Raw genomic sequence first — 66,299 nt, forward strand, 5'->3', positions numbered from 1 at the left:
TGATCAATCAAAAACAAATGAATACACATAAAATATACATAAGCGGTCTATATGGGGGAACTGTAGAATAAGAAACAGAGAAAGATAGGATCTAACATTCGCCTTATAAAGTATTAAACATATGAGAATCAGTGAAGGCCTCCATACCCAGGTAGCAAAGAATTCTGGCCCAGATTTGGCATAAAGCTGGCACAGCAGGCATTCGTCTGGCACTGGCATATGGGCCAAACATGGCCCAGGTTTGGCTGAGGTGGCACAGTCTTACAGGCGGCCCTCAAGACTTGGGCCAGATCTCAAATGTAGTATTTGGCCCAGATGTTTAAATGTTTAAATGTTTAAATGTACATGTGGGCCACATAAGTTAGCTAGCTTGACCCACTTTTAAAATACATTTATATTATTTTTGAGCAAAGAAAAAACTCTATCAATCAGGTCGCTTCAAGAAAAAGCACAGCCATAAAGCGAAATGCTTCATGGGTTTATAAAAAACATTGCAATCGTAACACACCAACATATCGGGCCCAGTTCAGGCCCAGTTATGGGTTATTAATTTGGCTGAGACTTGGCCCACATATGGTCCATGTTTGCCACTTGTATGGAAGCCAGAATTGGTCCATTCATGTACCGTAATTCACTGCGGCATGTGGGCCAAGCAAATGCTGATGGTGTGGGCCAGATCTGGGCCAGAGAATGTTTGCTATGGGGGTATACTTTAAAGGAAATTGAAAAGCAAACTGGTGTCATCATTTCGAGTCATGCCAAAAGTTTGTTTGGTGTTCCAAATTGCTAAAAAAGTTAACTTTTCTGAACTCCCATTGGTCCATAGTGATTGTGTAATATGTGGGTGTGGCTCTGAGGCTCCACCTTCTTTGAACTGAAAATGTTCTCTTCTAATAATATTTGTAATTATTAAATATTTCCTCAGTTGAGGTCAGACATTCATGAAAAAGAAACATAAACACTGAAAAGCATGCTTATAATAGATATTGGAGTGCAACGGCATTAATTTTTCATGTGTAAAGCAGCACTTTGTATGTTTTTTTACCTTAAAATTGTGTGTAATTGTAATTTTAATTAAATTCAAGCATTTTATAAATTTTTTTTGACAACTTCAACTGCAGCTAATTTATCATAAGTGCAAACAGATGATGTCGGATATAATTTCTCCAGCAATGTTATGCACGGGCCCATGAAAAACTCTGACCATCAGTTAATAATATCTAAACCAGGGATGGACAAACTTGATCCTTGAGGGTTGGTGTCCCTGCAGAGTTTTGTTCCAACACTAGTCAAACACACCTGCACATGCTAATCAGTGTCTTTAAGATCACAAGAAATCTATAAGCAGGTGTGTTTGATTAGGGTTGGAGCTAAACTGTGCAGGACACCGGCCCTCCAGGGCCGAGTTTGCCCACCCCTGATCTAAACCCTAAACCCAACCATCATTGTAGATAACGTCTACACCTACCACAACTCTAAACTCAACCATCGCAGTTACTAGTCTGCACTTTCCCCAACCATCATAATCCTTTCATTTGTGCATTTCAGACAAAAGGCAATGGTTTATGCCGTTATGGTTTACAATATATTATAATATCACATAACCCTGCTGAAAAATCCAGCTTAAACCAGCCTAGGCTGGTTTGCTGGTTTTAGATGGTCGACCAGCCTGGTTTTAGAGGGGTTTTGGCCATTTCTAGGCTGGTTTCCAGTCATTTCCAGCCTGGTCTTAGCTGGTCAGGCTGGAAAATGACCAGCCAAATCCAGCTAAAACCAGCATGACCAGCCTGGTTTAAGCTGGATATAGCTGGTTTTGGCTGGACTCCCATCTTGGCTAGGCTGGTCAAGCTGGTTTTAGCTGGTCATCTCCCAGCCTGACCAGCTAAGACCAGGCTGGAAATGGCTGGAAACCAGCCTTGAAGTGGATAAAACTCCTCTAAAACCAGCCTGGTCGACCAGCTAAAACCAGCCAACCAGCCTAGGCTGGTTTAAGCTGGATTTTTCAGCAGGGAAAATATACTTTATATGCTATACTTTTGCAGATATTTCACTCATTTTGATTCATGTTGTGTACAATCATTTAATGTAGAACCTACTCATGCAACTGATAACCAATAGCGTCCAGTCATAAAGTAATGGGTTCTATTGTTTAAGTTAAGACTAAGCACAGCTGCACAGAATGGGACAATAAAAAAAGAAAAGAAAACATCTTCCATACAGAAATAACAGTAATCTGAAGCCCTCCAAAAAATAAAACCAATAAAAGGAAAGAGTACATCCTCTATAAGTCTCAAGAAAACTTATGCTATGAGTCAATTTATGTTAATCTTTACAAAGCAAACAGTGTGGGAAACAAAGACATTTAACTGAAGCGCACGTTGACGTCTCCACGCTGCGTGGTAGATCATTTCACCCCTTTCAAAACATAATAGCCTTCTATTTAGCCATATTCAGGCTCAATTTTCAACAATTAATTACACTGGATTGGCAGCGCAAAAAATGTCAGTAGCCATGAAAAGAATTTGATTTCAATTATCTCGACTCAAAGGGGGTATGATTTCCGAATACACTTAAGCAAAATTATAACAGGACTTTGCTCCCCAGAAAATTGGGTGTGTTTAAAGAGTGATTATGTGGTGAATGGACGGGTGTTGAATGGGAGTGAATGCTCCAGGCTCCCTCTGAAAGGCACTCAATTATCCCTGATTGCTCCCCTTCACGGTGTAACCAGTGGAGATACCTGCTATTGCTGTGATTGGGAGGAAATTTACATGCAGCACTTTCTGCTGAGGGAAACAGAAAGGGCTGCGGGGTTAAAGATTTTCAAAAGACAGCCGAGGGGTCAGTTCAGCAGATGTGGTAAAGCGGTAATCGAGGAGAGCTAGGCATAACGGGTCATTAGGAGGTGGTGGCGGATGAGAAGACTGGAAAATCAAAGGAGAAAATAACCATAAAACTTGGTTAAGGTTGTATAATAAAGATACCATACATCTACACGCTCCATGTTTTTCTTAAGGGAAATATCAAAACATACAGTCAGGTGCTGTCAGAAACCTTCAAAACTATCTTTTAATGGACATATTTTTACTTAACTCCGTGTAAACATGCATTCACTGGCCCCTTTATTAGGTACATCTTACTAGTATTGGGTTTTAACTGCCTTAATCCTTCGTGGTATAGATTCAACAAGCTACTGGAACTATTCCTCAGAGATTTTGGTCAATATTGACAGGATGGCATCACGCAGTTGCTGCAGATTTGTCGGCTGCACATCCATGATGTGAATCTGCCCTTCCACCACATCCCAAAGGTGCTCGATTGGATTGTGATCTTGTGACTGTGGAGGCCATTTGAATACAGTGGACTCCATGTCATGTTCAAGAAACCAGTCTGAGATGATTCACGCTTTATGACATGGTGTGTTATCCTGCTGGAAGCAGCCATCAGAAGATGGGTACAGTGTGGTCATAAAGGGATAGACATGGTCAGAAACATTACTCATGTTGGCTGTGGCATTGACACAATGCTCGGTTAGTACTAATGAGCCCAAAGTTCATTTCTTGTCGGCATAGTCCCTTTATTAATTCGGGGTTTCCACAGCGGAATGAACCGCCAACTTATCCAGCAAGTTTTTTTTACGCAGCGGATGCCCTTCCAGCCACAACCCATCTCTGGGAAACATCCACACACACACACATTCATACACTATGGACAATTTAGCCTACCTAATTCACCTGTACCGCATGTCTTTGGACTGTGGGGGAAAACAGAACACCCGGAGGAAACCCACATGAAGGCAGGGAGAACATGCAAACTCCACACAGAAACACCAACTGAGCCGAGGTTCGAACCAGCGACCTTCTTGCTGTGAGGCGACAGCACTACCTACTGCGCCACTGCCTCGCCTGAGCCCAAAGTGGACCAAACAAATATCCTACATACCAATACACCACCACCAGCCTCACCCTCTAACACAAGGCAAGATGGATCCATGCTTTCATGTTGTTGAGGGAGGCCAAATTCTTACCCTACCATCAGAATGTTACAGCAGAAATCAAAACTTGTCCAATTTTGGTTAGCCTGTGCTTATTGTAGCCTCGGTTTCCTGTTTTTAGCTGACAGGAGTGGCACCCAGTGTGGTCTTCTGCTGTTGTAGCCCATCTGCCTCAAGGTTTGATGTGTTGTGCATTCAGAGATACACTTCTGCATACCTCGGTTGTAACGAGTGCTTATTTGAGTTACTGTTGCCTTTCTTTTTTCTTTTTTGATTTCTTTTTGGGATTCTTTAAGTGGATAGGACAGTATTTCAGACAGGAAATGTCCTCGAGCCAGGATTCGAACTCAGTACACCCTGAATTGCTACTGCACCACATGTCAGCCACTAGGCTATTGCGCTGACTTCTGTTACCTTTCTATTAGCTCAAGCCAGTCCATTCTCCTCTGGCCTCTGGCATCAACAAGGCATTTACGCCCACAGAACTGCCGCTCACTGGATATTTTCTCTTTTACAGTCCGTTCTCTGTAAACCCTAGAGATGGTTGTGCATGAAAATCCCAGCAGATCAGCAGTTTCTGAAATACTCAGAGCAGCTTGTCTGGCACCAACAACCATGCCACGTTCAAAGTCACTTAAATCAAGCTTCCTCCCCATTCTGATGCTCGGTTTGAACTGCAGCAGATCGTCTTGACCATGTCTACATGCCTTAATGCATTGAACTGCTGCCATGTGATTGGCTGATTAAAAATTTGCGTTAATGAGCAGTTGGACAGGTGTAACTCGTAAAGTGGCCACTGAGTGTATGGCTATTTCTCAATATGCGCTCTTCAGCGGTCTTGCGTCCTCGTGTTCTCGTGCAACGTCATCATCAGCTGCCTTAGTTCAGTTCCAATACTCAAGACCGCAAGAACGGAGGACGCGTGAAACTTCCCGGATGTGATCTTGATATCGAGAACGCACTAAAGCAGACTTGAGTACCGAACTCGCTCTGGAAGTCCCAGAAGTCATTGCGACTGGAGGTGGGAAGCGCAGCATTTTATTTAGATTTCTTATTAAAGTTCAAAGATATCACTTACATACCTCAGGAGTTTCCCTAAATGAAACGGTGAAAGTAAACATTACCATGGACATCTTAATAAAGGATTAAACACATTAAGGGTGTTTGTTTGCTGAAATTCGTGTAAAAGTTTGTTTTATTTATAATGTGCGGAGTATATTTATAATAATTTTATGCAAAGTATATATTTTGAAGAGGGGGAAAACAATAAATTGTTGTATGAGTGATGTAATGTTTAAATTATTTCCATTTAAAACGCGTGAAGGTCACATGACCATCAGGAAGAATGCAGCATCTCAATTCTCAAAGGACGCGTTCTCTGCCCTTGCGGTCTCCTGAGTTCGTTCTTCCGAGGACACCTGGCAAGACCGATCTCCACAAGAGCGCAAGTCTATTCTCTGCGTTCTTGGAATTGAGAAACAGCCTATGTCTTTGCCCAGATATTTACATTTACATTTACATTTAGTCCTTTAGCAGACGCTTTTATCCAAAGCGACTTACAAATGAGGACAAGGAAGCAATTTACACAACTAAGAGCAACAATGAATAAGTGCTGTAGGCAAGTTTCAGGTCTGTAAAGTCTAAGAAGGGAAGTATTAGTAGTATATATGTATATGTGCTCTTGCTTTTTTGACATCTTTATGGAGCTGACTGGGCTAATTTCTTGTTGTATGACTGATGAACAATAAGCGTTATTTATTGACATGGATTTTCTGTGAAGAACCTGCAACATCCATGGATACTTCCTATTCCTCAAAGATTTCTTTAAAGTGAAAAGGGTTATTTATGTCATTATAATGTCCTTCACATTAAGAAATTAATAAACTGTTGACTGAAGGGTTCTTTAGGGAAGCAAAAATGGTGAACTCTCAATCAGTGATTCGGCTTGAGAATATAAAAAGAGGGCTTATAAAGACACCTGCACTTGCTATAATCCTCAACAAGTCACCATGTAACCACAGGTCTAACAATAGTAAGTCCTGAAATTGTTCAGTTCCTTTCTGTATAGAAAGTCTTTTAAGTCGTGGTTGGTAATCAGCGGTTTAAATTGACCATTCAAACATTTTAACATGTTAAGCCCTACATCATTACTGGCAGACCTCTGAATGGTGCTTTCTGAATAGAGCTTCAGATCTTAAGTAGGACATTATATTCTACATTATTCATTGCTTTAGGTTTGGTCAAAGATGCTACACATAGCTCGTCCCACACTACTCCAACGACATGCTGTTTTCTCACTGATCAGATGACAAATCGCCATATAGGCCAAACTAATTGGATGAGGCTTAGTTCGAAGGGGTTCGTTTAAAAAGTGATCTGATTTAACAAGTACCTTTGGGAAAGCAGGAAGCTGAGGTAAGTAAGCCTCTTAATTTGCGTGAATAGTGAAAACAAGTATTGAGCATTAATGCCCAGATTACAAGGACACCTGTGGAGGTGTTAAAGCTGCAAATTTCACTATTCTTTACTGAATTTTCTATTGCTGGAGAAATGCTAATAATGCTAATAAAAATAAAGGTTCTTCATTCCACGAAGTGAAGTTTATTCATAAACTAATTTCGAGAGGATCACGTGCTTATGATTTATCACGGCCGGTCTCGCATTTGCTAATCACTAATCTTCCAATCATATGAGCCCTAAGCCACTATAAATAGCCTCAGTTTTCAGTTCACTTTATCTTCGTTTGGAAGAAACCCCCCTCCTCCCCTATTCTCCTCCTTTACCTGTGATTGGGCGGCACGGCGGTCCAGTGGTTAGCACTGCGAGCCACACAGCAAGAATACTGCCGGCCCTAGTTCCATAGGACCGGTGGGTGTTTCTGTGGAGAGTTTGTATGTCCTCCCCGTGTCCGCGTGGGTTTTCCCCGGGTTCTCCGGTTTCCTCCCACCATCCAAAGACATTCAACATACATAACAATCAAGCTTGTCTAATCCCTTACATTCCCTTAGCTACAGCAGCAGGGGAGTTCTGAGATCCACCGAGCTCGGGCTCCCTTCTTGCTCTGCCAACGGGAGGAAGCCCCGGGCTCGAGGAGCCCTTGAGCTCGGGGCTCTCTCCCGGGACAGCATGCCAAATAAGCTTTGTAAATCATCAGCTAAGTGTGAACTCTTGAAAGGTTCTTTAAAGTGTACACAAGTTATTTTGGATTATCAAAATGGTTACTCTAAGAAATAAATGGTTCTTTTATAAACTTGAAATTTCTATTTGAGGAACCATAATTGTTCTCGCTGAAAAACCTTCTTTGGAACTTTTTGTTGTTTATGTGATTCAGAGAGGTCGATCGACTGGAAATAGAAGTCCTTATAAAATAAAAGTGTAACGTTTCCCACTTTTCAACATACAAAATATAGGCTGATCTAACAATTGAAATAAACAAAGCCTTCTTTGTTTACCCTAGTCAAAATTCTATTACTGAATGAATCTTGTTCTCGCTCATCTGAATGCTGCGACAAAGGGTTACATGCACAGTCTTTTTCTGCCAATGACGAACTTCCGGTGAAAGCTTTATGTGACAATTTTCAATTTCATAAGTTGCTTTTACAGCATTGATGTCGTTATGTAATTTAAATATAATCAGTTACAGTTTTTCTCGATTGCTTGGATGCAGTTGTCAACTGAAACTCCACATTTTCAAAACAGTTAACACATAGGCCTAAACTGCGGCACTCATGGTCAAAATGACACATTTTGCTTGCAAAAGGCACATACCGTGTCAAAACATTTAACATATGCAACAAAAGCTAGTTTTACCTTCAAACAACACAACTTGCAAACAAGTATATGAGCTCTTTCAATTAATCATTACACAATGCACAACAAAATACAAAATACAGAACTCAAAATGCACCACCATTGCTTGCCATTGTAGCTTATAGCCAATGGCATTTGTTGTCTCTATTTGGGCTGTCAAATTCGCCTTTTTGCAAAGAATTGGATCAAGAATAAGATGTGCTTTGATTGAATATATATATTGAATTCATGACATTTTTCAAACTGTGGCTGAAAACCGAAATACTGTATATAAAAAAACAGACAAAAGTAAAAAAAATACTGTAAATATTAGAGAAAACACATGTAAACCATATACAGTCAAAACTATTGGGAGTATAGGACATAGCCATACTGACCTCCTCCATCAATGCTGGCACAGAACAACACAGACCTTCCATCGTTTATATAAGGTTTGCAGAATGATGGCTAATTGAAGGTTTGTGTGAAGGAGTGTCAAACCGGTGCTTCAGTGATTTCATACTGATGTTGATAGTTTTTAATAGTTAGGAATAGATGGATTCTGTTTGGTTACCAAAACTAAAACAATGGAGTTTGGACTGCTTGAATGATATCTGTGTTAACTGTTTGGAAAAATGGTGGGGAAAATGTGTCAACCCAATGAGAAAGGGTTTACACATTTGCAAGACCGGTCCTCTGCTCTGCTGGGATAGTGATGAGGAAAATGAAGAGGAACCTAGTTTCTTTAACAAGGTCAAAGCAAACTTGAAAAACTGTAAATAGACTTCAGCATTCGTTTGGTTGTTAAAGTGTAAAAAGAGAGGAAAGACTGTTTAAACGCAGGTGCCATCATTAGCAGCAGGCCAGCACAGAAACTCAATAGAAAATACTGGGGTAAAATTAATTTCCCTATTTTATAGACATGGCGCAGAATAATATAATTTAATGCAGTGCTTTTTGTTTGGTCTGATAATCACTATATATCGTATCTTAGCCAGACAGGGAAGATCGCTGTTTTTTTAAGGATTCAGATTTTACAGTTTTTCTCAGTGGCTTTGGTGCATTTCTCACAACACTATTTACTTTTGCACAACAGGTCATGCATTTCTCAAAACAATTAGTCATTTGTGCACATCCTAGTAGCAGTTTCTCATTCCTTCCAACAAATTGCAAATGCTTTCAGACATGCATCAGTTGCTTTCATTCAACTCTTTGCTATTTATAATATTATCATTTGCTTCTGTCATGTCAGTCAAATTCAACTAAACCTGTAAATGCTGAATAGTCATTCTACATAAAACTAATAGTCCTCATTTCATTACTTGAGTCATTACATGCAAAAATGATGAACGATTTCAAAATCGGTCAACCATATTTTATAAAAAAAATTATCTTTATTTTCCTAAAAATGTCTTTAAAATTGAACAATTTGATGAATGATTTACAGACCTGTGTATGTTTCAGGTTCAGGTCCAATATGTACTGCACTATTGTTTACAGTTGTGCACAGTTCAACCCAAAGGGAGTTTATGTTTGTTGTAAATAAGGGTGTGTTTATTCTTTTGCACAATGCTGGGAATAAATTAGGATTGTAAAGAGCAAATGCAGTAAAAATGTGAAACATACATATTCAGTGTCTTGTACTCAGATAACTCATTAAATTACTGTAAGTGATGTCCAACTTTACTGTAGTTTTCAAACGGCTGTGCAAATAGTATACAGTGCTGTCTTGAGCATTTTCATGAAGAGTCACCAAAATCTGACTTTTTTGCATTGAAAAAATGTCCAGATTAAACTGTCATAATGAAAACACGACAAAGCCTTTTTACTATCTTGTTCATAAACAATGGTGTCAGGACTTTTCATCTTGATGATACTGACACTTTGATTGACATGAATATTTGCTTTTGAGGAATAAACTATCCATTTTGAGCATGTGACGCGGTTTAGCAGGTTATCAGCTAGGTTTCGCAGTTTGTACTAATTGTTTTGAGAAATGCATTAACTGTTGTGCAGAAATGCACTGGTGCTGTGAGAAACGCACCAAAGCGACTGAGAATAACTGTAAATGCAGCGATTTTGTATGGGATAACTATTAACTGGAAGCCCTGGGCCTGGCATATACCCCATTAACTGCAGCTAAAGACATTTTAAATGGTCTGTATATAAAGTGATAAAGGCTTGTCAGGATAACAACTGTTTAAGCAGATCTAAATGAACGCTGTTTTAACCATAAAGCTCATGTTTAACGCACACTCATACAGTATATGGAAAAGCTCAATTTTACTTTTGTAGGTGCTTGGAAACTGTTTTGTGTGGATCAATGTTGATGATTCCAATTGTATGACTTTAATATCTGTTGTATGCTCATGTAAAATATAAATAAAAATAAATGCACATTGGGTATTAACAGTCCTTATTAGACATTAAACAATATATATATATATATATATATATATATATATATATATATATATATATATATATATATATATATATATATATATATATATATATATATATATATATATATAAATATAAATGCTGAAACCATCCACTGTCCATTTATTGAAAGCAATAAAAGCAAGAAATGTTAAGACAACATAAAGCATTTGCAATTCATTTTATTTTACTTTCACAATATCTTCATATTTCCCCTGGCTAATTCCTGATGAGCATATGGTTATTTTATTTCCTTCCCTGAATGGTGGCTCCTATATAGGTGCAAAAAAATATAAATACAACTCATGGTGATGCATGGCAACCATTACCACACCAATACTGTTCTCGATACTGTTAGTGTGATGTGAAAAAATACATGTAGAATAAAACACCCATTTACTGCTACAAAACATCTCTTTGAATGTATATGTGATGGATTAAAAGCAGCTTGCCCAAATATGGCTGTTGTGTGTTAGTGGTGTACATTTACAATAATGAAAATATCATTCAAAAATGACTGAAAACACTCAGCAATCAGAAACAACCAATAAACAAACAAACAAACAAACAAACAAACAAACAAACAAACAAAAGAATGCTACAGTTCAACTTCCAGAGACTGAAGACTACTTCTGTCTATTTATCGATAACAACTCTCCTGAAATCAGTGCTTCTGCTTGACTTTGGTCTTTTGCCATCTCTTGAGTGAGAGTGAGTCTTTAGCACTCCTCTTTTCCAGCCGTCCCAGCAGCTGTGATGTGGGTCAGCTGAGCCGAATGCTCCTTCGCTTTGAGACGCAGTGCTGCTATGCTGGAAGCTCGGAGGTCCACCGTCGGAGAGGAAGGTAAAGGTGGTGAAGAGGAGAGAAGGCTGGTGGTGAGGTGAGAGCGTTGAATTGGACCCTCAATGGCAGGTAGAGGTATCCTTTGAAGAGCCATTGGGCCTAGGCTTGTAAACAGTCTGAGGGGAAAAACAGAAACAGAATATTATTAATGATTGGTGTAAATTACACAGTATTTAACTGTAATATTAACAGTGTTTTACTGTAGGGCAGTTATGCAGTATGTTACTGTCAATTCAAGCTCGTTCTGAAAACGTAGTCCCGATGACTTTTCTGGAGACCGCGAAATACGTCATGGGAGGTTCGTATGGCTGCATTTAATTTTTTTAAGCGAACGCTAGGGGGCGGTGTGACGCCGTTCCTTTTCGCGCTTGCCGGCTGACCGCTTACCTCCGTATGGAGGGCTTTCCTGCCACAATCAGTTTGTTCGGTCAGCTCATAGTGTGCATCACCGTCCGGGTTCGAGTCCGGGGAAGATCGGTTCCAGAAATCAGGTAAGACAAAAACAGAATCCAAAAAATAAAGCGAACGAGTTCATAACAGGGTGAGAATGGGGTAAAGTCCGAAATAGTGGTAAAAAAAAAAAAAACAGACGAGGGCTTTTCTTTTTCTAGACGGCTTTTCTAAATTGTTGCTCGGTTTAGCGAAGTGAGCGGGTCAATCGGTAAAAGTAGTTGGGTTCAGGGAAGGAGGAGGGTGGGTCAGCCGATTGGTCGGTCGCGCAGTCAATCATTCGGTCAGTCAGACAGCAGCCTCTGGTGGGTTGACGCGAGAACAGTGCGGGCGCGAACAGCACTCGCGAGAGACATTCGAGAGACGGAAAAGCGCGCACAGCGACCTCTCGCGGATTCGCGAAAACAAAAACTGCACAAATACGTACCTCCCGGGACATATTTTGTGGTCTCCAGAAACGTCCGCTGGACTACGTTTTCAGAATGAGCCTGGGTTGGTTACTGTATTTTAAAGTTACATTGTAAAAATTACTGTACATTTTACAATAAAGGTATACCTATCATTTTGTAAATACATATACAGCAAGGTTCATACAGTAAATACAGTATTTTTGCTGTAATTAATTTACAGAAAGTTACTGTAGATTCTATGCTGGCTTACGTTTTTAGCTGAATCACATGAACTTTTTTAGTTATCTCAACTAACAGACTGACTACGAATATTAAGTTAACCTTAGTATAACCTTAAAAATTAGTTGAAACCTGATTGACTCATTTAAATAAGTTAAATCAACGTAAATGTATTTGTTGTCTTGACTTTTTGTCATTATTTTTTTTTTACAGCGTACAGGAAATTGTTAACAGTGTAACAAAACCTATATCTTTATATCTGTGTATGTTTCTCATGCATGACAGCGAGTCTCACCTTCCGAAAGTAGGGTTGAAGAAAGCGGGATGTCTAAACATGGCTGCCCCTAAGAGTGCGCTGAAGCCAGGAGGGGAGACAGAGTTTTGGGCCGGCTGAGCTAGTCTTTGGAAGGGGGCAGGCCAGGCTGAATCAATAGCTGGATGTGGGTTTGGGACAAAAGGATTCCCGCTCAGGTAATGACACAAGGACTGTGCAGCAGGAGGGGCTCCTGAATAGTGTAAGCTCAGGGTGTGTGGCTGGACCCCCACTTTCTCTCTTTTCCTCCATTTCGCACGCCGGTTCTGGAACCAGACCTTGAGAGGAAGATAGTGTGTTTAATCAGTGCATTTAATCAAATAAGTAGTTAAATAAATAATTAAATAAAGGCTAATTTTGGTATATCTAAAAGCACATCAAGCTATCAAGTTAAAGAAAAATGAATGCCTTAAAATAAAATGATATCAGATATAATAAAAATAATATCAGATAAAAAATAATATCAGATGCTTGATCTAGATAATTGCGTAGTACTTGTTTTGCTTCACATTTATCTGTGAAAATGCATTACTGAAATAGCTCAATTTAAAACTATATATATGTCCAAGACTCCAAGTTACACGTTCCTTCTGTAATAAAATATTCATAGCCTACATGTAAACCTAATGCTAAGCCATAGAGTATACATTAGGTTAATTATAATTACTCAGTAGTTGAATGTACAGCTGTAACAAGGACAGGAAAACTCAATTGTAATCTAAATTCCTGTGTGAAATGAAATAAAAAGTGAGTGTGAGTGTTTAAATAAAAAGACTGTGTTTTTTTCTCTCCAAACAATGAAAGTTAACGTGGCCCAGTGTTGTTTTACTCTTTTGTTTTAATGGTAGTAGCTCAAACATTACAAAAGCTTTTGTTTTCCGAAGAAAGCAATATGATGGTGGGTAAATGATAACAGAACATTTGGGTTAAATATTACTTTAAAAACCATGAGAATATACAACACATATAGGCCTAGTATATGTTTGTTTATGTTAGTGCAACTATTACGACACGTTGGCATTAAAACGTGTTTGCCATATTTTAACTATCCAAACAGACGATAAAATATCTGAATGAAAGAAAATCAAATGCATTAATTTAAACGCGCATTTGATTTAAGATCTGACGTCTTACTATTTTTACGGCGCTTTATAAGCACAAATCCGCTAATCGGTAACGATCAGTTGCAAGAGTTATGTGATCAGCTGAATATAGCCTAACAAAACTGCTGAATGAGGTTAGATGAATAAGAAAGTGACTTACTTGCACTCGTGCTTCTGTAAGATCAAGTCTCATTGCCAATTCCTCCCTTAAATTATAGAGAAAAACAAGTTGAATGCTGAGCCTGAGTCTATATGCTGTTCAGTCAAAAATATTTTTTATTAACATAATATTCTTTCCATCACACATAATGATTATTAAATCTGTTTAATCAGATAAAGTGGCTTTTGAAATTAATGCAAAATAAAGATAAATAAAATAGCCCAAATGCGTAATTAAAATAATAACACCAATAATAATAAAATCGAAAAACTTGCAGGGCTTAATATATAATAATTATTAGCCTACAAATAAAATACAAGGTAATAAGATCATTTATCATATAGATATTATTATTTCATATTTCATATTTATTGTATTTTATTTTTAAATCTAATTCAGTTCGTTTTAATTTCTAATAAAGATTATTAATTATTTTTTTAATTAAATGAAGATTTCACGGATTGCACCGTACACTGTTTGACTCCACAATTTTGAAATTCTTTTGGTTCGTTTACCTTGTGAACACATCTGGGTAGTGAGTCTTTTGAAAGGCTCGTTCCAGCTCCTCAAGCTGATAGCTGGTAAATGTTGTCCGGTATCTCCTCTGTTTTCGTTTCAACATCCCATCTTCAGTGTCACTTCCCGCGGACAAGGAAGTTTCCTCGCTGTTCTTTAAAAAAGCCTCTCGTTCTTGCTTTAGAGTCACATTTGTCTCTCCGCAAATATCAGCTCCTTCTTCCTCGTTTATTGGCGTGTTTTTGCAGGACGCGTGTTCTTGGTACGATCCAGCACGACTAATGTTGACAATCGATGCTTCTGTAATTTTTAATTTTTCACAGGCTGTTTGGAGCAGTCTCGGGCCCGCTGTTTCGTCTGTGGAGGAGTCTGTCAGCGGGGCGAAGGGGCGGCGGAGCTTCGGCGGCAGGTGCATGTGTGGATGAAGGGGCCACAAACTGTGTGGTGTTTCTGTAAGAAAAAAATATATAAATCTGAATGATTATTGAAAAAACAAACTAAGATATATAAAACTAATTTTATTTAATAGAATATTATTCAAAAGACCAAACTGAATCTAGACATTTACCTGTTGAGTTTTTGAGCATTAATTTACTTTTTAGAAATTAATAGGGCTTCAGTAATATTATATAGGCTAAGCACCATTTGGGGTTCCTCAAAGAATCTTTTTAAATGGGGTTTAAAGGAACAATTTCATTTACTGTAGAGCATTTTAATTAGGATTGTTGTTTGGGTTAAAAGGGATTGATTACCCCAAAAATAAAAATGTACACACTATTTACCCACCCTTAAGTAGTTTCAAGAGTGTTTTATATCGGACATATTATAGCCATCGTGTTCCAAGGGGAAATTTTTATGTGTTTAACAAACAAACAAAATATAAAAATAAAAACTGAAAGAAAGAAAGAAAGAAAGAAAGAAAGAAAGAAAGAAAGAAAGAAAGAAAGAAAATAAACTCAAACAGGTTTGTGACAAGTGAAGGTTGAGTAAATGATGGTTTATTATTTACTTATTATAGTTGATTTAATTAAATAAGTAAATGGCAATGCTGGTTATATGGACACTATATATATATATATATATATATATATATATATATATATATATATATATATATATATATATATATATATATATATATATATATAAACATCTGTTAAATTTAAAGCATGCATGGATTTAGTTTTTGAACATCATTGCAGAGTTTAAAAATAATAACAGATACAATTCCGTGAACAATATACTGTAAAAACAACAGATTAAAGAACGAGCGACTTACCTTGAACTTTTAAGGGACTTTTCCTTCCTAGAATGCTGTCGATGCAGTACGAGGACAATAGAGTGGGTGTTTTACATCTGCAGTTGGTTTGTTCTGGATTATCCTCTTCTACTTCGCTGCTCATATCTCTGGCTTTATGAAGGCTTCAGAAAGCAGTGATCCATCCGGCGCGCGTCCTCGAGCTCTCGCTGACTGATCGCTGCACAAGAACGCGCGCGTCTACCTTTGTACAGATGCTTCGGCTTCCAAAACTCAGCTAACAGCTTCTGATTGGTTCTCCAGGGAAAGGCTCTACCTCAGTCTGAGTGCTTTAAAGAGACTGTCGCTTAAATTGGCAGTGCTAACTTTATTTATTCACAGTTCAGCTTAAACTTCTTCTTAAACTACTTCAGAATTTTAATATTGATAATTTTATAATATTAATATCCTAATAGTATAAGGAAATACAAGGCTTAAATCTAAATATTATAACAATAATAATAGTAATTGCATAAAAATAGTAATAATAATAACTCTCATTAGTAGTATAACTTTTATAATAATAAGTATTGTTTATATTATATATAAATTAATATTATATACGAATTATTGATATTATTGCTATTATTGTTATTATTATTATTATTATTATTATTATTATTATTAGACTATTGATCATTAATATGATATATAATAAAAATTTATAGGGTTAAATATTTCCTAAAATGCCATTTTCAATATAATTTTCATTATAAAAACTAATAATTAGTTTTAATAATCATTGCAGCAAATCTTTGACTATAGGCTATTTGTGACTCCTTTTTAAGAACATGTTTAATGGGAATTTTAATAAACTGCACCTTGAGCGCCATCTACTGGACTTGAACATTATAGGATGGCAGACATGCACAGACATAAAACTGAGAAATCTATGAATTACATATGGGGAGAAAAGAGACATCTTGACCATTCAGTTTCGTAATTGTAAGAAAATTTGTTTGCTAACATTTCTTTTTTTTTTGCATTCTATAAAAGCATTTTTTATTCTAAATGTCAAATAAAAACAGACTGATAACACTTCTTTTTTCTCTCTCCAGAAAATGACAGTCAGCATAATAAAGGGTTTTGCTTGTTGTGACCTAAAATAAAACAGGGTTTTTCCACTAAATATGATTAGACTCTTCTGTACAGTTAATTTTTTGGCATTGGCATTTGGCATATTGTTGTATAAAATGTGTAAAATCAAGGCATAGAATTAAAATATTTATGTAAATGAGTAGCTAGTTTAATATAGATGTCCATTGTAGATTTTATTTGAATTTCCACGAAGACATACTGTGGTTCGTTGATCTTGTTGAGTGCAAATTTTGTACAAATTAATGTAAAGAAAGTCCCCATGTCACGCTTTCTTGGTCACCATGGAGACAATACACAACTTAGCAAGCGCAACAAACCGGCTGAAGTAAAAATGGCAGCAAGACACGAAGCAGCAGAAGAGGCCGTTGACGGTCCTTATTACCTCGAGAAGGTTTTCATCCCAGAGGACTCTGAGGATGATTATCAATACGACGAAGTGACCGTCGACGAGTTCAGCGTAACTGAGGGCGAAGAGGACCTGGAGACTGCCGTAAAAGCAGCGCTGGATCAAACCGACGGCTCTCCACAGAGAGTCAGCTCAGCCAGACACCCCGTTCCTAAAATACCCGAGGTGGTGGACGACTTTCTCCGCAACTATCTGGTAAATATGGGCATGAAAAAAACATTGAACTGTTTCCAAACCGAGTGGTTTGAAATGAAACACAAGGGTTTAATTAACACAGACAAAACTGAACTCATCCCTGACGTCTATACACACAACCAGCTCCTGGACAACGAGCTAAAAATCGTACAAAAAGAGCGGGATAACTATAAACAAGCTGCATTCGAAGCTGGGGAAACCATAATAAAACTACAAAGAGAAAGGGACTTCCATAGGATGCAGCACAAACGTGTTGTTCAGGAGAAGAACAGACTTACAGAGGATGTAAAAAAGCTGAAGAAACACTATGCATCATATGAACCTGCTCTTAGACAGCTGAACGACAAATATCAGACAGCTGTGAGGCAGAAGATGCTGGTCAGTCTGGAAAGAGATAGAGCTTTCAGCCAGGTCCAGAACCTAGATGGCTCTCTACGTTCCTCACGAACCCAAACAGCCTCAAAGCCTACAAACTCTCCACAGGAACGAGAAAAAATGCAGCGGAGTCCTGAAAAGGAAGCACACCTGCCATGTGACGATGCCCGAAAACATCCTAAAGACTCTGAATTCCCATCCAGCACTCGCCTCAATCCCTACTTGCCACAAATCAAGGCTCTTACCTCCCCCAACACCAAATCAGCCAACCTCTCGCTCTCCAAGTCTTTCAAAGCGCACACAATGGCAGTGAGCTTCCTCGCTCTGCATCCCCGTAAAATGATAGTAGCCTCCTCAAGTGATGACCAGCTTTGGAAATTATGGGCAATCCCCAAGGGAGAGATGATCATGACTGGCGAGGGTCACACTGATTGGCTGTCGTCTTGTAGTTTCCATCCCAGTGGTGATTTCTTGGGGACCACAAGTGGAGACACCACAGTTAAAATCTGGGACTTCGCCCAAAGTCGATGTGTGCTCAGTTTGGAGGGGCACCTTCACGCCACTTGGGCCTGTTCTTTTCACTCCTGTGGTGATTTTGTGGCATCTTGCTCCATGGATAACACGGTTAAAGTGTGGGATTTGAATAGCGAGCGCTGCCGCTGCACTCTGCGTGGACATGTGGACTCTGTGAACAGTGTTTCTTTCCTGCCCTTCTCGAATATTCTACTGACCTGCTCGGCAGACAAGACGCTCTCTCTTTGGGATGCCCGTGCCGGATTGTGTGCCCAGACTTTCTACGGGCATAAGCATTCATGCAACCATGCAGCTTTCAATATCACTGGCGACACGATTGCTTCGTGCGACTCTTTTGGGGTGGTTAAATTATGGGATGTGAGGAACGTGTCTGCAATGGTGAGCATGGACACCGGGCCGCATCCCAGCAATCAAGTGGCCTTCAGTCCAAACGGAAGAGTACTGGCGGTGGCGAGTAACGATGGCTCGGTCAAGACAGTTGAAGTGGCTTCTTTACATGTGTCGAGTTTAACAGCTCATGAGGACGCAGTACAGAGTGTCACTTTTGACCATAAAGGCGAACACCTGCTATCTGCAGGCTCAGATGGTGCAATTCACATTTGGTCATAACTAAACAGATTTACAGTTATTGAAAATTACATAAATTCCTTCAGATAACGTATATATATATATATATATATATATATATATATATATATATATATATATATATATATATATATATATATATATATATATATACGTTATATATATATATATATATATATATATATATATATATATATATATATATATATATATATATATATAAACACATTATATATATGTAACATGTATATATATATAGATATATAGATATATATACATATATATATATATATATATATATATATATATATATATATATATATATGTATATATGTATATATATATATATATATATATATATATATATACACGTTATATATATAATGTGTTTATATATATATATATATATATATATATATATATATATATACATATATATATAAACACATTATATATATAACGTGTATATATATATATACATATATATAACATATAACATATATACATATATATATATAATTTGTTTATATATATATATATATATATATATATATATATATATATACATACACACATATATATATATATATATATATATATATATATATATATATATATATATATATATATATATATATATATATATATATATATATATATATATATATATATAGTTTTAAAAAAAGATGTTTCCTGCACACAAGCTTCTCAGGTTTTAATGAACTAAACAATCAATCACAAACAGGTTATTTGCTCATATCATTATCAGAATGACAGACATTCTTAATTTTAAAGCAGTCTCTTCGTCTATACCGTTTAGGAATACTTGCACATATTCACACAATTCTTGTTAGTGTCTGAATCTATTGTTAAATATATATAAAACATATTTTAGAAAATAAAATCAAACAAAATGTTATTTCTTGTTATGTGTGTCTACATTATTAAACTAGATAGTAAAGTTTGAGGACAAACTTTATGGTGGCTTGAAAAGCCGAATCTGAAAGTTTGAAGTGGTTTTAAAGTGTAAATAGCATGTTAGTATGATTTTAGCTTGAGGTAACATATTACTAGCATGAATTAGCATGTTAGTAGCATGATTCTTACATGAATTAGCATGTTGTTAGCATGATTCTAGCATGAATTAGCAAGTTACTAGCATGTTTCTAACATGAATTAGCATGTTGTTAGCGTGATTCTAGCATGAATTAGCATGTTACTAGCATGATTCTAGCATGAATTAGCATGCTACTTGGATAATTCTAGCATGAATTAGCATGTTAGTAGCATGATTCTTACATGAATTAGCATGTTAGCATGATTCTAGCATGAATTAGCATGTTACTAGCATGATTCTAGCATGAATTAGCATGTTGTTAGCATAAATCTAGCATAAATTAGCATGTTACTAGTATGATTCTAGCATGAATTAGCATGTTGTTAGCATAATTCTAGCATGAATTAGCATTTTACTAGGCGGTTGCTAGGGTGTTTTAAGTGGTTGCTAAGGTGGTGCCAGGCAGTTGCTAAGGTGGTCTGACTAGTTGCTAGGTGGTTGCTAAGGTGTTGCTAGACGGTTGCTAGGGTGTTTTGAGTGGTTGCTAGGTGGTTGCTAAGGTGGTGCTAGGCAGTTGCTAAGGTGTTCTGACTAGTTGCTTAGTGGTTACTAAGGTGTTGCAAGGTGGTCGCTAGGGTATTCTGAGTGGTTGCTAGGTTGTTGCTAAGGTGTTGCTAGGCGGTTGCTAGGGTGTTCTGAGTGGTTGCTAAGGTGTTGCTAGGTGGTTGTTAAGGTATCCTAAGTGGTTGCTTGGTGGTTGCTAAGGTGTTGCTAGGTGGTTGCTAAGGTGTTGCTAGGCGGTTGCTAGGGTGTCCTAAGTGGTTGCTAGATGGTTGCTAAGGTCTTGCTAGGCGGTTGCTAGGGTGTTCTGAGTGGTTGCTAGGTGGTTGCTAAGGTGTTGCTAGGTGGTTGCAAAGGTGTCCTAAGTGGTTGCTAGGTGTTTGCTAAGGTGTTGCTAGGTGGTTGCTAAGGTGTTGCTAGGCGGTTGCTAGGGTGTCCTAAGTGGTTGCTAGGTGGTTGCTAAGGTGTTGCTAGGCGGTTGCTAGGGTATTCTGAGTGGTTGCTAAGGCGTTGCTAGGTGGTTGCTAGGGTGTCCTGAGTGGTTGCTAGGTGGTTGCTAAGGTGTTGCTAGGTGGTTGCTAGGGTGTCCTGAGTGGTTGCTAGGTGGTTGCTAAGGCGTTGCTAAGCAGTTGCTAGGGTGTTCTGAGTGGTTGCTAGGTGGTTGCTAAGGTGTTGCTAGGTGGTTGCTAAGGTGTCCTAAGTGGTTGCTAGGTGGTTGCTAAGGTGTTGCTAGGTGGTTGCTAAGGTGTTGCTAGGCGGTTGCTAGGGTGTCCTAAGTGGTTCCTAGGTGGTTGCTAAGGTGTTGCTAGGCGGTTGCTAAGGTGTCCCAAGTGGTTGCTAGGTGGTTGCTAAGGTGTTGCTAGGTGGTTGCTAAGGTATTCTGAGTGGTTGCTAAGGCGTTGCTAGGCGGTTGCTAGGGTGTCCTTAGTGGTCGCTAGGCCCTTACTAGGGCATTACTAGGCCATTGCTAGGCGGTTGCTAGGGTAGTTTGGGTGGTTGCTAGGCAGTTGCTAGGGTACCCTGGTTGGTTACTAGGCAAGCCTCACATACATGCTTGATAAAACATTTATACTTAGTAAGCATTTCTAGCAAGTTACAGTACTTGGCTAGTCAATATTAGCATGTAGCTAGTCACTGCTAGCATGTGTAGCATATAGGAAGTTCCGTATGCTAGCATGAGTCAAACGAGCCAATCTCCAAGTCTCTACGATGTTCTGATGCTGAGATATAGCTGTTGATGAATGGTTGCTAGGGTACTCTGTTTTGTTGCTATGGGCGAGGTTACAGAGTGAACTTGAATGTGGTTGGTTGTCTTAGTTAAATGAACCAACCCCCTTGTCTCTATGACACTGCTATGCAAAGATATGCATCTTGGCCTATTTTAATGAAAGTCTATGGAATCAATTTGGGGGCGTGGCTTGTGAGCTTTATTATCATATTGAGATGCTCATTGGTTGTCTGAGTCAGATGAGCCATCCCCCAAGTCAATAGGACACTGCTATGCAAAGATATGCATGTAGGCCAGTTATTAACATGAGTCTAGTATGAATTAGCATGTTACTAGCATGATTCTAGTTCAAATTAGCATGTCATTAGCATGTTTCCAGTATGAGTTAGCATGTCATTAGCATGATTAGAATATGAGTAGTATGTTGCTAGCATGATTGGCATGTCATTAGTATGTTAGATTTATAAGCATTTGATAGCACAGCTAATTACATTATATAGGACAGTTGCTAGGGTGCAGTATGTGGTAGTTAGGGGTGTGGCTAGAAAGTTAAAAGGCCATCAGTGATTGGCTGCTGGCTAGACTGAGTTAAATGAGCTCAGCCATTAGTCTCTATGACAGTCTGATGCTGAGTTATGAGCTCACAAAGTTTGATCCCATGTTAAGTCAATGAGAGTCTTTTGTAATGGAAGTCTACGGGACAGTTGCTAGGGTGCAGTATGTGGTAGTTAGGGGTGTGGCTAGAAAGTTAAAAGCTCATCAGTTATTGGCAGTTTGGTAGTCTGAGTTAAATGAGCTCAGCCATTAGTCTGTATGACAGTCTGATGCAGAGTTATGAGCTCACAAAGTTTGATCCCATGTTAAGTCAATGAGAGTCTTTTGAATGGAAGTCTACGGGACAGTTGCTAGGGTGCCATAAGTGGTTGCTAGGGAGTGGCTAGTAAGTCTAAAGGCCATCAGTGATTGGCTACTGACTAGACTGAGTTGAATGAGGCCTGACTCTAGTCTGTAGGACAGTCTGATGCAGAGTTATGAGCTCACAAAGGTTGACTTAATGTTAAGTCAATGGCAGTCTTTTACAATGGAAGTCTATGGGACAGTTACTAGGGTGCCAAAAGTGGTTGCTAGGGAGTGGCTAGTAAGTTTAAAGGTCATCAGTTATTGGCTGCTGGCTAGACTGAGTTAAATGAGCCCAGTTAGAAGTCTGTAGGACAGTCTGATGCAGAGTTATGAGGTGACAAAGTTTGACCCAATGTTAAGTCAATGGGAATTTTGGGAATTTTCCGGGTCGTTTTTCGGAAAACCGAAAGTCGGATCAGTCGGAAAAGATATAGCAACCCGAGTCAGACCAGTTTGAAGGTTTGACGAAAGTTTGAGGTATGAAGCTTGAAAGGGTTAGGAGGAGATAGACTTTAAAATTAGTCTCAGAAGAAAGAAGAAGAAGAAGCAGAATAATAATAAGTTTAAGTGAGATAACAGTATGTTGGCTTTTCAAGCCACCATAATAATTGTACATAACACTATTATATTAGAAATGAAACTGTTCTAAATTTATGTAAGAGGTCCCTTGAAACTTCACATTTTAACATGATTTATTAGATATGCGTTTGAGTAAAATGTTAATATTTGTTTTACTCTATAAAGATTTCCAATGTAAATATGTATTTAAAAGCTGCAGAAAATGCATAAGGCACACATTTCCCTCTGAGTATGATGATTAAGTGGAGCTTTCTCCTTACCTAAGAGAATAAATGAAGGATGCTGCATATAATCACATGTGTCTAACTACTAATTAGGTGTGAGCATGGTGAAAATGAGCTCTATAGAAAATTTTTGATAAAACAGAAAAAAAATGGTAAGAAATATTACAAACAATGCAATTTGGAAACATTGCATATGATGAGGGTGAAGCAGTGACGCAGTAGGTAGTGCTGTCGCCTCACAGCAAGAAGGTCGCTGGTTCGATCCTCGGCTCAGTTGGCGTTTCTGTGTGGAGTTTGCATGTTCTCCCTGCGTTCGTGTGGGTTTCCTCCGGGTGCTCCGGTTTCCCCCACAGTCCAAAGACATGCGGTACAGGTGAATTTGGTAGGCTAAATTGTCCCTAGTGTATGAGTGTGTGTGTGAATGTGTGTGTGGATTTTTCCCAGAGATGGGTTGCGGCTGGAAGGGCATCCGCTGTGTAAAAACTTGCTGGATAAGTTGGCGGTTCATTCCGCTGTGGCGACCCCGGATTAATAATGGGACTAAGCCGACAAGAAAATGAATGAATGCATATGATGAAAGTAGAATTCAACAGGTCTCAATCAAGAAAATGTTTCGAGCACATATTTGACCCATAAGAAGTTAAAATACACACCAATAAATGTTAAGAAGTGTTATAATGAATGATATAAGCTTCTTTAATCCATTTATGTTAGTGATATCATCAAACTGTATTAATTTGCAGTTCACTAAATAATTAAAATGTAAGAAACCATGTAATCATTTTAATGTAACAATTTTCACAAATTGTCAAATGAATTAATATTTAACCGTAATTTAACAAAGATTGAAATTATTATTTATTTACAAATAACTATAATCTTCTTTCCCCATTCTCTTATTGATGCCCCCAGTTGGCATTTCTGTGTGAAGTTTGCATGCTCTCTCCGTGTTTGCGTGGGTTTCCTCCGGGTGCTTCGGTTTCCCCCACAGTCCAAAATCTTGTGGTATAGGCAGGGCCAGACGGAATCTGCGGACGTTTTTTGCTATTTCTCCTGAGAATTTTGCTAAAAATCTGCAGATTTCTGAGGAATGATTTTGGGTGTATCATAACTAAAACCTTAATTTATGAATTAAAAGTAATACCTTTTTAACTTTTATTTAATGTTTAAAACGCAAATCCAATTAGATTCACTTTATTTGGTAAATAAAGCAAGTCTCTCATTAAATATCTCTACTAAAAGACAGAAAATATGACTGTACAAACTGCATTGTACAGAAATCTGATGAACATTTTCATGTTAGTCAACAAAATTACTTAAATTAATAAAAAAAACTGAATAAATACAGATTTACACACATTTACTCAAGTAAATTAACAGAATTAATGATGGGCTAAAAATCTGTGGAATTCTGCGTGCGCAGATTCCGTGTGGGCCTAGGTATAGGTGAATTGGATAAACTAAGTTGTCTGAATTTATTGGTGTGCTTGAGTGTGGATTGGTGTTTCCCAGTGATGGGTTGCGGCTGGAAGGGATGCGCTGCGTAAAATAGATGGTTCATTCCGCTGTGGCAACCCCAGATTAATAAAGGAATTAAGCCAAAAACAAAATGAATAAATAAATATAGACTTTGAACCTTTTATCAATCTTGTTTTCCCCTTTAATTATGAAGCCGTTTTCTGCAGTCTTTGCTTCAAAAAGCATTGAGGATTTATGACAAGTTTAGTAAGAGAATTATTACTTTGTATTTGCACTATGCTCAAATAAGTTGATAGGCAATAAAAGACTACTGCATAATAATTGAGTATATAATAAATTAATAAACCATAAAATATTAATTCATTCATTTTCCTTCGACTTGATCAGCTTCAGCAGAATGAACCGCCAACTATTGACTATTCCTGCATATGTTTTACGCAGCGGATGTCCTTCCAGCTGCAACCCAGTATTGGGAAACACCCATACACACTCAATCATACACATTCATACACTACAGCCAAGTTCATTCAGTTAAACTATACTGCAGAAAAACAGAGCATGCCAACATGAGGAGAACATGCAAACTCCTCACAGAAATGCCAACTGGCCCAGCCGGGACTCGAACCAGCAACCTTCTTGCTGTGAGGCAACAGTACAGAGCTTCCAACAATAAAACAAGGGCAACAAAAACAATACATAAAACAAAGATGGCCTCTTCCATTTACAGAACAGAGACTATAGAATACATAGGGACTTTGCCTCAACGGGGTTTCTCGTGTTTAATAAATGTAATGTTTGTTTGTTTACAAGTGTCACCTCATAGAAAAACTTGTTTTCAAGGAAAATAAAAACCACCTACATCGGACAAAAATACACTATATAGGCCTATTTTTGAGTAAATGTTAAACAAATATTCTCCGTGTCTTTAGGTGGCGCGTTTGCCCAAACCGATGTGTGGAGCTGACGGCGGAAGTGCGTATCTATAAAAACACGGACACGCCCCCTCTTGTTATTGGCGCGTGTCGCTGGCTGGAGCAGAATGATACATATTTATTCAAATCATCATTGAAATATTAATTAAAACATTAGATTGTTTTTATTTTTATCTGCACGCTTGGATTAATGAGTCGTTGTGACAAAAAAATAGCCGAATAATCACCCACGCGACGGGAATGTAATTTGACAGCACGAGCGCGCAGCATCCTGTTGCTGACCATGTAGATTGGCAACAACAGCTTTGTTTTAAAGAATACAGCAACATTTCTCGTTGTAATTAGGGTCACTTTTGCATCGCCGCAAAAATGATGAAAAGCGTGGGAAAGCATTTTGGGTTGAGGCGAAAATGTGCGCCCCCAAAATCTCGCATTGACAAGAAAAAGACTCGCGTGAACCCCATCGACACCATGCTGGATGACAGCGACGAGGGCTCGTTCGGCGGCAGCACCACCAGCGTCAGCTCCGAGAGCGAGTACCACAACTCCGAGCAGGAGTCCGGGACATCCGACAGCTCATACCGGGCGCGGGAGAGCGATGCCGACGACAGCAGCGACACCGATGAGAGGCGCGCAGTGTCCCGCCGGCAGAAGAAGAGAACCGTCAGCGCACCGGCTCCAGACGAGGACTCCAGCAGCAGCAGCAGCAGCGCCTCCAGATTGAGGTAAAGTTGGATTTGAGTAATTCCATTAACGTTAGAGCTGCAAAATACATTTAAATCGATATTAAAATGTATGAATACGCAATAGTCACAGCACATGTGGTATCAGGGTAATATTTGACCAGGTAACTTTGAGGTAAAGTTGGTTTTATATTCGCACATTCGTTCATGTAACTGTCTCTATATTGTTTTTACCACCCTAATTTGAATATTCGGTCAGAATTAGCATGCAAGTATGACTTTAAAACAACATTACCACTATCTAACTGATTGTAAGCATGGTTGTAACTTACTTTGATAATCATTTATGCTAATATGATTTCCCTATTTAGAATTTGGAAAGAATACTTTTCTCAAATCATATTATTAAGGAGAATGTCTGAATATCTGAATATAAAACCAACTTTACCTCTATACCAGGTACATCATTCAGAACACAAGACACTTTTGGAGTCAGTTCAGTTTAAAAAGTGGATAGTTTATTAATTGCGTGTGCGTTTAAGGCCCTTGTAAACATTTTAAGTGAATTTAGAGCATGTGGGCACAAGGAATTATTACGTTTGCAGTTTTAACAAATATTATTTGTATTTAATTATTTACACAACGAAGAATATACAGCTTTATTATACATTTGATTATTTCTGTATAGAGGTAAAGTTGGTTTTATATTTGCAGATTCAGACTTCCCCCTTAATAATATAATTTCATAAAAGTATTATTTGAAAAGTCTAAATAGCGAAATCATATTAGCAACCAATGACTATTAAAGTACAACATTACTCACGGTCAAATAAACAGTGTTAATGTTGATTTCAAGTCATACTGACATGCTAATTCTGATCAAATATATTCAAAGTAACATGGTAAACAGTATATATTACTTCATTCATTCATTTTCTTGTCAGCTTAGTCCCTTTATTGATCCGGGGTCGCCACAGCGGAACGAACCGCCAACTAATCAAGCAAGTTTTTAAGCAGCGGATGCCCTTCCAGCCGCAACCCATCTCTGGGAAACATCCACACACACACACACACTCATACACTACGGACAATTTAGCTCACCCAATTCACCTGTACCGCATGTCTTGTGACTGTGGGGGAAACCGGAGCACCTGGAGGAAACTCACGCGAAGGCAGGGAGAACATGCAAACTCCACACAGAAACGCCAACTGAGCCGAGGTTCGAACCAGTGACCTAGCGACCTTCTTGCGCCACTTTGCTCACCTTGCCAGATAAACAGTATAGAGACTTCTAAATGAACCAATGTGCATATATAAAACCAACTTGACCTTTATGCTGTACTTTGATAATCATTGACTGCTAATATGATTTCCCTCTTAGAATATTCTCTAATCATATTATTAAGGAGAATGTCTGAATATCCGAATATAAAACCAATTTTACCTCTATTATTTCTGTACCTCTATGCTATAGAGGTAAAGTTGGTTTTATATTCGCAAATTTGGACTTTCCCCTTAATACAACTTCATGAAAGTATTATTTGCAAACTCTAAATAGTGAAATCAAATTAGCAGCCAATGACTATCAAAGTACAACATTGTTTACAGTCAAATAAACAGAATTAATGTTGTTTTCAAGTCACACTTACATGCTAATTCCAATCAAATATTCAAAGTAACACGGTAAAAAATATAGAGACAGCTAAATGAACTATTATGTGAATATAAAACCAACTTTACCTCTATCTCTATGCTCTTAGACTCTACTTTTATTTATCTCTGGTTGTAATTTATGTTATGCACTCCCCTAAAAAGTTATCCTAAACAATCTACAATTATTAATTAATAAGTTATCTTGTAAAAAATTGCATTAAACACTACCTGACTAAAGTCTTTTAACTGATTATATTATTGATGCTGTAAAAGGTACCCCATGAACTTAAAAATAGCCAATCTTTTACCGGACGCTTTCAGTGGCTGAACAACACTTCTCTGCCTATAAACCCATTCATAAACAAGAACACAATGTACATCAGCTTTGCGTGGCTAAAGAAATGGAAATACTTCAGACATGGTGTCACCCTTCAGATCGTTGTTTTAAACTGCATAACGTTATTTCTCTCCGGCGTGCAAAAGTAACTCCGATATTGTTTAAGGGTTTAGAAAAGTATTAATTCTGCATTTTCATAAACAATCTGTCTTTTCATGGACACAAGGCCACGTTGGTCTTTCAGAAAGAAGTACAGGTTGATGCAGAGTTTGTCTGATGACGTCTCTCTGTCAGCTGCAGATCTGTGCTTCACGTGTGCGTGCGAGTGACGTACCGGTCTGCTTTAAGAGGCTGCGCAGAAATTCACATTTTAATTTGTTGACAGACAGTTTGTGTTACCTGTCGGAATGGAGTTATTTGTCGGTCCGACAATATTTAATTGGATAAATTTTTAGTTTTATGCCTTACCCAGAATATTAGAGATGCTCAGATCAGCATTTTTGGGGGCGATTACCGATAGCCAAAATCAGTGGTTCTCAAAGTGGGGGTCGGGACCCCTTGGGGGGTCGCGGAACTATTAAGGGGGGTCGCCTGGTGATTTCCAAAAATCTACTTAATATTATTAGGCCATAAGAATGACCATATTTTATCCATAACCAACTGAAGAGAAAAAAACAGTCGTTTATAGTTACTAAATTAGCTTATATTTACTTGTTCTATTGGATTGCGACCCCTGGGGTAAATACATTATATTAAAGACAGCAATGGCGTCAGATGCAGCAGATTGATTTTATAACACCAGGTTAAACTTTCTGGCCCATTTACAGCACTGACATACATAAAAAAAATTTAACGAAGAATAGACTTTGGTCTATTGGTGTGTGTGTGTGCGCGCCATTGCATGCAAGTTTTCTGTATTTATAACCACCTCAGAGGATATTGGGGGTCCCGAGTCACTGTCATTGTTAATTTAGGGGGTCGCGTGCTGAAAAGTTTGGGAACCCCTGGCCAAAATCATGATCTGCCAATCACTGCCGATCACAGAATGGCAGGGGAATGGCTATTCAATTAGGGCCATTGCCACTGGCGGTAGTACATGACGTCACACACTTTAAAACACAAATTACCCTTATGTTGCCAAGTATTAGGCTACATTTCTGTTAGGGTGCTTTCACACCTGCCTTATTTAGTTCGATTGAATCGCACTTGAGTTCGTTTCCCCTTTTGGTGCGGTTCGTTTGGGCAGGTGAGAATGCAGCAATCGTACTCGAGTGAGCACCAAAAGCGGAGCAAATAAGCGTACCGAGACCTGCTTGAAGAGGTGGTCTCGGTACGCTTTCAAACGAACCCTGGAGCGGTTTGTTTGTGGTGAGAATATGATCCGTACTAAAACAGGTCCAACCGCATAATGCGCTGTGCATTATGGGATATGGAGGAAAAATATTTGTTGACAGCGCTTTACCAACAGAGAGAGAGAGAGGAAAACATTAACTGATGGATCGTTGATAATATTTCCGCAAGATGACATTGTTGCAGTTTAGCTAAATTAATTCACAGCTCCTCTTGAAGTGACTAGCGATGCATTAAACACTGTTTTCCAGCCGCTTCATTTTCGTAATGTATAGTTTGTCTTAAGCAGAATACAATCAGCCAGCGCAGTCGTCGCTCCAGAGTTAAAGGTTTTGTTTACCTGCGGGAGGTCATTGGCATTTTCCCGCACGTGAATTCTGACCAATCAATAAGCAGTTTAGGAAATATGTTCAACAACATCTGGCCAATGAGAGATGTGGATTTTGTCAGATGACTGCATTTTGGTTTATTTCAACTGGTTCGGACCAAAGCCAGCAGTGTGGTGTGAAAACGACCCAAAGACGGCAGAAAATGCAACAATGTATCATTTATTGCGCTTGTTCCGGACCAAATGAAGCAAACTACAGATGTGAAAGCACCCTTAAACCGGACAAAGTCAACATGTTAGTTTTTCTGGCAAAGAATTTAAAATACGCTTTTGGGGTTAGCCGATCAAGCTATTTTTAGCTAATATCGGCCGGTCGTGATCGGCGGCCGATCAATCGGAGCATCACTAAAGAATATAAAAATACATATAAACACATTTAGATCATTTACTATATTTGGAATAAGGAGAAACTTTCAACCAGCACAACAAAAATGTTTCTTAAGACAATCACCTAATGCACCTTTAAGCTTCCTTTGAAAAAAAAAAAATCAGCAACTAGGGAAACCCTTTTCTATGTTCTTTGCTTAAGCTTGTATTTTACAGTACATTAAAAATATTCAAAAATGTCTCTGTCAATGTTTTTAAATAATTATATTTAAGTCACACAAGTGCCATTTTCACAGCAGACACATCCATAACAGAGAGGTGTCACATGTATAACGAAACTTTTTCCTCATAAATGCAAATGTAATAAATATAATGTAAAACAAAATAAAATCGATCTCTTTTGTTCTATGGTGAATATTTAGTCTGAAATCACAGCCACGTATGACTTCAAAACAGCATTAGCACTAGTTAATTGACTGACTGTACTTTGATTCTTTGCTCTTCAGTGTTTGAACTCTCAGTAATGATTAAATCACACTGAACTGAGCTAAACTGAACTGAACTGAACTTAAACACTCAAAACTGAACTACACTGTTCCAGTTACTATGACCATTTATGTGAAGCTGCTTTGACACAATCTACATTGTAAAAGCGCTATACAAATAAAGCTGAATTAAATTGAGTCTCTGGGTGTTATTATGATTTACTTATTTGGAATTTGCAAAGAGTACTTTTCTGAAATTATATTAAGAAGGCGAAAGTCTGAATGTGTGAATGTAAAACCAACTTTACCCCAATGGCCTCCAGCAGCAGCAGCGACTCCTCCAGTGACGTGGGCGGAGAGCCGCTCCGGAGGGTCCTGCAAAGGAAGAGGCTCCGGCTGCCGGAGGACTCAGAGGATGAGGCTCTGAAAAAGAAGAAGAGGGAGGCGGAGATCAAGGAAGCTGCTGCCAAGAGAAGAGAGAGGAAGAATAAACTCATGGAGCTGTCGAAGAAGAGAAAGTCAGGCACCCCGCGGCGCAGGCGCAGGACAATGGTGAGTGGAGACATGAAATAAATATTTAGTTGAGAAGGTTATTATGAGTGGGCTATTATTATTGTTATTCTCAAACATATGGTAAAGCAACAATAATAATATTATGTGTAGGTCTACTGGTTAAAATGCTAAATTTTGAATAGACTTTGAATTGTGGATTTAGACTTTAAATTTGTCCTGGTCATTAAAGGGTCACGAAACACCAAAACACATTTTTTAAGCTGTTGACAGTCGTATATGTGTCCCACACTGCTAAAAACACTATTAGGACACCTATATTTCACAAAAAAGTGTGAATTGGTTGTTTTTGCGTTATTTCAAGCAAATTCGTACTTCCGGTTTGAAACGAATTTTTGAAGCTGCGTCACGGCCATGAGATAATAGCGTGTAATCCAGCGTGCAGACTGGGCGTCTGTGCCAGAGTGTCTTATTACGTCTTACAGTGTGCTGCATTAATGCATGAGTAAAGCTTGGTTCAAACCAATCAGCGCGCTCCATTGTGCAACTTCATTAATATTCATTACTGTCACAGTGTTTAGACGACAGAGACGCCACGTTGTGTTGGCAAAACAAGCGTGAAGTGTTGCTTTTATAGTTTGCTGCAGTTAAGTTTTGTTTTCATTTTCTCTCTGTGAGAGCGCAGCTGGAGTCACGTGTGGATTACAGTGTACGCGACGCTCGACAACAATAACTTACGTGTCTAAGGAGGATTATTGTTTACCTGAGAGCTGTTCTCATCTGCAAACGCTGAGATCCGGATTCGCTTGTAGTCTCCTCTTAATAAAGACGCGGCTCTAGTTGCTGTGGATTGTCCTGTCTCTACAGATTTGGTTAGTGAGCGACCAGTGCTCTTTGTTTATTCAGTTCGTATTTTATTCGTATCGAAAAAACTATTGCACCGAGTGTAAACAAGTTAGCACTACAACAAAACTATAACCTCGTGTAGGATTTTGTGACCGGAATAACACACGCGGCTTTCTGACGCTACCTGCCGTGTGCATCTAAGTTTCCGGGAAATGCTGAGTTTTTTTTCTCTCTTTCGCCGTGCGGTATCAAACACTGCATGAAAAATACACGCTTAGAGCAGTTCCTCGAATCAAATATCTTGTTTGTCGCGAGGGACATGAATGAATTCCCTGAATGAAAGAGCCAAACTGCAGATAAAGTCCACCATTTAATAATTTGGCAAATAATTCGACTACAGATGTCCATGTAAACAGTCACATTGTCCGCTGTGGTTGTGTGTTTTGACTCTGAAATTCAGCGCGGCCAAATAGACACTCCCACACCAAGCCTCTTTTCTTCCTCCGACACTCCCCCCTAAACAAAGCTGGACACACCCACTTTTCTGACTCTTTACAAAGTAGAGGTGTGAAAACACCCTGCTGAAACGAGGGAGTTTCATGGCCCTTTAATGCAAAGTAAAGTGACGCCATCAGAATACAACTATTCATAATTCAGATGTTGAATTATTGTGTTTGGGATATGCTTGCAATCTGTCATTGACAACATATTTCGACCATTTATTCACTAGTGAAATCAGACATCTGTCATTATCAGATTAACTCTTGCTTTATATTCAACATTATATAGGCAAGAGTAGTACTGACACTGTTAAACATTTATTTTCATGCACAACACTCTGTGTTCGCTATGAAAGAAAAATATATGAAATGCTTGTCTTAATCATAACTCTAAAATGCGATATGATTATTTAAAGGATGTGTGTGCTTTCATTTTCACTGCTAAGTGCTGTTCATACTTCCCGCGTGGCTCCCAAACGATTGCTCTGTGCCACAAACTGAAAGTTATTTACTACTTTATTACCTATTACTAGAGCCAGACGGAATCTGCGGACGTGTTTTGCTATTTCTGCGGAGAATTTTGATAAAAGTCTGCGGATTTCTATGGAATTATTTTGGGAGTATCAGAACTAAAACCTTAATATATGAAATAAAAATAATACCTTTTTAACTTTTATTTAATGTTTAAAATGCAAATCCAATTAGATTCACATTATTTGGTAAATAAAGCAAGTTTGTCATATAATATATGTAGTAAAAGACAGAAAACATTACTTTACAAACGGCATTGTACATAAATCAGATGAACATTTTCACATCAGTCAATAATATTACAGAAATTAATGAAACTAAATACATATACATTTACACACATTTACTCCTGTAAATGAACAGAATTAATGATGGGATAAAAATCTGCGGAATTCTGCGCTTGCAGATTCCGGGTGGGCCTACCGATTATTCACAGCCTATGCAGGTTCTGTCTACTGAAGTAGACGCGAGTGCGTCTATTATTAAGTAAGTTGGGTGCTCGCCCACCCTCTCTGTGGTAACAGCTGACGGTCAGCAGCTCACACCACGAGTGATCTTGCAGCCACAAATACATCATTTCATGAAGACAAAAATGACATTTTTGGGTGAATTATACCTTATACATAGAGTATGTGATTCAGGGTCATGTATGACTCGGTATGTCTCAACTAGGGCTGCACGATTCTGCCAGAAATGTGAATCACGATTTTTTTATTTTTTTATTTTTCATAATTTTCTCACGATTCTGTAAATGTACAATAAAGGTTAATATGATTAGTCTATTATTATAGTTAATTCTCAAACCTATGGTAAAACAACAATAATAATATTAGGCTTATGTGTAGGTCTACAGTTTAAAATGCTAAATTTTGAACAGTCATCAGGGCTCATCAATAAGGACTGCCCAATGGCCCGGGGCATTATCGTTACTGACATACAGACATAATCGTTACTGGCCCAATCGGGTCACTTAATTTAATTTTGCCTGCTACTATTTGTCAATCGCAAGCAAATTCAGTCTTAGAATTGAGAAAACATGTGTGCTTTTAAGTCTTTACTACCTTCTTTGTGATGTCACAAACACCATATTACTTTTCGTTTCTGATTGGATGTTGTGAGCACGTTATTTTTTTCCATAACCTGGTAAAAAACAGTACGGCAACATCAAATTAAGAAGCTAAAAGGAAACATCTGTATACATGGGTCCAACACAACAAAAAAATTGTGTTGTTTTGCATAGTTTGTCATCACTTTTAAGTCAGTCACCTTAATAACCTGCACATTCTCCATTCTGCTATATTTACTGCTAAATATATATATATATATATATATATATATATATATATATATATATATATATATATATATATATATATATATATATATATATATATATATATATATATAAAAATCATTCATCTGTCATTGACAACATTATTAGACCATTTGTTTTCAATGGTAAAATTAGAATTTAGTCATTATCAGATTCCTTCTTGCATTATATTCAACATTATAGGCTAGGGTTGTTTTACTGACACTGTAAACATTTATTTTTATGCACAACACTGTTCACTATGAAAGAAAAAAAAAACATATCAAATGCTTCCCGTAATCATAACTGTAAAATGCCATATGCTCATTTAAATGATGTGCGCACAGGTTTCACTTTCACTTCCGAGTGCGGCTCATGGCTGCCATCACTGTGAGAAAAAAACACATGCAAATCAAACCTCCCGCACGACCGATCGCTCTTTGCAAATCTGTAATGTGTACTGCAAGCAATTAATAATCCTTCAAAACTTGACTACTAATGTAAAAGTATCAACCATTTACAATTTCAAATGTCATGGCACTTTCAGTTTTTAAAGATTAAACAAAATTATATTATAGAAATAGTTATAAAACCAACAGGGTTCCCTTCCAAAAAGTGCGGGTTAATACTGATAATAATAATAATAATGTTTTGTCTGATTATTGTTTATCTGCAGGGTTCAGACGATGATGAGGAGGAAGAGGAAGAGAAGAAAGAGGTGGTCAAGGAAGTCAAAGTTGAAGAGCCGAGTAAAGCAGATGATTCAGATGAAGACTCCACTGTGGAGGAGAACGCCAGTCCTCTGAACAGCAGCGACGAGGAGAAACTGGCTCATAGCAGTGACAGTATGAAGGATTTCATTGTGGAGGAGGATCAGAAGAAGGATGACGAGCAGGAGGGAGACGAGGACGCCAAAGACAAGATCCTCTCTCAGCTTCCACGCCAGTGTAAGGCCACATGTGCTTTTGCTTTTGTTCTGAAATTTTTGAATTGCAGAGTTACGTTTTCATCCACTTATTTTGATTCGCTTTTTGAAATAGTGCATAACAATGCTTGATGGACACCGCAAGATGCACATACATTTAAAAAATATGCATAAAAACATATGCCACTTCCAACTGAGTAGGATGAATTAGAATAATGTGCATAAACTATGATTAAAACTTATGTACTAAATAAATTCTAGCATGCGCACTTTTAGCAGACCATGTGATTACGATGATAGTGGTGAGACTGCATTAATAGACAAACCAGTAGACTGTAGGGATGTAACGGTATTGTAAATACCGTCATACCGCAATATTAATTTTTTTCGATATTACCGAAGTCGCATGACTCTGTAAAACTATAGGTCTTCTGAGAAAATTTGCTCAGGCGAATGAAGCGAACGGGAGGTAGCTGAAACTACATTTCCCATCAGCCCAGGCGTGGCCATAATCCTTTGCGGTCTGTTGTCGCTACAGATCCAGTAATGCGGAAATGGAGTGTGCTGCTAGTAGCGGAGATGAAAAAAAGATGGAAATGATCGAACCTAAAGCGGGTGTTGTCGCCGCGCGCGTACTGAATAGAGGTGTTGTCGCGCGCGTTCTTATCAGCTGTGTTTTCGCGCGTGTATTGTAAAGCGCCGAGGGGGGGTTGAGCGCGCATACTCAAGAGAGGTGTTGTCGCGCACCTACTGAAGGGCTGGACGGAGGTTGTGTCGCGTCGCGTGGGCACTTTTGATCGTTTTGGAAGGGCATTTTCTATCCAAGACTAAAAAGGGCATGTGCACTGCCCAGGTTGAGCCCTATGTGTGCACGTGCCTGCAAGTTGGGGAATACGACTAATAGCAGTCATGGGGACTGCAGAAACACAGCACACTGATCAGATTGATGCAGACATTGACTTGTACCGCAAAGAGACCTCTATCTCACTCATGGTTTGTCCTCTCAAGTGGGGGAAAGACAATGCACAACGTTACCCACTGCTGTCAACATGGGCCAAGTCATATCTCTGTCCCAGAAACCTCAGTCCCAAATGAGAGGGTTTTTTTCTGTTGCAGGGGACATTGTAAATGCCCAGAGATACCAGCTTTTACCAGATTATAGTTATATGATAATTTTCCTTTAAACCCATCTCTATCTAAGTGAGTGAGTGATTAAATGTTGAATGTGATGAGTTTTCAACAATACTAAATTGAAACTTTATTTTTTTACATGGTTTAATAATTTTTTGTTATTAAAATTGAAGTTTCTGTTTCAAAGCTTACAGATAGATGGCTAATTTGTATGTCATTGACACTTTTGGCACTTTTTTGGAGTATTTTCAAAAGTTTTGTTTTTCCTGTAAATGATTCAATAAATACCGTACCTTGACATTCATACCGAGGTATTACCGTACCGTGAAATTCTGATACCGTTACATCCCTAGTAGACTGACCACATTGTAAAACATCTGACGTCTTGTTTTGTTCTTTTAAGATCCAACAGTCCAAGTCTGTCATCAAAGTGGTTCAGTATTAATATTTCACAGGACTGTCTAATGCTGTGTTCACACCAGACGAGGAACGTGCGGATAAATCGTGCTATTCGCGCATAAATAACCGCGTAAACATGTGAGTTTACTTGCTTTATTCGCGCGTCAAATTCGCTTCAGAAAAGACGCGGATTCACGTGCTGGGCAGAGCTTCTGTCTGCCCGGTGACTCTAGCTTCATAGCTAAATGGCTAACATGGATTTTATGAATAAAATAACAGTGTTTATGTGCTTTATGAAGGCTGAAGAACAGCGTCCGTTTAGGGCTGTGTCTGAGTCCATTATATCCTTTCAGAGGTGCATCCAGCTCTGTGTGCTCATAAACTCCTCCAGAAACTGAACCTGGATGACGGAGGCTTTCAGCGGTGCTTCTGACTGAGCCAAGCCCAGTTTGATGAACTTTTTCAACAGACATACGTCACAATCACGCCCCCACAAGAGCAAGCTCCTGATTGGTTAACCCAGTGCGAATGTCCGTTGAACTCCACAGATTTGCACGAAACGCGCGTCAAACGCTCAATTCGCTCCGCGCCATTCGCGTGTATCGCCCTATTCGCACCACGCCATTCGCGCAATTTACGTCATTCGCGCCCGGCCATTCGCGCATATCGCGCATATCACGCTGCAGGATATATATTCGCGCGTTTGCATTGACTTTACATGTAAATCACTCGCGCTTGACACGCGTTCCGCATTTGGTGTGAACGCAGCATAAAGATTCTGTGCTCCCAAAGAGCGTCTCGTGCCTTCAAAAGCAACCTTAGATACATTGTATTTTGTCTTTGTATAATGAGGTGCAAGTAATTTACTATATAAGAAAAAGGGGGCCTTAGTAGCTTCTCCAGTCACAGCAAACCCAGGTTTTTGTTTGTCATTTGGCCTCAGTTTATCAGGAAGTGACAAGTTTGTTCTTTTTGACTCATTGGATGGAAACCAATTTTTCAACTAATGTTTCATGCAATATTACAGTTTTGCGCATAAATCTTTGAATGGAAACATAGTGTTTAATGCCTTGAAAATCTGCTTTATTTCTGTGTGTTTCAGTCATCACAGGATCTCAGCTCAGCCACTTTCAGCTGGTGGTCAAAGCCTTGCTGATCAATGTACTGGACTCCACCTTCCTCAAGTCACTTTACAGTAGGTTCATAAACATGCTAATATTAACACGCTAATATTCAAATATTTGGGGTATGTTTTTTTTTACGGTCAGGATCTTTGAAACTTTTAATCAGCTTTGACACATTGCTCTTTTGTACTTTCTGAAAACAATATTTAAAAGAAAGTGTATTGGACCTCCGTAAATGAAATGTTTCTTGAGCAAAAAATCATCATGTTAATATAATGATTTCCTGAAGGAACTTGTGACACTGAAGAATGGAATTGAAGAATAATTAAACGGTTCATACGGTTGCCTGAAATCCTCAAAAATTCTTGAAGTTTAATCTTGAAAGGTCTAAAAAGTGCTTAGATTGTGCATAAAATGCTTGAAAATGTCAAAGTGTTGCTTTCATGATTCATCATACTAAATAGGTAATAATAATGAATGTTTTTTTTTTTTTTTTTTTGCTTTAGCGTAAAGTGAAAACTCTGGAGTCTGTAGTGTGCCCTGCCTGTTTTTAATTGTATTTTATCTGTATACTTTGATTAAGCAGTAGGAGAAGACAAAATGAAGATAAAAGATGGCACATTTAGGATACGAGTCAATGAAGTTTAAGCCAGTAATTAACTAACTTAATGTTGGGCAAATAGGCCATCCAAAATGTCAGCATCTGATGTAATGTGACCAAGCATGTGTATTTATGTAAAAATTTAAATTTGCCACAGTTGTAGAGGGCTGGAAAAATTTGTAAATGCTTTGTAAATGTTTGAAATTGTTAAATTTGACTTGCAAGACCCCTGATTTAAATAAACGAAGATGGGTTTTTTATGTATAATATATGACAGTAATAATATCATTCTTTTCATTGTATTTATTAATAAATAAATGTAGCCGTGGTTCAAAAACAAGGCAGAAAACTTTTAACAGTAAAATATACTATATACAATATTTTTATATATATATATATATATATATATATATATATATATATATATATATATATATATATATATATATATATATATATATATATATATATGTTGTGGAACAGATTCAGGAAATGTTCACAGTATGTCTGATAATATTTTTTGTTCTGGTAAAATCTTATTTGTTTTATTTCGGCTAGAATAAAAGCATTTTTGAATTTTTTAAACACCATTTTAGGGACAAAATTATTAGCCCCTTTAAGCTATTTATTTTCCTGATAGTCTACAGAACAACCCATCATTATACAATAACTTGCCTAATTACCCTAACCTGCCTAGTTAACCTAATTAACCTAGTTAAGCCTTTAAATGTCACTTTAAGCTGTATAGAAGTGTCTTGAAAAATATCTAGTAAAATATTATTTACTGTCATCATGGCAAAGATAAAATAAATCAGTTATTAGAAATGAGTTATTAAAACTATTATGATTAGAAATGTGCTGAAAAAAATCTTCTCTCCGTTAAACAGAAATTGGGGAAAAAATAAACAAGCGGTCTAATAATTCAGGGGAGCTGATAATTCTGACTTCAACTGTGTATATATATAATATATAGGTCCAACATTAGTGCCCGCATCAATAGTAAAAATGTGCCATAGGAATGTGTTATAGTGCTTTCTGAAATATTCTTATAAAATGAGCATTTTTCTCGTGCTCCAGTGTGTAAGTTCAGTGATTTAAATTTTTATGCTGGTGAATAGGTTCTTTATTTCTTAATTACTGAGGAAAAAAAACTCATTTTAGAAGAAATTTTCAGACGGCACGTAAAGGCTTTTTTGCTCTTTCTAACCCTTTTATTGTTTAGATTCTTGAGAAATCTCTTTTAGTCATTGACCCACATATTTCTTACTTTGCATCAATGTCTACAGGTGGCGAACGAACAAAGCGATACGCCCAGGAGATGAAAACATCATTGCTTCATTTTGATGAGCGAATGGTTCTTCCTCGCTTGGAGAACCTGAAGCAGAGGAGCCGCTGGAAAGACCGCTATAAAGTAAAATAAATAGGCTTCTTCTTGAGCTTCGTTACATCACATTTTTAATAATATATGAAGATGTATGTGGGATGTTGACATGACAATGCATTTGTCACATGCACTCCCTGACAAAAGTCTTGACATCAAACCTCATTGCTAGAGCAACAAATAATTACTTGACTCCTACAGTAGTTGATCATTTGGAAAAGTGGCAGAAGGTAGATTTTAGATGAATCATCCGTTAAACTGAATACCAATCATCACAAACACTGCAGAAGACCTAATGGAACCTGCAGAGACCCAAGATTCTGACAGAAATCAGTCTAGTTTGGTAAAGGAAAAATCATGGTGTAGGGTTACATTCGGTATGGGGAGCGTGCGAGAGATCTGCAGAGTGGATGGCAACATTAACAGCCTGAGCTATCAAGACTGCTGCCCATTACATTACAAACCACAGGAGAGGGCAAATTCTTCAGCAGGACAACACTCCTTATACTTCAGCCTCCACATTAAAGTTCCTTAAAGCAAAGAAGGTCAAGGTGCTCGAGGATTGGCCAGCCCAGTCACCAGAGATTATTATTGAGCATGTCTGGGGTAAGGAGGAGGAGACATTGAAGATAAATTTAAATGATCTTAATGAGCTCAGGGAGTCCAGCAAGAACGCTTTCATTCTAGATGACTTTATTAAGTTATTTGAGTCATTGCAGAGATGTATGAATGCAGTCTTTTTAACGCTGATGGGAGTCATATATATATATAAATAAATATATTATATATATATTATATATATATATATATATATATATATAAGAATATATATATTTCTTATGTATATATATATATATATATATATATAATATTAATTCAGTTTCCACTGCAGCATGACTTTATATTCTTTACTGTACATTATTTCTGTTAAGTGACAAGACATTTGTCTAAGCAAAGTTAGACCTTACTGTCCTAGTTAAATCATTAAAAATCAAGGCATTATCATATTTTATTTTGTTAAAATAAGCGTAATCTAGAGGCCTTCGTCTTTCTTATAGCCACAGCCATATCACCCTGCAACCCAAGACCGGTTACTCACTGAAGCTAAGCAGGGCTGAGCCTGGTCAGTACCTGGATGGGAGACCACTAGGGAACACTAGGTTGCTGTTGGAAGTGGTGTTGGTGAGGCCAGCAGGGGGCGCTCAACCTGTGGTCTGCGTGAGTCCTAATGCCCCAGTAAAAGTGAAGGGGACGCTACACTGTCAGTGGGCGCCGTCTTTCGGATGAGACGTTAAACCGAGGTCCTGACTCTCTGTGGTCATTAAAAATCCCATGGCACTTCTCGTAAAGAGCAGGGGTGTAACCCTGGTGTCCTGGCCAAAGTCCCTATATCGGCCCTTACGATAATGGCCTCCCAATCATCCCCTTCCACCGAATTGGCTCTATCACTGTCTCTCCACTCCACCAATAGCTGTCCTGTGGCTGCCGTCCTGTGGCTGCCGTCGCATCATCCAAGTGGGTGTTGCACACAGGTGGTGGTGTGGAGAGACCCCCCCTCATGATTGTGAAGCGCTTTGAGTGTATGGCCATACACAATAAACACGCTATATAAATACACATTACATTACATTTACATTACTTCTGATACCAAATGATCAACTGGATGTCAACGATTTATTGTTCCTAAAACTTTTGTTCCTAAAGACTTTTGTCAGGTAGTGTGTGACAAATATGAATTGAATTAATATTGACGTCATTTAAAATGCAGTAAATGATTCTTTTTCCTCCATGGACATGGACTTTTCTGGAACCCCTATAAAAAGTTTTGTTGTCCTTTGCTGTGACACCTCTGTTTATTGAAAATGTCCAACAAGTCATGGAGAAAAAACTAAATTTCATAAAAATGAACAGCACTATAAAAAGATACACTAACTCTACAATGAAGATAAATCACTCTCACGCTATTTGTATAAGAGTCATTTCGCTTCATTTTTGCTGTCACACCATAGGACAAATTTAAGGTACAGTTCAGTAAAAATGTTAAGTTAGTGACCACTTTTATCTTCTCAAACCTCCTAATATTATTAATGTTTTATTTGCCAAACACCCATGCAGAATATACACACACACACACACACGCATATATATATATATATATATATATATATATGTATATATATATATATATATATATATATATATATATATATATATATATATATGTATAGTTAAAGGCAGAATTATTAGCCCCCCTTTGATTTTTTAAATTTATTTCTTTTTTAAATATTTCCCAAATGATGTTTAACAGAGCAAGGAAATTTTCACAGTATGTCTGATAATATTTTTTCTTCTGGAGAAAGTCTTATTTGTTTTATTTCGGCTACAATAAAAGCAGTTTTTAATTTTTTTAAACAGCATTTTAGAGTCAAAGTTATTAGCCCCTTTAAGCTATTTCTTTTTTTGATAGTCTACAGAACAAACCATCTTCAGACAATAACTTGCCTAATTACCCTAACCTGCCTAGTTAACCTAATTAACCCAGTTAAGTCTTTAAATGTCACTTTAAGCTGTATAGAAGTGTCCTGAAAAACTATCCAGTCAAATATTATTTACTGTCATCAGGGCAAAGATAAAATAAATCAGTTATTAGAAATGAGTTATTAATACTATTATGTTTAGAAATGTGTTGAGGAAATCTGCTCTCCGTTAAACAGAAATTGAGGAAAAAATAAACAAGGGAGCAGATAATTCAGGGGGGCTAATAATTCTGACTACAACTGTATGTTGAAAATATGTATTTGGGTTTCTCCTCATTATTTTCGTTTTTAAAAGGAGAGAGTAGAATGCTATCCGAAACTGCGGGTGGTGACGACAAGAACTCAGATGAAGGGTTGTGAAGCCTGCGAGCTTCACAGAACGGGCCGCTTCACGGTTCGTCTCTCTGGACAGTTGTACCACTGCGAGTCCCTGCAGGAGGACACGTTCATGCCTGACGATTCACAGGTTGCTTTTCACACAAATCCTAATATCGAAGCATTGATGAAAGAGAAATTGGAAAGCCTCGTTAATTGCAATGCCTGTTTGCAGAGTTTCTTTGTGGGCTCTGTCTGTGCCAGTCGTACGGAGGTCTACCATGCCTTGAAGCACTTTAAATACCATCTGTTTGAGAAGTGCCGTAAAACTATTGAAACTCGAAAGGAAATACAGGAAGGGGAAACGGGAGAGGACGATGAACCAGTCAAGGACACGGTCAACAAGGCCTTCACCAAACTGCAGGATGATGGCTGGATCAAGGAGGTGTGAATATTAGTCCTTTAAGGCCGGTACACACTAATTGGGCCATCAGTCTGGCTAAGTTGATTTTCCATATTATATATCATTTATTCATGTATTATACTTCAGTTTAGTCTGATTTATCAGAGGTTGCCACAGTGGAATGAACTGCCAACTATTCCAGCATATGTTTTACGCTGTGGATGCCCTTCCAGCCACAACCCAGTACTGGGAAACACAGATACACTCTCGCATTCACAAACACAATCATACACTACGGCCAACTTAATTCATCTAATTAACTTATAGCATGTGTCTTTGGACTGTGGGGGAGATCGGAGCACCCGGAGAGAATATGCATGCTCCTGTCCAATATATATCCTTAATAATATATATTTTGGGCAAAGCAGTGGCGCAGTAGTAGTGCTGTTGCCTCACAGCAAGAAGGTCGCTGGTTCGAACCTCGGCTCAGTTGGTGTTTCTGTGTGGAGTTTGCATGTTCTGACTGCGTCCGCGTTTCCTCCAGGTGCTCCGGTTTCCCCTACAGTCCAAAGACATGCGGTGCAGGTGAATTGGGTTGGCTAAATTGTCCGTAGTTTGTGTATGTGTGTGTGGATGTTTCCCAGAGATGGGTTGCAGCTGGAAGGGTATCCACTGCGTAAAAACTTGCTGGATAAGTTGGCGGTTCATTCCGCTGTGGCGACCCCAGGTTAATAAAGGGACTAAGCCGACAAGAAAATGAATGAATAATATATATTTTACAATAATAATATTCTTTATTATTACACACTATTCGTCTTCCATATGTCGCTTCTCCTTGGTTTAACATCCGATTGAGTTGTCCAAGTTCCATGTATAGAATAGTATCGGCACTCTGATTGGTTATTCAGCAACAAATCAGAGTGTAAAAAACTAGAACTAACTGAAACTTTGTGTACATACAAAACTAACTGAAACTAACTAAAATTATCGCAAAAAAAACTCCGTTTTCGTATATGTAACTGTATTTAATATATAATCTTACTGTAAGCCTTTTAAAAGTAAATATAATCCGCGCTGCAGGTGTTTGTGTTTGACCCTTTCACACCTCAGAGTCTCCTGCTGCCACTGGCCAGATCGAGCCGGTTTTTCTCTAGTCATCCTCGCTGTTGCTCCCGCGACAAAAACACCAGAGTGGACATGACAGCAGCACGGTGACAGCATTAAATAAACCATTACTTTAACACATTTGTGCCCAATAATGGGTTTTATTTCTGTATCGCGATCGCGAACGAATCTTTGCTGTTGTATTTGAATTTGAGGATGGGTAGATGGTTGTGGTAGATGATCGTGTTCATGTGTTCTCTGAATTCATGTTTCAAAAAACGTATGACTGAGTTTTTATTAAACAATATTTATTCTGTTGATTTTGAATCTTGCACCTAACAAATATCCTTTTTTAGAAAAAAACTGAAACTAATACTGAAACTAATAAAAACTAAACTAAAGCTAAGACATTTTTAAAATATAGAAACTAATAAAAACTAGTAAATCTGCCTCTAAAAACTAATTAAAACTAACTGAATTTGAAAACAAAAAGTTAAAACGAAATAGAAACTAAAACTATTGAAAAATCCAAAACTATTATAACCTTGGTGACAATAACTGTGATTATCATACTAAACACATTTACTGGTTTCCCCTTACGGACTGAAAAAAACATACTATTGTCCACACGTGTGCAAAGACGCATCTTACACAGGTGCTGAACACAATCTCTCATTTGAGTCGGCTGCCGTCCCTTTGGTGTGTTCACGATCAGCTTTTTAGTCCAGATGTGAGCCGACAACACTTTTGGTTTTCATCAGCGCTAGTTGTTTGGCGTCAGCTTGGTGTGTCCCGGCCCTAAAGCTACATTTTTTCACTTTCAGGGTTTCTTCAGATATCATAATGTCAAATATAACACATTTTAAGATCATTAAGTATTAAATGTAAGACCTGTATCAAAATATCAGTCACAAAATTAGTGGCAAAATAAATGTTTTCAAATTGAAGACAGGTTAGATCAGGGATGGGCAAACTTGATCCTCGAGGGCCGGTGTCCCTGCAGAGTTTTGTTCCAACACTAGTCAAAAACACCTGAACAAACTAATCAGTGTCTTCAAGATCACTTGAACTTTATAGGGAGGTCTGTTTAAAAAAGGGTTGGAGCTAAACTATGCAGGACACTGGCCCTCCAGGATCAAGTTTGCCCACACCTGGGTTAGATGCATCATTGAACTACAGGAAAAAACGAACATCTTAAGGCTGATTTAAACTTTCGCCTGGCGCCGTATTGCGCACCCTCGCTGACTGCACTCGCACCTCAAACGGACGAGGCTTTTTAAAACGACAGGTGCGGTCAAAAGAAAGCCACCCTAAAGTCAGACGGACAAACAGATGTAGGAAATTTCAGGAACTACATCCTATTATTAATATCGTTCAAGATTTTTAAACTAATTATTATTTATTTATTTTTTTACAACCATTCAAGATTTTTTAAATCAAACTTTGATGCATCACTTGCTTTTGTTCACATCTTGGACAGTTCTACCTATTACAGTTAAATATTAATGACTACAGAACATGGGTTGCTCTACAATTACATTTTTTTTATTATGGAGAGAATAAAAGCAAAAACATAAAAAGTACTCTTACGAAAAAATACTGATTTTATTTATTATTGTTTTTATTATCATTTTTTTATTATTGATTTTGCCCACTCCACAATTCTCACATTACTGTCTGGCTAGTTTCTGTCCTCTACTTATAAGCTAAAAAGGCAATAATGGTCCAACATTCCTGACCAATACCACCAATAACGCCTAGAAAAACCGGGCATCAGTATATTGTAAACAGATTGGTTCAAGTATTCTTTTTCGGTTATCAAAGAAATAATTTGTTCCTTCATTATAGCTTTGTAGCTATTAAATTGTTTTAAATTAAAAACTGCAATACATCAGTGTAAAACCTTTAAATAGTGGAAAAACATATTCGGTGTTTGTGTACCTGTGTCTCCACTTTTGCCATGACCTCGTTTGGCTTTACCAAACGAATACCTCAGCTTTTTCCAAAACTCAACAGAAACTTTCCTCCTTTACCACTGGTGTTGCAATTTCTAGCTAAGAATGATTGCTCATCTGGTTCTCCCTATGCTCACGCATGGACGGATCGTAAAGATGTTTGTACAGTCGTACCTGTTTAAGACAAAATCTTTTTAAAGTGTTTCATATTCGATATGAAACGCGGCGTCGCGGCAACTGTTCGCTCAAGCTTTAAAAAAGTTTGTGTGCTCCGCCAGTCGAAATCATATCGCTGAACTACAGGAAAAAACGAACATCTTAAGGCTGATTTAAACTTTCGCCTGGCGCCGTATTGCGCACCTTCGCTGACTGCACTCGCACCTCAAACGGACAAGGCTTTTTAAAACGACAGGTGCGGTCAAAAGGAAGCCACCCTAAAGTCAGACGGACAAACAGATGTAGGAAATTTCAGGAACTACATCCTATTATTAATATCGTTCAAGATTTTTAAACTAATTATTATTTATTTATTTTTTTACAACCATTCAAGATTTTTTAAATCAAACTTTGATGCATCACTTGCTTTTGTTCACATCTTGGACAGTTCTACCTATTACAGTTAAATAATTTATTTCACGCCAGGCGAAAGTTTAAATCAGCCGAAATCATATCGCGCAACCTTCGGAAACTCTGCGATGACGTCACATTCGTCATATTCTGAGTTCAATAACAGAAAGCTGATTGGCTATTGCATGTTGGTCTCATTTGTAGGTATAATAGCGCAAATTTCATTTGGACTAGTGAAATAAAGAACTTCAACATCATGAATACCAAGCAACGACAACAAAAAAGAATCAAAATGAGCATTAGATGTAGCGTTACATGGACATCAGAAAAATGAGACCAAAAATGTTTAAGAGCTAGAACAGCAAATTTAAGACTTAAAGGCCCGTTGGAAACCCAGCAGTTCACCATAAAAAAGACAGTTATAATATTAATCACTTACCTGCATGTTATTCCAATCCCCTAAGCCATTTGCTAATTTTCAGAACACAAAATTAAATATTTTTGATGCGATCCAAGATGTTCATAAAAAGAACCAAAAACAGTCCGTGTGACTTCAGGGGTTCAACTGTAATCACACAGAGCTCACTTTTGTGTTGGCAGAAAAACATTTGTTCACTGTCTTCTGCATCAGATCAGGGTGTGTGTTTACTACAGGGATTACATCTCTTGTGTGTTGCGCTGCGAAGTCTAATGGACTCTCTTGCTATTAACTCTTTTTATATGGAGGATAAGAGAGCTCTAGGATTTCATCTATCTAGATTTCATCAATTCCATATCTTAACTCGTCTCCGAAAGACAAATTAAAGTCTCGGGGGATTCAGGTGATCTACATGAGGGCGAGTAATTAATGACGGAATCTTTCATCTTTGGAGTGAACTAACCCTTTAGGCTTGTTAGGAATAATTGACGACAGGCTGTTGAATTATTAGAGGGTAATGCGCACACGGAGTGGTGTTGTGGTCACAATGTGAACTGGAATGTGCATTATATGAACAGATTTCATAATCCTTGGATTTATTACCTACACGAGGGTTAAAAGATAAAGGAAAAATAGCTGTGGTAAGAAAATAATGGTAGCGCTTTATAATAAGGTTCATTAGTTAATGCATTTACTAACATGAACTAATCATGAACAACACATGTACAGCATTTATTATTCATAATTGAACATTTACTAATGCATTATTAACATCCAAGTCTATGCTTGATAATATTAGTTAATGCAGCATGAGTTAACATGAACTAACAATGAACTGTATTTTTAATAACTAACGTTTAATAACATGAACAAATACAGTAGTAAATGTTTTATTCATTGTTTATTCATGTTAATAAATGCATTAATTAACATTAACTAATGAACTTTATTGTAAAGTGTGACCAAAATAATGTTTGTCGGTTATTAAACTGGATAGCAAAGGTAAGAAAGCTTTGACCTAATAAGTGGTGAGCGGGTCTAAGCAAAAAGATGATGTCAAACAAGACCAGAGAATTATTAAGAGTAGAATAAGATCAAATTGCACAGTGGAAGCAGAAGAGAATCAGATTCATGAATGCATGTTTGATAGCAGTTTCAGCTGTAATTTACTGAATCAGTGAACATGCATGGAAACACAGATTGAGTGTATATAGGCCCTAAATGTGTATGAACCCACTGATTCCTGTTCTTTCTCTCTGATCTGTTTAGCAATACGACGAGTTTCAAGAGCATCTCAATGCTGCCGATTTCTTCCAAGAAGAAAAGCTGGACTGAAAGGTTTTGAACTTGCCCTAAGGGCATCAGTCTGTTGTTTTATTTCTGTAAATATGTATAGTTTTGTCATTTTAAAGCATGTTTAACTTTTGAGTTGTTCACAAGTGTGTCCTTCAGATCCAGCATTTCATATCCTCACTGCTTTGTCACTTGCTTCAGCATGGCTGATACTGAATACAGTTCACATTTACAGAGCTACAACCCAAATTGTAACCATTACTTTTTTAAAAATCCTGATGAGTTAAAACTGTAAAAAAAGAAAGGGGGGTTAGTACATGATGCTTTATTAAACCCTGTATGCTATTTTTAAGCCTTCATTTATGAATGTCCTCATCTAATGATTCTGTGACAATGCATCCCAGTACTTTTACAGTGTTTCAAAGTTCTTGTAATAAACAACATAATCATGCATTGGTGAATGGTCATGTTTAACCTTCAAATTGATCTTGGGAGATCACATCGGATCTCAGATGCTAAACATGAATCCGCTTTGGTGCAGATCAGAGAATGAGGCACATGGCCGCGGCGCTTGCGAATCAGATACACGCTAGAGAAGTGCTTTTGCAGACCAACGCTGTTGTGTTGGCATCTCGGTTACTGCAAACTGAGGAATTTCCCCATGCTGCATCATTGGTAAAATAATGGTCACAAATGTGTTAAACTTGTGTTCGTAGTTGTGTAAAATAATGCATGTTTTCGATATATAAAGTTATTTGTTTTGTAAAGCAGCATGGCTTCGGATTAATTTGTTACCTCAGATTTAGGCTAATTTATCTGGATGTGATTCAAAAGTCGCATGTATGAATTGGTCAAGCAGTCAGGGGCGGACTGGCCATCTGGCAATTCTGGCAAATGCCAGAAGGGCCGGACCATTTTTTTTAAATGTGGGCTGGTATGCTAATTAATTTTTTTTTTTATACACATGTATTGTGTTTACATGCAGGCAGCTTTTATCTCATGCAAGATGTGAATATGACGATGATGATGATGATGATAGTAATAATAGTAATAAATGTTAAGCATTGGCCCAATCGGCAATGTCTGGCTGGTTTCGAGAGGGGCCCGCCCAATCAGAGCTTATGCGGAAGTAATCAAAATCTGGCAAGAATGCCAAACAAACAGTAAGTGAAACACAAGCTAATTGTCAGAGATGGACCGTAAAAAAGGAAAGGCGGTGCGTGAAAGCTCAGAGAAAGCAAAAAATTGCTCTAAAATCAGACGCTGCCTAAAAATGCATAAAATAGCTGAAATAGTCTCGAAAGGGGGCAGCGCAGTGGGTAGCACTGTCGCCTCACAGCAAGAAGGTAGATGGTTCGAGCCTTTGCTGGGTCACTTGGTGTTTCTTTGTGGAGTTTGCATGTTCCTTATGGTTTCTCTCACAAGTACAAACAAGTGCTATAGGTGAATTGGGTAGTGTGGCTACAGTGCCAGGGCTGATTGTTAGTCATAGTCCGCCCCTGCAAGCAGTGTACCTTTGCATATAATCCCTCACTTTTCTGACAAGCGGATATCATTTCTAATTTAGATGTAATTCCATATCATTTATTTTTAAATACAAGTTAATTTTTAGATTTCAATGATAAACAAATATCGTGTACATGCAACACATATTGCAAAATTGATCACAAATAGTTTATGTAAATATGATAACATAACCTATATTTATGAGGTCCAAGCAACATTTCCAGATTTTGATGAATAAGTTACTATTTGTTAATACTTTACATTTAAGTACAGCAGTTTTCTTTTTTACTTTAGGAACAGTAGCCTACCATTTTTAATTTTTAAAATGTTTTATTTTTAATTAACTTTATTATTTTTTTTATTGTGTTTTTGACAAAAGGTACAGTACATTAAAGGTATTCAATTACAAAGGTATTTTCATTTTTTCTTTTTTTTTTTTGAACCATACATAAATTGAAAAAAAAAGACAAAATGACATTTTTAATTAACTTTAAAAAGCAGATTTTAAACGTTGACCTTTTGTTTTCACTATAAGCACAGTAGAGTGTTAATGTTCAAACTATTTATTATGTTTAAAGTGGCTAAAAATAATAAATAGTCTTAATAATAGGAATTAATGTGCCTCATCATTATGGTGGTACTTGGAGAGACAATTTATTTCTGAGGTGTTACTTGATAAAGTTGACCACTGAGCTAGGGTAATTAGGCAAGTCATTGTATAATGATGGTTTGTTCTGTAGAAAATTAAAAAAACTGCTTAGAGCACAGGTGTCAAACTCAGTTCCAAAAGGGCCGCAGCTCTGCACAGTTTAGTTCCAACCCTAATTAAACACACCTGATCAAACTAATTAAGTCCTTCAGGCTTGTTTGAAACCTACAGGTAAGTGTGTTCATGATCAGCAATGCAACGATTGGCTGACGGCACAGCAGCGTAATGACATCATCTGATTAATATTCAGTTATCCATGTGATCAAAATTACATCAAATTAGCAGTAAACGGCTTGTTAAATAAGACACACAATAATTTTCCACATTTGTTGTGACCTGCAGGCTTTACACTTTCATGTGTCAAGTGTATTCATCATGTATTTCAATGCGAATCAATGGATGTAGTTCTACATTTAGAAAAGATTGTCTTTATTATAGTAGCCGTTTTTTATATCGGTGTAAAGAATAACTGGTTGTTTACAAAAGCATTTTGATATTGGTAAAGGTGTCTGCAACTTTTGTGAAGCATCAAATCACCGTCACATTAACTGTCAAAACATGTTTATGACTGCATAAATGTTTTATTGCTTTTAAAAAAAGTCACATATTGTGCATTTCTATTATACACAAATTGTTCTAAAGCGATCTAAAAAGTTCATACCAATAAGTTTTCTCTTTGCACCACCAGATGGCAGTCTTTGTACTTTCATTTCGAGGGTGCAGATTGCATAAGTTTTATTAATTTGTATAACTTTATTTTGTTAATAACTATAACTTTATATATATAGCATATCAGCATATCAGCATTTGGTACATACTTTCAGTATTTTCTTTGCATGAACTGAGCCGATCTAATCCTGTTTATATGAATTGAGCCTGCTGTCCAGCAGGTTTGATCTACCAGAACTGTTGCTATGACAACAACTCTCGGATCAGCTTTGAAGAACGAAATGATCCTGGTTCATGTCAAATCGTCAACATCCAAATCCAGCTGAGTAACCAAGTACGAAGAAAGGACCCCAGAAGGAAAAATATTATCAATACTGTGAAAATTGCCTTGCTCTGTTTAACATAATTTGGGAAATAATTAAAAGAGGAAGATAAATCGAAGGGGGGCTAATAATCTTGCATCAACTGTAAATATGGGTGTTTAGTTTAACATTTGATCCCAATTAACTTTTCCTTATGAAAAAAGGATATTAGAACCAGATTTTGTAAGTTTTCACTATTAAAATCTGGACTTAATTAAGTTGTTCTGAAGGTGTCAAACTTTTGTACACTTCTTGAATTTGGGGTCAATATGAATTTTCATTTGTCTGAAAAATCTGAAGACTTCCAAACAGAGAAGAGCTGGTACTAGAGCACAAATCTAATACTCTCTGAAAGATTTTGAGATATGTTTTGGTACATGCTGTTGGTCAAATCCAGAACAATGCATAGCTTACTGCTGGACAAATCATTGTCTTTTGTAAACTGTAACCCTTTTAGCTTCATCACTAACCAACAGATGGTGGAATTCCACACCTAACACCTAGATCAACATCCAGAAACAACTTAAATGAAATTTAGATTTGAATTTCAACTTTTTGAAGTGTCTTTTTAATAAAAGAAATGTACTATTTCACAAATAGGGAAAGGTTTAGTTGAGGATTTTTATAGTTATGAAGTAATATTTACCTACTTATCTCCCAAAACACACCATTAACATAAGAGCGATATTTCATTTGTATGGGTAAAATGTATATATTTTTTTTACAATTAAAAAAAAGTTTAATATAATTTACAATTAAAAGTAGTTGGGGGTAATATAAATACACAATTAGTTAACAGGAAATCAATACAGTTTGAGGTTATCAGCATCACAAAGACAATTTCTCAGTTCACATTTGACATTTTATTAGAAACCGGTTAAACAATGCACACAACACAACCTACAGGATCTGGGCGAAAACAAGTGCAGAAAAAGCATCCTTACAGGAGACCCAGCTTGTATTCGGTCATGATATGAGGATCTCCCATCATCTCACACTGCACAGGATCTGGAGGAGTAAATGACCAACATGAGACTTAACATTCGAGCAAAAATATCAAGGGTTAATTTGTAAACCTAAAATAAATTAAGTGTTTTTTAAATTCAAGTTAGTTTTCAGTAAATTAAAAATACTTTGGTGTAACAAGATAATTAGTCTAAACAATGTAGTCGTGGCGAGGCAGTGGCGCAGTAGGTAGTACTGTCTGCTCACAGCAAGAAGGTCGCTGGTTTGAACTTCAGCTCAGTTGGTGTTTCTGTGTGGAGTTTGCATGTTCTCGCTGCCTTCGCGTGGGTTTCCTCCGGGTGCTCCGGTTTCCCCCACAGTCCAAAGACATGAGGTACAGGTGAATTGGGTAGGCTAAATTGTCCGTAGTGTATGAGTGTGTGTGAATGTGTATGTGGATGTTTCCCAGAGATGGGCTGCAGCTGGAAGGGCATCCGCTGCATAAAAACTTGGTGGATAAGTTGGCGGTTCATTCGGCTGTGGCGACCCCGGATTAATAAAGGGACTAAGCCAACAAGAAAATGAATGATTGAATGTAGTCGTGCGTCGATTATCGATTGATTTACCTTGTTTTTAATTAGATACAAGTTGGTTTTAAAACAGGGTTTCTGCAGGTTACATCAAGTCAAATTTAAGACTTTTTAAGACTACAAAGAATGAAATTTCAGACTTATATTCACCTTACGAGCGGGCGCAGCCATTTGAATCTTTTTGGCATGAGACTTCCGGTCTCATTCACTTCCATTCATTTTTAGACATTAAAAACTGCTCGTTTCGCTGTTTGATGTTGCAAACTGATATTTCCTTGTTATATTATTCTACTTGGTCTGTATAGTCATGCAAACATTTGTTTGTAGAGAAAGTACTTTGACCGTTTTTTATTCCTACTATTTTTTCCCATAGGCGACTGAAACGGAAGTTCTAAGACAATCGCGAAAACAGGCGCACTTCCGCATTTTAAAATAAGGTCAATTGGGTTAGACAGTAAGGATTTTTAATGGCTCATGAGAAAAAAAAATCTAATTAGTTATTTCTTAGCCACTTGTTTTAAATATTGTGTCATTAGAGGGGTAAAGCCCTGCACATTACTGACTGTCTCTCCCTTGTCAGTCCTGTTTTTGAATCTGCCATTATGCTAACACAAAGGTGTTTGTAGCTCCACCCTCTTTTTAAGAGAGCACAATCTCATTTGAATTTAAAGCAACAGTCAACAAAATGGCACAAATAGGATCAATTTCTTTTATAAAATATTATTTGTGTTATATTTTGAGCTGAAACTTCACAGACACACACAGGACATCAGAGACTTATTTTAACGTCTCATAAAAAAGGAGCATAATAGTTCTCCTTTAAGCACTTGACCGGTGATTTTTGTGCTATTATCATGGATGTTTCCTTCATACCATTGAGAATGTCCTCAAAGCCGATGGTGTCATCGCTGCCTCGAAGAGTATCCAGAGCCAGATTTGAGCTTGGGAGGAAGGGCAAACGCTGAATCTGAAAGTACAATGTTTACACGTGATCATCTTCCATAATGATCATGAAGTGTTATTGGCATAATTCACATGTAAACAAGCATCACGAATGATACCTGTTTAGCTGCTCTGTACTCCATCTGTAGTTTGAGGGGCGCATGGAGACCCTGGATGTTCCTTAGCGTGTTGAAATTCATCTTGTCCTGGTTAAGCTGAAACTGGTTTGATAAAAAATAAATAAAAAAAGCAAGGTGGAGTTACACTTTTGTTACACCATGCTCTAACAACTCCCAACAAAATGGACAGGTTTCTAATCTTATGAATGAATATTAAAAGTCATAAACATTATTAAAAGTACAAGCTGAGTAACTGATATTGCTGGTTTAACTAAGTTGTAACATTCATGTTTAAAATGTTTGCTTGTTTTTTTCTTCTCCATGATCTGAAGTAAACTATCTGCTGACTTTTTCAGTATAGCCATAGTAGTTTATGCTAGAGATGGGAAAAACAAAGCTTTTTGGATTTATGGTTGGGGTAGGTGTAATCAATATTACATTAATCAACATTACAAGTGATTCTCATTTCTAGCGAGTCGCGACAACCGCTCGTGAATGCATGTCGATTTAATGCATTTATCTATTAATTTGACCATAAAATGGTGTTTAAAAAATTAAAAACTGCTTTTATTCGAGTCAAAATAAAACAAATAAGACTTTCTCCAGAAGAAAAAACATTATCAGACATACTGTGAACATTTCCCTGCTCTGTTCATCATTTAGGAAGTATTTAAAAAAGGGAAAAAAAATCAAGTGGAGGCTAATAATTCTGACTTCAACAGTATATATAATGTATTTTTGCATATTGTTAAAAATATACCTGTACAACATAAATATTCTGTGCTCCAGGGTAACAAATTTTAAGTTTTAATTAAAAAATATACATTTTTATGTCATATGACCCACATGTATGCCCATTTAAAACCATTTATATGTACAAAAATGAGCTTGTTCTATGTAATTGCACACAGACAGACAAATTCTTCATTCCACTTACATTTTTCTCAGAGAGCTCCAATGGATGACTCGGTAGAAGCTCATTTTTGACACTAGAGAACCTATGAGCAAAGAAAAATGTCAAAAGAAAAATTGTAAAAGAGGCAGAAACAAACACAGCACAGGTTTCTGTAGGCAAAACTCACCCTCTGCGCAGAGAGTCTTGGACCCCATAAGGACCAGCCTGAGGACACAGACCTGTGACAGGAACACTGTCCTTCAGCTGAGAGCGCAGGCCACGAGTGTTCTGAGGAAAACACACACAGCAAGATAATTAAACACCGCTGATGTGAAAACAGACCCGAATGGGTTTTTGACAGTTACAACTCTACATGTTCATGTCTCTAAAAGATTATGTCTTTATTAACACACACATTATGCAAAAGATAATGAAAATAATTACATAACATACAACATTAAAAGCTTCTGTGAACAAGATGTGTTGCACATAAACACTGAGTTATATAAAACTAATTGTTTACAATTTTGCCTATTATTTTTTTATTCCATAGAAAACCATACTAATTAGATGTATTATTAATTGTCCTTCTAGGAGATAAAATCTTTATTTTTGTAGGAAAACTTACAAATTATAAATATGAGAATTTACAAGTATAAGAAAAGGAATAAGATTCATCATTTGAACATGACTGTCTTTATAGTATTGTGACACCAAAAATGCATATTTTCATAACACGACAAAACGATCATCAATAGCATTTACCATTTAAAAAAAAAAAAAAAACTCACAGACATCAACAAAACTATACGAATATGCAGAACAAAATCGAATGAAACACCAAAAGTGCACTTAAATCAATGTTAGACTTAAATGTTAGCAAATATTGTTTATATGGGGAAAAAACTGAAGTTAAGCCGGCTTTATATTTACACATTGCTTCATTTTAAAAACAGAGACAACCACACGACTTTGAATATTCAGTCTGAAACTGCATGGAAGTATGACTTCAAATAGAGGTAAAGTTGGTTTTATATTTGCACATTTGTTAATTTAGCAGTCTATATTGTTTACCATGTTACTTTGAATATTCGATAGGAATTAGTATGCAAGTATGACTACTAAACAACATTAACTCTATCTAATTCACTGTGAACAATGCTGTACTTTGATAATCATTTGCTGCTAATATAATTTCCCTATTAAGAAATGTTAAGCATTGCTTTTTTGAAATTATATTATTAAGGAGAAAGTCTGAATATCCGAATATAAAACCAACTTTACCTCTATTGACTTCAATACTGACTGTGAACAATAGTTCTTAGTCATTGGCAAAGAATATTTTCTGAAGTTGTATTATTAATAAGAAAAACAAACTACCTCAACAAAACATTTGTATAATAAAGGATTCTTCTCTTTAACGTATTTAAACAATGGTTAGATATATGCTAAATCTTAGGTAAAATGCAATACTGTCTGTAAAACTATTCCTGTCAGTGAAAAAATGACTACATAAAAATGTCTCGTTGATATCAGGTTATACTGGATTGCTCAAGTTCTGGAAAATGCAATTATTATCAATATATTAAGTTATAATATTTAATCAGGAAACAATTAATAATAGTTCTGGCCTGATCTGATGTCTTAATCTCCCAAAACCTTTTCCAAAAATCCCCCTAACTTACAGGTAACTTAAATACAAACTGAAAGTAAGTTAAGCGATGACTGGAGTTGAAGCAATGACGCATCACAATTCACTCAGATGCTAACAAAAAAGCCGACAAAATCAATACAAAGCAATAATATGTATCATAAATAAAATGCCAAAGCAAATAATAAGTGCTCATGACATTAATTGCAAACTGATAACTTAATCTGCTCTAGGAAATAAATAAACACGATCTGCCATGCTATGCTAGCAAGCTAACAACCGGCACAGCTGAAATAAGCGCTTTTCAATGCTATATGTACATAGTTTCATAGTATGCTGAAAACAACCTAAATAGCCATCTAAAAAAATGGCCCAATGTAAAAAAGGGAAATAAAATAAAATAAAAGTAAAAACTGAAGTTCAACATTACCATCTTTTATCTAGCTTGTCTTTCCGACTAGAGTTAATGTACTTCCGGTCAGTCCCCGGATATACTTTTGTTATCATGTGACGACGACGTATGAAATTATATTTGAGAGCGGTTTATACCATAAATAGATCTTTGTTAATATTGCCGATCATATATATAGGCCACTGACATAATCAATAAAGAAATACCAGAATGAACATTTCTTATTTGTCTACAATAACACTTCATGGAGCAGTGTGGTATGAGAAAGGGGGTATAGCTCAGTGGTAGAGCATTTGACTGCAGATCAAGAGGTCCCCGGTTCAAATCCGGGTGCCCCCTCAATACTCATTATTTTTCTGTCCTTTTAGTAATTATAATTTGCATGATAGATTTAGGCAAACTCAAATGAGACAGACAACTCTGCGAAGTAAGAGCGATGTCTTTCTCAAATATAATTGTAACAATATATAATAATCGCATCGACAAGTTCTTTATTATTATTTTTTGCAATCTATTTAAAGAGATAGTAACAGGAAACTGACTATTAAATCACACTTAAGTGGTTCCACAACTTGAATATGCATGAATATGCAGAGTTCAAGTTTAAGAAAATGTTTAAATATTTTGAGTTGTAACAAAAGCAAGAAGAACAAAGCTCTTGAAATATTTCATTTTGAGAAAAGTGAATACACAGCGGAATATAACAAGATTTTGAAGAAAAAAAGAAAAAGAAAACTTTCTCATATTCTAGCACTGAAAAATCATACTCAAGTAAAAGCACCATGGCTTACATAAAAATGTAGTGTGAGTAAAAGTATCTGTGGTAAATACTTTTCAAAGTATGAGTAAAAAATAGACCTTTTCAAAAGTACTCAAGAGTAGTCAGTAGTGAGTATTACACTGTTAAAAGCTGATGAATTTACATGGGCTGCGTCTGAAACCGCCTACTACTCAGTAGGTACTGCATTTGAATTTAAACGTACTACTCGGCCGTTAGAAAAGTACGTTCTATACAGTATGAATGTGAAAAGTTTGAATGGAATTCGGACGTACTACATCCGCCAATTTGTCATGGACACGTGACCTACCTGCGTCAGTTGTGTCGCCTCACTTCCATTCATGAATTCTCTCACGGGGCATTATGGGATAGCGCAGCGTGCATTGGGATGCGCACTTCAGAGTCTCGCCGGAAGTAGTAAGTCATCCGGGTACTTCTCGCATACTGATTTTCGAATTCTATGAAATCGGACATACTACACGGCTCGCATACTGATTTTAGCGTACTATATAGTATGGAAGTATGCGGTTTCGGACACAGCCATGTGCATGTGTGTGTAAACGTAACATTCTGTAGTGCATCAAGTAATTGGCCAGCAGGTTCACAACGTCATAAGACGTTAATATTAGGATAAGTTTAGGTTGTGGTGTCAGGTGACCAAAATTCATTGTCTAGCCAGCGTCTAAGGACCAAATTATTTTGTCAAATGATGTTAATATTTGGTTGATTTTAGGTTGCGTTAGAAAGCAAACAAAATCCAATGCAGAGCCAACATCTTAAACCAATGTCATTTTGAGGTCAAATACTCCCTCTTTGGCCCAAGGTATTCGGCAGGCCAAAAAAGGCCGGCCGCAGGCCCCAAGAAAGCCCCGATTTGGCCCGATTAGGCCCCGGAAGTGACAGTGGATACGCGACTGGCTTTGGCTCGCGCTGGCTCACTTGCTTTAAGTGCGATAGTGAAAACGCGGCTATTTATCCGTCAGGTACGAGCAACCAAAACTCAACATCTGATAGACGTCATAGTGGTAGCATTCACACAACGTCAGGCTGTAGCGTCATTAGATCTGGTTGCTTTTAGGTTGGACATTGGACATTCTGACGTTCTGACGTCAATCCAATTTTCATTTCCAAATAAAATGCATTGTCCCTACACCGCTGGGGTACAACGTCAATCTTGTACAACGTCAAGTCATGTTGATGTCTTGTGCCTGCTCTGTGGGTGTTTAGGGCCACTTTGGTCTTCACACGGTAAACATCCATCATCTTCTCATCAGTGACATGCATCTAAACAGTCTCTGGGTCATTGCATGTAAAGGTTTTGGACATCTTGGACACTTTTATTACAGTTTGCTGATTCCAAACAGTTTGCTGCAATTATAAATTGGCCATGTCTTGAGGTGGTTTATCATGATGCAATTTACTTTCTATGTGTGTTCTGATTGGACAAGAATTACAGGACTGATTTTTCTAATCCCATAAACACGAAAAAAATAAAGTAGTGACTGCAGATTAAAGTAAAGTAGTGGATTAAAAGTACAGATACAGCACCAAAAATGCACTCAAGGGGAAAATATAAGTAAACAGTTTTAAAGCTACTTAGTAAATTACAATTTCTGAGAAAACCTCCTCAATTACAGTCATTTGAGTATTTGTAATTTGTTACTTTACATCACTAATTCAATATTTATCTTATGACACAAAAAATGTCTATTTTTCTCAATTCTATAATAATAATAATTCATCAATAATAATAAAAGTAAATTGCAATTACAACCAGATCCAATGCTTGTAACATTTACATTTACATTTAGTCATTTAGCAGACGCTTTTATCCAAAGCGACTTACAAATGAGGACAAGGAAGCAATTTACACAACTAAGAGCAACAATGAATAAGTGCTATAGGCAAGTTTCAGGTCTGTAAAGTCTAAGAAGGGAAGTATTAGTAATTATTATTTATTTATTTATTTATTTTTTATTTTTTTGGGTACAGTTAGTGTGATATTCAGAGAGGCAATTGCAGATTAGGAAGTGAAGTGGAGACCAAATAGTTGAGTTTTTAGTCGTTTCTTGAAAATAGCGAGTGACTCTGCTGTTCTGATGCAGTTAGGGAGTTCATTCCACCAACTGGGCAGATTGAGCGTGAGCGTTCGCGAAAGTGATTTCTTCCCTCTTTGGGATGGAACCACGAGGCGACGTTCATTCACAGAACGCAAGTTTCTGGAGGGCACATAGATCTGCAGAAGTGAGAGCAGATAAGAAGGAGCAAGGCCAGAAGTCACTTTGTAGGCAAACATCAGAGCTTTGAATTTGATGCGAGCAGCAACTGGCAGCCAGTGCAAACGGACTAGCAGCGGAGTGACATGTGCTCGTTTAGGTTCATTGAAGACCACTCGTGCTGCTGCATTCTGGAGCTGCTGAAGAGGCTTGATAGAGTTAGCTGGAAGCCCGGCTAGTAGAGAGTAGATTCTGAGATTCTCTGAACAAACACATTTGTTGTCAAATACACAAAGTAAATTGCTCTCATACTGCTTAACTACTGCCAAGAAGCTGCTGCACCTGTTTTGGAAAAAAAAAGGAATCCCCTACATGTAAACTGTGGCTTGGAGAAATTGCCTCTATAGCGAATTAAATACTATTTGAAAAGAAAACTTGAACAATTTGACAAAATTTGGAATCCTTGGAATCTTTTACCTTGAAAAAAACTCTCGTAATTATGCATAACTTCTGCAATATTTTAACATGCTTTGTCATCATACTCGGTTGTTCAAACAGGTCTTTGTAACAAGTTTGCTTGTTATGTGGGTGGGTGTTTTTTATTTTATTTATTTATTTAATTTTATTTCTCCTTTAAATTTTTCTTATTTGCTGTGCCTTGTTATATGTGGACAATATATGTAAACAGAATTCATTTTGTCTTGAATCTGTGTCTTTATCAATAAAACTTATTTGACAAAAAAAATATAACAATAATAAAAATATTAATTTTTCCGGCGAGGCAGTGGCGCAGTAGATAGTGCTGTCACCTCACAGCAAGAAGGTTGCTGGGTCGCTGGTTCAGTTGCCATTTCTGTGTGGAGTTTGCATGTTCTCCCTGCCTTCGTGTGGGTTTCCTCCGGGTGCTCCGGTTTCCCCCACAGTCCAAAGACAAATGTGATATAATTACATGACCTGTTCAAGAAAATTATGATTTGGTTTTATTTTGCATTTTAAAAAGCATTTTGAAATTAATATAACAAATGGCCTATGAATCATTCAGCTCATATGACTGGCAATGCTGTGTTCTGATTTGAAGAGGAGCGAAATTGGACAGCATGGAAACGTATGGCTTGCCATGTTTTATTTTAAACAGAACTAATGAGCATAAATAATTAGGAAAGCAACTAGATGCTTGTCGTTAGATCATATCTCTTTTTTTCTCATGGCAAAGAGCATAGAATCACTAAATAATGCAATGGTATCTGGATGCAGCCTTTATGATGCAAGCTGAGATTACATCACTCAGCGGTGCAATGTCAGACACAATGCACTCAATGCAGTGAGTGACGTCACTGTAACGGGTGGGGTTAGGTGAGTGCATTAAAAAGCATTGGATCAGATTGCACTGTACAGAGTCTGCAGCCAGACCCCTCTTAAGGTCGTTACGGGTCACCTTTTTCAGGCTTGCATTTCCACTGCTAAAAGGTACCAATAGTACTCTTTTGGTGGGCGTGGTGTACGACAAAAAGTTTCAGCCGACGCCAAATTTCGCTTGAGGAAAGGTCAAAGTAAAGCTGTACGGGTCGTTCACATATCACATGAGAAGCACTTTTTACAAAGCAGATGCTTTTTACACATAAATACTTGTGTTTAAATGTCCATTACTAATCTTTCTATGAACATGTTTTGATTATAACTGCAGATCAACACAAAAAAGCCTACTGTAACATCTGCAATTACATAAATTAAATTAATAGATGCAACATATATAAACACTTACAGCCCCTTACAGTCTCCGATATGTTACCAATTACAAAAAAACTACACACAGCAAACATTTAGTCCTTATTTGGGTTCAAAAACAACACAAAATATAGCCTACAGTCAATGCAAACCTCTCATATGTGTATCTTTAATCTTCAGCAGCACATGTAACCTCTTGTTTGAAAGTAACTTCGTCATTTAGAGTTCATAATAGTCCGAAAGGCGATGATAATAGTTAAACATGGCAGTTTCTTCATCTTTAAGGTTGCCGAAACAATCATTTGCTTCTTAGTTTTTTTGGCTTCTCCTTTGTTTTTTTGCGCATCACTCTTGCATTTGTTCGTTTCTAAAAGGATCGGATGTCAGAAGCACTTCAATGATCATGCGCACGTTATTATCATCGACTCAAGAAGTTTGTTATTTTAAATATAGATGCGACAATAATAGATGCGAGAAAGCGAAACTGCTCGCGTTTTAGACAGCCTTGTAAAAACTACAAGGGTAGATTCTGCTCTTTTTGGCTTTGTGGCTGTTCATCAAGACAACAACAAGATTTGTTTGAGCTTGGGTCAACCATGGCACGTTATTATATGTATATAATAGGGATGTAACAATATTGTAAATACCGCAATAGTAATTTTTTTCAATATTACCGTTGGCGCATGACTCAATAAAACTATATTTCTGAGAAAAGTTTGCTCAGGCGAATGAAGCGAACGGGAGGTAGCGGGAACTACAATTCCCATCAGCCTAGGCATGGCCATCATCCTTTGCGGTCTGTTACTACAGATCCAGTAATGTGGAAATGGAGTGTGTTGCTAGTAGCGGGGAAGAAAAAGAGCTGGAAATGATCGAACCTAAAGCGGGTTTTAAATCGGATGTGTGGAAGCATTTCGGTTTCTTTCTAAAAAGATACGAAAAAGGAGAAAAGGTGACAGACAAAGAAAAAAATGGTATGCAGGCACTGCCAGACTGTGGTGAAATATAAGTCGGGGAATACGACTAAAAACAGTCATGGGGACTGCAGAACACAGCACACTTTAAATTAGATTGATGCAGACATTGACTTGTACCGCAAAGAGACCTCTATATCACTCATGGCTTGTCCTCTCAAGTGGTGGAAAGACAATGCACAACGTTACCCACTGCTGTCAACCTTGGCTAAATCATATCTCTCTGTCCCAGAAACCTCAGTCCCAAATGAGAGGGGTTTTTCTGTTGCAGGGGACATGACCAGAGATCCCAGCTTTTACCAGATTATAGTTATATGATAATTTTCCTTAAAAACCCATCTCTATCTAAGTGAGTGAGTAATTGAATGTTGAATGTGATGAGTTTTCAACAATACTAAATTGAAACTTTATTTTTTTAATAGTTTTTTGTTATTAAAATTGAAAAATTGAAGTTCCTGTTTCGAAACTTACAGATAGATGGCTAATTTGTATGTCATTAATATGTTCAGTGCTAAGGTAAATAAACACTGTTGGCACTTTTTTCGAGTCTTTTCATTAGTTTTGTTTTTCCTGTAAATTATTCAATAAATACCGTACCGTGCCATTCATACCGAGGTATTACCGTACCGTGAAATTCTGATACCGTTACATCCCTAGTATATAATATTACAGTGTAATGTCTCAGCTGTGTATTTAAAGCATGGCGCTTCCTTTGTTTTCATTCTGGTTTGTTGCGAGTGACGTATCTCTGTAAACCAACAGTGTTCAGTTGCATGTCTCGCTTCTTCTTTTGGTACCCTTTTGTCATGCTAGGTACCCTTTGCGAAGGATACCCAAAAAGTGGTATGGTACGGTTCGCTTATAGGCACCTTTTGACAGTGGAATAGACCATAAAAGCATAATGAACTGAACCGCACTGCACCATACAGTGGAAACGGGCCATAAGATTTTTAGATGCTAAGCTCTTTGTCCCAGTGTAGACAGGTATTGTGCATGTATGTCTATTTTCAAAAGAAAATTCAGTGCCTTGAAACTGAAAGTACCTAATTCCCTGTCAGTGGAAATTTCTCTCAATAGACTATATAATGAATGACAACAGAGGCAGAGATTCAAGCAGTTTAATGTCCCGACACACTCCACCAAACGGTGGACACAAGTCGGCATGTCCTTCTGATTAATAACAACAATAACAAACACAAAGAATAATACAAAACCTTTTACATGACATCCTAGTTTTGTGCTGAAATACTGCAAATATATATAGAGAGAGATTTCTTTACAGAGAGTATAAATAGGAAAAAATAAGAAACACAAGGTGCTACATGACCGTTAACTAAAACTATCAGTTAAACTGTCTTCTCAAGGCTTCTCGTCAAAGATCTTACATGCTGAAGAGTTGTCCGTCTTTAAACTTCCCCATTCATTTTAGCATTAAGGAGACCTGAGTTCATTGGTGATATAATACATATGTTCGTTTGTTTTTTTCAATAAAGGAAGGAGCAGTTGCATATAATAGATATAGCATCATACAACATCCTTCAGTGGCATTCGTGTGGGTGCTCAAGTGCATCTCAGATCAACATGCGCTGAGGTCCGATGCTTCAAAGAGCTCGTTACATTCAAATCATTGCAAGCGCAAGGGCTCACGGCTTTGCTGCAGATTTTGTGTTATAAATATTTGGGAGTAAATCTCGTGTTTTAGGGTATATTCACATGAGCATATTTGAGTTTTTTTTTTTTTTTTTGTCAGAACATTGAAATTCATAAGTGCACACCTTTAAGCCCAAAGTATACTTCCGTTTTTACGCATAGCCAAGGCTCTCCAACACAAATTTCATCAGACAAGTGTGAATGTTCTAGTATTCACAGATCGTACGTAATTTAAAGGCACTGTGTGTCATTTTTACAGAGGGAGTGTATTCACAACAACCAAAGTTGTAACTTGATGATGCCATGTGTGGAATCATGGGAGTTGTGGTCTTCATTACATACAGGGCTCCTGTCGAAATTCATTTTCATGGATATGTTCAAGTGTTCAAAACTTTTTATCGTATTACGATGAAAAGTAAAGCTGTCAAAGTAAAACGAGGCCACTAAAGCTATTGCTGTGTATAAGAAGCAGTGCTGCTTTACCACACTAAGGCCGTACTCACACTAGGTAGTTGCCTCGAACCGGGCCAAAGCACGCTTGTCCCCCCTCCCGTCTCCCCCGACGGCCCGCGCGCACAACACAAACGGGCTTCAGCACGCTTACGTCATCGCTGCTGCGCTGTTCAGTGAGAAGCGCTCTCTCACTCAGCAGCACAGTGGAGATTTCTCTAGTTATATCGTTTCAGTCATTTGTTATGCAGTGACATGCAGTCAAACATTTCGCCAAACAGTCCTTAGGGATGCGGTGACACGCAGTCAGATATTTCGCCGAACAGATCCGCCACTTTTGGCGCTCATAAACAATCATAAAGCCCTCGTGCTGCAGGAATGAGGAGGTCTGCTGAAGGTGTGCCGCTGTCGTGCAGTGAGGGTTTTGCGTCTTTAATAAACTACGGCAGTTTGCGTTCACTGAACAGTAAGAATAATTAATAAATCCATATGAAACAGCCCCTTAAAAGTCACGTCTCGCTTTCAGTTTCGGGCTTTGGCGCGTTTTGCACTCACACACAAGCCGCGCCAAAGTCCAAGTGAACCGCGCTCAGGCACACCTCTTCCAACCGGGCCAGGGCCAGCCAAGTGAACCGTGCTTGAGCCCGATTCAGCGCACTCACACTTCTCAAACGATCTGGGAAACGGGCCTGGGCACGGTACGGATGACATAGTGTGAGTAGGCCCTAAATACATTTTAGGCTTCTGTTATAATGTTGCTCTGTGTAAATAATAAAATCATCTATGGTGTGTCCATTTCCCTGATTTCAATAAAACCAAATCGGAAATCAAGGATGTTTTTTTCATTGTCATGGCCACTCGGGACACGGTCCATGTCACTAGTTAAAGTTACTTATTTTTTAGGATTTGAACACTCTTTGACACATTTGGGATAATTG

At 37.6% G+C, this 66,299-nt stretch overlaps 4 protein-coding genes and 1 non-coding gene across 8 annotated transcripts; 3 read left to right on the forward strand and 2 right to left on the reverse strand.

Moving 5' to 3' along the window:
* Positions 1-10,389: 10,389 nt before the first annotated feature.
* Positions 10,390-15,720, reverse strand: arxb (aristaless related homeobox b). The gene is made up of 5 exons (XM_002667050.6): positions 15,520-15,720; positions 14,240-14,690; positions 13,725-13,770; positions 12,444-12,739; positions 10,390-11,185 (listed from the first exon to the last, which is right to left on the reverse strand). Exons 1-5 carry the CDS (start codon positions 15,641-15,643, stop codon positions 10,945-10,947), a joined length of 1,158 nt encoding a protein of 385 aa, XP_002667096.1. The 5' UTR covers positions 15,644-15,720; the 3' UTR covers positions 10,390-10,944.
* Positions 15,721-16,924: 1,204 nt separating this feature from the next.
* On the forward strand, positions 16,925-18,798 carry spag16 (sperm associated antigen 16). The gene has a single exon (XM_003201481.7). The coding sequence runs from the start codon at positions 16,967-16,969 to the stop codon at positions 18,752-18,754; it is 1,788 nt and encodes a 595-aa protein (XP_003201529.3). The 5' UTR covers positions 16,925-16,966; the 3' UTR covers positions 18,755-18,798.
* Positions 18,799-25,772: 6,974 nt separating this feature from the next.
* On the forward strand, positions 25,773-49,219 carry ccdc82 (coiled-coil domain containing 82). Of its 4 annotated transcripts, none has more exons than XM_009295663.4 (8): positions 25,773-26,418; positions 31,243-31,468; positions 35,292-35,562; positions 38,173-38,265; positions 40,082-40,206; positions 43,009-43,179; positions 43,264-43,473; positions 48,745-49,219. In XM_009295663.4, exons 1-8 carry the CDS (start codon positions 26,063-26,065, stop codon positions 48,808-48,810), a joined length of 1,518 nt encoding a protein of 505 aa, XP_009293938.1. In that variant the 5' UTR covers positions 25,773-26,062; the 3' UTR covers positions 48,811-49,219.
* A 3,643-nt stretch (positions 49,220-52,862) lies between these two features.
* On the reverse strand, positions 52,863-57,616 carry pomp (proteasome maturation protein). Its single transcript, NM_001003424.2, has 6 exons — positions 57,587-57,616; positions 55,693-55,793; positions 55,548-55,608; positions 54,611-54,712; positions 54,423-54,516; positions 52,863-53,022 (listed from the first exon to the last, which is right to left on the reverse strand). Exons 1-6 carry the CDS (start codon positions 57,587-57,589, stop codon positions 52,955-52,957), a joined length of 429 nt encoding a protein of 142 aa, NP_001003424.1. The 5' UTR covers positions 57,590-57,616; the 3' UTR covers positions 52,863-52,954.
* A 219-nt stretch (positions 57,617-57,835) lies between these two features.
* trnac-gca (transfer RNA cysteine (anticodon GCA)) lies at positions 57,836-57,907 on the forward strand. Its single transcript has one exon. It is a non-coding gene; the product is annotated as a tRNA-Cys (tRNA).
* Positions 57,908-66,299: the final 8,392 nt, after the last annotated feature.

The sequence above is a fragment of the Danio rerio genome, chromosome 21 (assembly GCF_049306965.1).
Source record: "Danio rerio strain Tuebingen ecotype United States chromosome 21, GRCz12tu, whole genome shotgun sequence".
In the NCBI taxonomy this organism is placed as follows: domain Eukaryota; kingdom Metazoa; phylum Chordata; class Actinopteri; order Cypriniformes; family Danionidae; genus Danio; species Danio rerio.

Bases quoted from the DNA above. Each gene is read 5' to 3' on its own strand.
- arxb (XM_002667050.6), bottom strand. From the start codon at position 15,643: ATGAGCAGCGAAGTAGAAGAGGATAATCCAGAACAAACCAACTGCAGA. The intron at 13,771-14,239 runs GTAAACGAACCA...CTATAATTTAAG, and splicing joins TACCCAGATGTGTTCACAAG to GGAGGAATTGGCAATGAGAC. The intron at 11,186-12,443 runs GTGAGACTCGCT...TTTTCCCCTCAG, and splicing joins TTCAACCCTACTTTCGGAAG to ACTGTTTACAAGCCTAGGCC.
- spag16 (XM_003201481.7), top strand. From the start codon at position 16,967: ATGGCAGCAAGACACGAAGCAGCAGAAGAGGCCGTTGACGGTCCTTAT.
- ccdc82 (XM_009295663.4), top strand. From the start codon at position 26,063: ATGATGAAAAGCGTGGGAAAGCATTTTGGGTTGAGGCGAAAATGTGCG. The intron at 26,419-31,242 runs GTAAAGTTGGAT...GGCCTCCAGCAG, and splicing joins AGCAGCGCCTCCAGATTGAG to CAGCAGCGACTCCTCCAGTG. The intron at 35,563-38,172 runs GTAAGGCCACAT...TGTGTGTTTCAG, and splicing joins CTCTCAGCTTCCACGCCAGT to TCATCACAGGATCTCAGCTC.
- pomp (NM_001003424.2), bottom strand. The intron at 55,609-55,692 runs GTGAGTTTTGCC...CTTTGCTCATAG, and splicing joins CAAGACTCTCTGCGCAGAGG to GTTCTCTAGTGTCAAAAATG. The intron at 53,023-54,422 runs GTATGAAGGAAA...TTACTCCTCCAG, and splicing joins CTTTGAGGACATTCTCAATG to ATCCTGTGCAGTGTGAGATG.